This window comes from Glycine soja, chromosome 20, assembly GCF_004193775.1.
Source record: "Glycine soja cultivar W05 chromosome 20, ASM419377v2, whole genome shotgun sequence".
Classification (NCBI taxonomy): Eukaryota; Viridiplantae; Streptophyta; class Magnoliopsida; order Fabales; family Fabaceae; genus Glycine; species Glycine soja.
The window spans coordinates 28475545-28547633 of NC_041021.1; the positions used below are offsets into that span (position 1 = coordinate 28475545).

Consider the following 72089-nt stretch of genomic DNA (forward strand, 5'->3'; position numbering starts at 1 on the left):
GTAAAAGCGATAATGAAAAGTGCACAACGGAAATTAAAGAGTATAGGGAAGAAGAAAACAAACACAAGAATTTTATACTGGTTCGGCAACAACCCGTGCCTACATCCAGTCCCCAAGCAACCTGCGGTCCTTGAGATTTCTTTCAACCTTGTAAAAACCTTTACAAGCAAATATCCACAAGGGATGTACCATCCCTTGTTCTCTTTGAACAACCAAGTGGATGTACCCTCCACTTGAATTGATCCACAAGAGATGTACCCTCTCTTGTTCTCAGTTACAACAACCCAAGTAGATGTACCCTCTACTTGTACTACAAAGGATGTACCCTCCAATGTGTTAAGACAAAGTTCTCAGGCGGTTAGTCCTTTGAAACTTTGTAAATGGGAAACAAAAGATATCTCAGGCAGTTAGTCCTTTGAAATCTTTTGTTTAAGAGAAAGGGAAGAATCAAAAGAATTCTCAGACTGTGTCATTTTGAATTCTTTGAAAAGGGAGAAGGGAGCACAAAAGAATTCAGGCGGTTAGTCCTTTGTTCTTTTAGAAAAGGGAGAAGAGAGATACAAAAAGAATTCAGGCGATTAGTCATTGTCGAAATCTTTTTGGCAAAGGGAGAAGAGAATGAAAAGATATAGCAAACTTTTGTTTTCTGCAGAAGAACAAGGTTTGTAAAACAGAAAACTTAGAAAGCTTTTTGGCAAAGGAAGAAGAAGAAAGATGAGAAGCAAAGGTTTCAAGATTTCACAAAAGTTGTTCAAGAAGTTGTAAAAGTTATATCAAGTTGTTGAAATGCAAGTCAAAGTCTTGCTTTTATAGACTCTTCATGTCTGGTCAAGAAAACCATTGGAAGAGTTATAACCTTGAGAAAATCTTGAGAAAAACCATTGGAAAAGTTACATCTCTTGACTTTTTATTCAAAACTTGCCACTAGTAATCGATTACCATAATCATGTAATCGATTACTCAAAGCATTTTATGAAAAGATGTGACTCCTCACAATTGAATTTGAATTTCAACATTCAGATATACTAGTAATCGATTACCAATATATTGTAATCGATTACACCATTTAAAAATCATTTGAAACGTTGCAAATTCAATTAAAACTTTTTGAAATCAAATTCTATCACTGGTAATCGATTACAGGAAACTGGTAATTGATTACCAGAAAGTAAATACTCTGGTAACTAAGAAAAATTTGAGAAAACTTTTCTTGTAAAACAAAACTATGCTATGTTTGGTTTTTGAAAAATCTTTTTCAATACTTCCCTTGTGAAGTCTTGACTTATTGCTTCTTAGTTTCTTCTCTTGAATCTTGAATTCATCCTCTCTTGAATCTTGATTCTTCTTGATGTCTTTTCTTTAATCTTGATCTTGAACTTGTTGACTCAATCTTGACATCATTGAATCTTGAATTCATCTTCTCTTTAATCTTGATTCTTCTTGATGTCTTTTCTTTAATCTTGATCTTGAACTTGTTGACTCAATCTTGACATCATTCTTTTGGGCTTTTTGTCATCATCAAACCTACTTGAATCATACTTGATTCATCATCATGAAGCTTACTTCTACATTATTTTTGAATTGCTAACGTTTGAATTTAAGAAAAGGACAATATAGAAGAGTATAGAAGGTTTTCATGGAATATTCCCTTAAAGGTCACTTTCGCTACGGATAAAAAACACATGGCACTATTTGTACTATGGATCATTCCTCTCCATTCAGAGCATGACACATCGTCTTTTTCTTTAGTGTGAGACAATGGTCCTTCAAAGAAATCAATGTTGATCTCGCAATGGATACTACGCTAAAGTCTATAAAAGGTTGTCTCCATCAATGAAGCAAGTGACAAAAAATAGAAGAAGAGCGGAAGAAAATAAGTGAAACAAAACTCTGTTGAAATCACTAGATGACAAATACATAATTTTCAATAGTTTATCCTTTGTGAAGCAAAGTTATTTTGTATTTGTGCTTAACTATTTATTCATTCATTAAGTGTTAAAAATACTTGTATTCATTCAAACATTTGTTTGTGAAAGTCAGGAGTGACTTAGTGTTAAATAATACTTGGGTTCTTAGATTCAGGGGGGGTCTAAGAAGGTACCAGAAGTGGTGTTGAAAATACTTGTAAAGTCAGGAGTGTCATGTTAGAATAATTATTTTGTAATCAAGTTTTGATTAGTGGAAACCTTTACTAATGAGTAAAGGAGAACTAGACGTAGCTTAGGTTAAGTGAACTAGTATAAACAAAGTGTTTCTACTTTTCTCCATAATGGTTTATTAAGCATTCCTATGACATTTTCTATCACCCTTTAAACATCAAGTATTTATTTGAAAAACTAATCTTCATTAAATTTCTGCTTTATCCTCTATGGATGACCTTTGTTTAATACTTTACGAACTATGTTTGCTTTTATATTGGAAAAGTTTATATCTTTTTATATACACCCTATCCAACACCCTCCCCCCCCCCTCCTCCTTTAGTGTGTTTCTTGTTATTTCAGTTAGTATCAGAGCTTGCCTTTAAGGGTTGAGTATCTGACAATACTAAGGAAAAAGATATGGAAGAGGGATTTTCCACCAACAAACCACCTATGTTCAAAGGGATAAAATATGTTTATTAGACGGAGTGTATGATAGCCCATTTCAAATTGATTCACATAGATCTATAGGATGTGGTGGAAAATAGAGATTATGTTCCATATGAAGATCAACTAAATAAGATTCCTAGAAGCCAGTGTACAGAGCAACCAAAGCCTAGATTTTTGCTAAACTCCAAGGCTCAAAATGTGATGTTGTGTGCTCTTTCAGAAGAAGAATATAGCAAGGTACAAAGTTTCAAAAGTGCCAAACAGATGTGGGACACTCTAGTTGTAACATACGAAGGCACGCCACAAGTAAAGAGGAAATAACTCAATCTTCTCACTTGTAAGTATGAACTCTTCTCCATGGAAGAAAACAAAGACATAAAATGTATGTTTGGACATTTTCAAACCATTCTTAATGAACAAAGATCCTTAGGTAGAGCTTATCTAGGAAGTGGAGACCACAGGTAGCAGTGTTGAGAGCATTAAAAAATCCTGATTCTATCTCTCTTTAGGAACTTATTGGTACCCTCAAGGTTCATCAACAAGAACTCCAACAAGATGAAGGACTCCAAAGAGAAAAGTCTCTAGCTCTTAGAAGTCAGAAGAACAAGAAGGTTTCATCATCCAGAGAACTAGTCTTAAGAAGGACATCTAATGCACTTAAAGTCAATGATTCATTTGATGATGAATCTAAAGAAGACTCAAATGAAGATGAGCTCGCCTTCATCTCTCACAAAATCCGCAAGATATGGACAAACAAAGGTGGGTCCAAGTGGAGAAACTCCTTAAGAAGAATGCCCCGAGACAAGAAGGATAAAGACAAAAGCTTCATAGTTTTCTATGAGAGAAAAAAGCTTAGACATTTCAAGTAAGAATGTCCAAATCTAGAGAAAAGTCAAGATACAAAATTTTTTTGTAAGTCTAAAGAATGAAGGATCTTATGAACATGTGGGAAGACCTGGATGACACCTCATCCGATGAAGACAATGAAGAAGCCAACATATGTCTGATGGAAGATATCGCTTCTGAGGGTTCTGAATCAAATCAGGAAGATGAGGTAAATTTCGATGACCCTGAATCTCTTAGAAAAACTTAACATAAGCTTTTATCTAACTCATCTATTCTCTCAAAAGTTTACAAAAACCTACAAAGATATTTCAAAAATCTATCCAAAGATCATTTAAAACTTGAGAAAACCCTTAAGGATTAAGTAGATGTTTCACTGGACGAGCCCACTCAGACATGTGAAGCTTGCATAACTCTTAAAGAAAAAGAGTCCAAGTTATGTCTTGAGATTGAGACAAATGCTAGCGAAAAAGCTACCCTTCTTTAGAACTTTCAGGAGTTGGAAAACAAATTGAAAGATCTTCAAAAAGAGCTTAATGAACTTCATAATCACCAAAAAGAAGAAAGATATGGTCTTTGGAGAGAATGTGCACAAGTGCACAAAGATTATGAAGACTTCAAAATGAGTAAACATAATATTTGGGTGGAATGTGAAGAACACAAGAAATCTGTGAGTTTCTTGAATAATGAGCTTCTAAAGAATCAAGAATTTAAGGGTCAACCTCAAGATGTTGTCAAACTTCATGAGGAAATAAGAACCTTAAAGATTACATTATCCAAAATTTTCAATGAAACAAATACTCTTAACAAACTATTAGGATACTATAGAAGTTCTTTAGCAAATCTGGAAATAGCTATGATGGGAAGGTATATGTTCATGTTAAAGGCACCATTATATGCTATTTTTGTGGAAAAAATGGACACATGACATCCAGATGCAGGGATCGTCCTAAGAAGGGTTTACCCAATCCCTTCATGACTAACACAAAAGGACCCAAAAAGGTTTGGGTACCTATGAAATGGATTTTTCTTATCCCAGATGTCCTTGATTACAAGAAACAAACTCCTATCATGGTACCTGGACGGTGGTTACTCACGACACATGATCGGAGAAAAGTCTATGTCCTAATACCTGACTCCCTTTCATGGTGGAACAATCACTTTCAGAGGGAATCAAAAAGGCAGAATAGTTGGGGTAGGTAAGATAGGTGTTGACCCCTATCCCTCTATTTATAACATTTTGTTTGTTGATGGTCTTAAACACAATCTAATGAGCATAAGTCAATTATGTGAAAGTGGATATGGTGTCTTTTTCAACAAGGATGAATGTGTCATCTTATGTGATGATGGGTCCCCTTTATTCTCTACCAAAAGAAAAGGCACGCTCTACAAAATAAGACTAGGGGAACTCTCAAATCAAAAGGTGTCATGTTTACTGTCTATCAAGGAAAGTCGTTGTTTATGGCATAGAAAACTTGACAATGCAAGTTGGAGGTTAATCTTTAAACTACAAAAAAAAACCTTGTAAGAGGTCTATGAAGTATGTCATATAAGTATGATTTACTTTGTGAGGCATGTGACACCCTCTACCCTAACATATATATATATATATATATAATAAAAAAATATTGGTAAACAAATTCACATGGGTAAAATGCTCACGTTCACTTCACTATTACCAAATAAAACTTATTAAAAATATATTCGGCTCAAAACAAGGCCGTCAAAATTTACAAAAAAAATATTTTGTTAAATTAGTGAGGTAAAATAAAATAGACTAACATCATGCAATTAATATAGAACTTATGTCCCAATGTCACATCCTATCAGAGCATTGTGTCCTGATGTCCTTTAGCACAAGGTTCCTTAAAGCAATTCACCTAGTCATCGACTCCCCCGAACACAAAGTTCAAGATCATCACAGGGTCCAAACACAAACAACACACGGGGAGTGAGTTATCACATTCCTAACTAATAGAGAAACAAGACAACATGTAGGTATAAATATCATATAAACAAAATAAAACTTACCTAAACGTAACTCACGTCATTTCACCACTTTGTCGCCCAACATGACATCACAACACAACACGTCACATCCATTTTCACAACTTTTACATACTCAAGGATCAAAACACAATATCACCAAGTCAATCAATATTGATCAATACACAAGCGTTATGCAACATATACACTAAGACTCAATCATATATGCAATATGGTACCATGTCAGTGAAAAACCTCGTTGGGCGCCTAGGAGTACATGACAAGATAAACCATACACTAGTAAGTCAGATCACTCTCACTAGGTAAAATCATAGGGAGACCAGTCAGGGTCATGCTATTTTGTGAGAATGCTCCAACCATATGAGATCAACATAGGCTTAAAGGAGCACTCAAATCGGGTGTATTTACCCCCAAGGCCTACACTCCGAAGAGTCCGTTAGGGCCTCTCCCTCCTAATTCAGCTCCAACCCATAAAATATTTTAGCACACAGACTCTATCTATGAACTGTACAAAACACACGACACCTCAATTGTTCTCAAAATATTTTATCTCGTCGCGCTTGTGATTAAACTCATCGGGTCCCCCACAGTGGTTCCCATCACCATACTCTCCGCGCATTAACTCGTCGCCCTTAAAGGGTTTTAACATTAACTCGTCGTCCTTGAAGGGTCTTAGCATTAACTCTTCACCCTTAAAGGGTCTTATAGTCGTGTGATTGTACAATTCATAGCTCACAACTCAATACACACAACATCTCAATCACATACATACTCAATTTATCACATACACTCGATCTCAATCACAATAGTATAATCTCAATTTAACAAGTTATCACACCTCATGAATCATATACATTTACCTATGAATTATGCAATACACACAACTATTCAATTGTTTTCAAAATCATTTTAACTCGTCGGGTTCCCACAGTGGATCCCATCACAATACTCGTTGCCCTTAAAGGGTCTTACAATTATGTGATTGCACAGTTCATAGTTCACAACTCAATACACACATCTCAATATACATGTATTTCACCATTCATCACAGGTTCAATTTATTACATACTCACAATTTGAATCACCATTTCATAATCTCAATATAACAATTTATACAAAAGGTTTATCATAACATGGGGAGTAAAACCCCTTAAATAATTTCACACAATTATATCAAAATCAATTAATCAAAATCATAGGTATATAAAAAAAACAAAAACACTAAGAGCACTCTAATTTATCAACCAATTTGCATTAGGATATCAGTATTGTATTTATAATCATAAAGGAAAAATTTTAATTCAATAAACATCCCAAAATAAATTACAAATTAATCCCCTAAGCATCCCTACACGTGTTCATTCTAACCCCAATTGCAAAAAAACCCATCCCTTACCTCTAAGCAAGCCCATGTATGTTTCGGCAACGATAGCGGCATCTCTAGCAATTTCTTGAGATCTCTCATGTTTTTTCTCTAATTGCTCTGATAGGATTCTCAAACATTAGAGAGAAAGAGAAGGGATTGAACCAGGTGCTCAAATTTCACGATGATCCAACGGTGAATGAGTCCAAGATCGTCATTTTTCTGGGATAGGTTTGGTGGTATGCGGGAAAAGAGAGGATTTTGGGAGGAAGAAAAGGAAAAATGAAAATGAGAGGAAGATGAGGCATAGAAGCTATCGTCAGTCTAAAAACTTACCTAACATTTTTCTATTTATAGCTAGGCTGCTCACAACCTATTATTTACTCTATTTATTTATTTTTATTATTTTATAAAAACAAAATTTATTTTATTCCCTACCAAATGAATAAATAAAATACCCTTTTTATTTTCTCTCAAACCATTATTTTAATTAATAAATTTATTTCTTCTTATTTATTTAATTATAAAAACATCATCATTTTTCTAAAATTCTATTTATTTACAAATAACAATCCTTTTTAAATTAGTTTACGAAAAATGGAATGTTACAAGACATGTCAAAAGGGAAAACAAATTAAAAACTCTTTTACCAGTAAAAACATTGTTTCCACCTTTAGACCTCTCCAACGATTATATCTTGATTTGTTTGGTCCAACCAGAACTGCGTCCACTAGTGGAAAGATGTATGGACTTGTCATAGTAGACGACTACTCTAGATGGTCATGGGTTATGTTCTTAAACCACAAAGATGAGTTTTTTTATATCTTCTTCAAATTCTGTAAACATTCTCAAAACGAAAAAGGAGTATGCATTACTTCAATCAGAAGTGATCATGAGGGTGAATTTGAAAATGTCAAGTTTCAACTGTTCAATGAACAAAAATGAATTCTGTACAATTTTTCAATGCTAAGAACTCCTCAACAAAATGGAGTAGTTGAAAGAAAGAACAGATCTCTCCAAGTGATGGCTAGAACCATGCTCAATGATGAAACTCATGCCATAGCGCATAAAAGGGAAGATTTAAATTATCTTGTCTTGACATTCTTAATTCCTTTTGTCTTATGTTAATATTTTTTTTCTATTTGTACAATGCAAATCAATCCCGAGCTTTAGGGGACACTGACAAACTATACTTCTTTGTGGTCCTCACTTTCTCTTTTTTTGCACAGTAGCAGCCTCGTGTCAAGCGCCAAAGCTATTAGACAATGGCTAGTTGGGATCTCTCCATTGATCAAAGCTCTGACGTTTATATAAAGCTTAAAGATGTTCGTGTTAAGGTTGTCGAAAAACAATAGAATATTCTAAGACAAAACAAATAAGTGTTGTAACGTTGTCAGTCCACTAGACAATGGAAACTTGAGCAAATTGAGTAAATCTTAGTTCTACTAAGTTAGTGAGTTTTATTGTATTCGAGCCTAATGTGTAAAAACTTCTTGAGTAATTAGAATATACCTTCTATCAAACATATATTATTTGTGAAAGCCAAGAGTGACTTAGTGACAAAGAATACTTGGGTCTTAATCTCAGGGGAAGATTAAGTGTAGTACTAGGAGTGGTCTAAAGACTACTCATTGTAGCTAAAAGTGGCATAGAAAATACTAGGTTGTAATCAAAGATTTGATTAGTGAAACCTTTCAAGGTTTGAAGGAGAACTGGATGTAACCCAAGAGTTAGGGTGAACCAGTATAAAACCTTTGTGTTTTTATTACCGTTTCTGTATAACTTGTTCTTTTCTTTAAGTCACTTTTACACTATCTTATCCAAGTTTTGTGAACTAGTTTTCTAAGCACAAAGTAATTTCAAACCCCTTGGATGAAATCCTTCATCCATTGATATCTGTTTGAGAAAAACTTTTAATAATTTTCGAAAGACTAAATTTTTATCCTTCACACTTTTTAATCTCCCTTCTCGTGTGCTTCATGTACTTCAAATTTTGTGACTATTTTCATTAAAACTATTCATTTTTGTGTCTTATATTTTATATGGTATGTAAAGTCTAAATTTCTCTTTATACTTTTGCGAAAAATATTCATTTCCACTTATTATGTTTTTTCATACTTTCTATTATCATAAAATAAAATATTCAATAAATTATTTAAATCATGTTAAAGGCCATCATAAGAAACATTCAAATTAAAATTATTATTAAAAATTCATTTTACCATAATAATTTAGATATTAATTAAATTGGTCTTCCCTATGATTTAAGTGAAAATTTCTATTTGATTTTATAAGAAAAACATTATTCATCTCTGTGTTATATTTTATATATAATTTTTATTTTAATATATCAATGCATAAAAGAAAATTGTAATTTATCCAAGTATAAGAAAGTCATGAATAATTTACATAAGTGAGAAGATAGGAAATATAAAATGAAAGTTTATCTGTTTAATAATAAAATTTAGACACTAATTTTATGTGAAGAAAATAATAGTGATTATGTTAATTTTTAATTTTATATTTATATAATTAAATATATAATAATCATGTAAAATAAATTTTAACTTTGATTGAACAATGGTTTTTAATAAAATCCCTTGAACCACTACTAGAAATATTATTTTTTAAGTCGGTTAAATAGGGCTTTTATGACGGTTTTAAACCGTTGTAAAAAGTGATGTAATAATATGACAAAAAAATATAACGATGGTCCTAATAATCATCTTAATATACACGACATTTTAAGACGGTTATTTCAATAACCATCTTAGAAAATGAAAGATACTAAGACAATTATTGGATAACTGTCTTAATATGTCGTTTTTTTAGAAGGGAATCTAAGACAGTTATTCGCATAACCATCTTAGAAGGTTAAATATACTAAGACGGTTGTAGAATAACCGTCTTAGTAGGTCTTTGATGTAGTTGTCTTTCTACGACGGTTATGGAAATAACCGTCTTAGAAACTTAGACATACTAAGATGGTTGTCGAACAACCATTTTTGTATGTCTTGATTGTAGTTGCCTTTGTACGATGGTTATATCGATAACCGTCTTAGTATGTATCATATTTTAAGACGATTAGTCTCATAACCGTCGTAGATTCCTAAGTTTCTAAGATGATGGTTATGGGATAATCGTCTTAGATTTTTTTTTTTGTGCTCTCTGGTATCTTTAACTAAAACACTATACATTGATTTGAACCAAAACTATCATCATCATTTTCAACAATTGTAAAATCATTTAATTACATAATACAAGAATTTACATAATAAATGAGAGTCTACAATTTACAATAGATTTTGCAAGAATTTACAGGGCCACGTGATTTTACTAAAAAATTTGAACACGCAAATGACCATAACGATCTTTTAACAACACAGAATTTACCCAATTGTAAAGTATCCAAGCATCCTGCAAATAAAGTTTGTACTTTGCATCAATGAATTGTAAATATATATTTTTCCCGTGTTATTATGCATTACAGATATAAACGAGTGGCAGAGACCATGCATGATTCATTCACACAGATAAAAAATGTGTTGAAATCATAACTTTTATATGGAATAGGAGTTGAACCTAAGGATCACTCATCTACTACCAAGTTGTAAAGTAAACTTGCATAATGCTTATGTTTCATAAGAGGAAAAGAAAAGCAAAATACAAGAAAAAAAACTCAATCAATGAATGTTGCAGTTGATATCAATCATAATGGAATCCTATCAAGTCACGTATGCATCACATGATTCAAAGTCATTTGTGTGATTGATAGCATGATGCAAATTGTCAACTTGTCGAAGCATACCATATTTAAGCATGCAATCTGAGTCTTGAATGCATAGATTTTTGAAATTGCTTGACAGGCTCTGGGAGCTTCGTACTTTCAAAGTACATGTTGAATCAGTGAAGCTCAAGACATTCATACAATTAAACAACATTATACAGTTTAACGAGTTTGGACAACCTTCAAGAAGAACACACTTTGGTGGTTGTCCAATAACTAGAACAACAAATATAATGAAGGCCCAACTTAATCTGCCTTTACATTAGGATGAAGGTCCTTTTCTCAATCAAAATTTGAATGATTTACTCTTATTTTGAGAATGTTAATGATATCAAGGTGACGTTTATAAGGTTCTATAATTTTTTTGGCTGATGAAGAAAATATATTTTCTATCAGGATAAAAGGAAGATGGATTTTGATACCAGCCTTTAAACAGATTCCCCAATTATTCCTCACCAACCCGAGTGGATAACATAGTCCTCATGTATGCTTTTTTTTTCACTTTCATGGGCTAAGTACATGTTCCTCCACATGATAAATTCTAAGTTTAAATGACTATAACTTATATAAATGTTAATCATTCGAAGAGACAATACTAGAGCATTTGTCTGAATAAGAAACTACTTGGCAAGCCATGGCAATGTAAATTCCTTTTCGGTTTTGCCCTGCTCACAACCATAATGCATCCTAATATTATGTCTGAACTAAAGTACGCTCAATTTTCTTTTTCAATTTCGAACTATGAAAACAAAAGGATGAGAATTGAAAATGCCAACGAAAACACAACAAATTGAAAATGCCAATGTTCTACTGCAGCACAGCCAATTGAAAATGCCAACGAAAACAAAAACTTGGTCTAATGGCAACGTTGCTAAGAATAAAACTAAAAATTTCAATCCAAAGAACAATAAAGTTAACCAAGCTATCGAGGTTACCTCAAAGTAAGAATTTTGTACAGCCTTTTCGTCCTCGCTGAGTATTCAAGTGCAGGAGATTCAAAACTAGATGGAAGTCAGTAAAACCCATTCAAAACCCTTGTTTCATACCTTAAACCATTAATAGACTGAGGATTTCATCACATTACCTGTTTATCGAGCTAAGACATACGGAGGCGTGCTCACACATGCATTCGATGCCTGCTGAGCTTACAAACGGGTATGAGAACACTATTTGACGAAGACAACCCTAGCTTGTCAAGGATAATGCCGTAAGACAACCGAGGAGAGGGGGCGGCGTAACAAAGTAAAGTGGCCTAGCTAGGGTACGTAAATTTTTTAAAAGCCTCTACAAAGACAACCCTTTTTAAAAACCGCCGTTATCTTACTTAATCGTAATTACAATTCTGCCACCAAGGGACATTCTAATACGGTCATTCATAACCCTCTTAGAAAATGCGACGTTAAAGACAAAAATTTTCCCCTTTATTACAAAATTGCCACCGCACCGTATTCTAAGACGATTATGGACAACCGTCTTAGAATACGTGTCGTAAAAAGCAGCTTTTATAGTAGTGAACCATCCACAATCATGCACTGCCAGCGTAATTAGTCTCTAACTCAATTGGTTAGGTTAGGAGACGTATGTGGGTCTTTAACCCAGGATGAAAAAAACTTAAGTAAAAACATTTATCTTTGTGAATTTAGTGTAATTTTTTTAATTATTTAAAAATTCTATTCATTCATGTGTGTTATATTTTATATGGAAGTTAAATTTAAATTTTCTTTTATACTTGTATGAAAATTATTAATCCCCATTTCCTAAAAAAATACTAATCTTCATTTGTTATATTATATTTAAGGAATTCTTATGTCGGGACCAAATTTATTATGACTTAAAACTTAAAAATTAAAATTAATTTAAAAACCTAAAAAAAGAAAGTTGTTTTGACATTTTACTTTAAAATTTTTTTAGCAAAACATAATTGTTCTAAATTTAAAATTTGTTCCATGAGTTTAAGATGTAGAAGCAAAATTAGAGTTAATAAATATGAAAATAAAAATATAAGAAAGTTAGATGATTATTATTCAAAAAATACTAATTAAAGCAATAAAAAATACAAATAAATTTTGAGGTGATATACATATTGATTACCGAAGCCTATACAATAACCAAACAATATACATATTCTTATAATTCTTTTCATTGCTGAATATTTTTGTTTTTCAAACAAATTTTTAATAGTTATTTTTATTTCTCAAAATGAGTTGAATGTACACAATTAATTATTGTTTTCATATCCCTTAACTTTAATATGTCTGATTAATAAAAAAAAAATAACCTTCAATACGTCCTTTTGCTTTTAGGTCCTGATTTAATTTTAATTTTAAATTATGAAAATCTAACACTTAATGATATAAATATATTTTGGTTAGAAAACAATAAATATATTTTTAAAATGATTATTATAATTTTATTTTTAATACACTATATCTACTATGTAAAAGAATGTTTGATTCTATGAGATGATGACACATGACAATCTCATGTTCATTTCTTCCAAAATTAGCAAATAGCATCATTCAATTCAATCAATTTATTTCAATGATTCTTATTTCATTAATTGATCATGATACCATTAAGTGAGACATTTCTTTTATTTTGGAAATAATTATAATTTTAATGATGTATGAGATTAAAAAAATAATAATTAAAAAAAAAAATTTAGACTGAATTGATTCATTACATTTTAATTTGATTTTGAAAATTTTATATTATATGATATTCAATTTATTTAATGTATTATATGATACTTTTTTATTAATTATCATGATTTTCTATAATTTACACGCATAATTAATTTACGACTAAATCTTCGTTGGTCCTCTAAAAGAAAAGAGGTTTTGTGATCTAGTATATTACACCTGATGTAAGGGGGTTTTGTGAATTTATTTTATATCTATTTTTTAAATTAAAAAGTGCATTGGCCAGTATACCCAAATTGGATAATTCCCAATTTGGATCATTCATCTATTTGCATAGTCAGCAATGTGATTAAAAGGATAACTTCCAAATTATAGTGGATATTGGAGGTAGATATTTTGTGGTTGTAGGTTGGATCTAGCTATTGTGGCGATTGAGTTGGTGTTGCATATTGTGTTGAGCGACATCATGATTGGCGTTGTCTACAGCGAGATCTAGATTCACGTAGTTTGCAGGGAGATCAAGATCATATGATTGGATCGACAATGTGGTTTTGTCCTTCGAGTAAAAAACGCATTCAATGCACCTTGAGCGTGGACGTGGTTCCCCTATACATCCCGTGTACTTAAGTCATATTGTGTTGTTTGTTAAGCTACATGTATGTTTGTTTAGATTTGTTTAACTATTAAAAACTATAGTTGTAGTGTAATGATTTGTTGAATGTGATGAATTGTTTATTTCTGAATTTTTTTAGTATAGATTAGGTTTTAGGGAAAATCTATTGTTGGAATCAATGTTGAGTGTCAGTAAATATGCAATGTGGTTATGATTTTTTTAGTTATTTGAAAGATGATAAATCTACTAGGATGTAAGTTTTTAATGCAAGGCAATGAAGGTTAGTGTGTTTTGGCTTATTTAGAAATGGATTTCGTTGAATAAGAGTTAGATGATGGTCCTAGTGGTTAAGATGATGAGGGTTTTAGTGGCATGAAGGATGTTGGTTGTTTGGGTGGTGCATTTGAAGAAGTTGGTGAAAAGATAGTTATTAACACTTTGTTGGATATAGTAAACATTAACTTGACAAATATTGATAGTAAAGATGTCAAAAAGTTTGACTTTGTTGATATGTCAATGACATACTTGTTCTATTACTAGTATGGTAGAGCAAGCAGTTATGTTGTGCATAAAAGCAAGGTGCTTAGAAACTCAAATGGAAAAAAAAACCAGCAAAATTTTCTTTGTTCTAGGGAAGGAGTTAGAAACTATAGGGTTTGACTATTGAAATGCGAAAGCGCTATCGCAACCTACCTCACGACGGGACGACAAAAGCAAAAACAAATAAGGCAAAGCGTTCGTCTCCTAGGGAGAAAATGAGTGAATTCGCCACCAACGTTTATTCGAGGAAAATGTTAGAAAAACCAAAAAAAGGTCTGCGAATTTTGAAAATGAAGGTTCGGGAGTTGTTTGTGCATTTGGAAGGTATTAGCACCCCACGCGCCCGTCACAAGGGACGGTAGCCTTTAATTGAGTGTGCAAAAACATGACTTCATTATTGTTTATTTTCCCTTTTTATATATTTTTTTATTTCTTGTGGTCGACAAGGGAGTTGCCCTTGCTCCTACGTATCCTCAGGTGCGATGAGGAATTTAGACCTACGTAGTTCTTTAAGTCTGAATGTTTGTATGTTAAATTGATTTTATGTTTTTTGAAAGACTTATTTTAATTGCGAACAAAGGATCGTTAAGGCGTTGGACCTTGAAACGACGTTTTAAATTTTGAAAAGCGGTTGGAGTTGTTAAGGCGTTGAACCTTGAAAAGATCTCAAGAGATATTTGATAAAAAAAAGTTTGGTTGTGAATTGATTTCCTTTATTTTATTTTTTTTGTTTATTAGTTTCTAGTCCCACAAAAGGAGGAAACGACTTCACAACACTAAAGATCAGCTAGAACTAAATCTTACAAGTAAAAATGAAATTGCCAACCGTAAAGGGGAGAAGATGAGTACATACAAAATAACAGAGAGGACCCATAAGGGTATAAGGATTATATTCAACTCTTAAGAAAAGAAAATAAAAATGAAGAAGAACTGACCGGATGTTTCACAAGATACAAGGCTAGCAAGAGAAGCGATGTAGGAAATGGCCCACGGTCGCGATTTGGCAGCGCCTCGACTTCACTTTTCTTTTTTTCTTCCTCTTCCAATGTTTTTTTCTCTATCCCAAACTTGTTGAACCCCCCAAAACCCTTCCCCTGCATGGCTATTTATAGAAGAAAGCCATTTGGGGCAGGGGTAGCTCGCCCAAGCGAGCTGGTTTCTTAGGGCTGAAGGACCTAGCTCGCCCAGGCGAGTTAGTTGCTTAGGGCTGAAGGCTTTTGGTGGCCCAGGCGAGGTAGATGCTAGCCTGGGTGAGCTGGGATCAGGAAAAATCCATAAAATGACCCTTTTGCCCCCTTCCTTTGTAGCTTTTTGTTTCCTTGATCAAAACACTGAGTGATCCTTTGCTTTGTGCTGTAACTGGTGTCAAACACCGCAATTCGGCTAGCAAGAATCAAAATATTAGTGAATGATAATCCCCAAGCGAAATTAGGGTTTGACAAGCGCAAGGGAAAAAAATGACACAAGATGTGATTGTAAGACAAAGTTTTGTGTACATATTGATTATTTCACTAGGAGATGGTATGTGTCTAAATGGACCGATGATTACAATCATAAACTGTTGGATGAAAAATTAGGTGCTATGCTGCTTATACACAGGAAGTTGAATGATTCAGATATTATGCAAATTGATCATTTTAGACGTGTTACGATTAGACCTACACAAATTCTTGGATCATTTGCTTGTATTGTAGGTGGATATGACAAGATTCGATATAGGAAGAAGGCTATTCACAATCAAATTGGATAGTAAAGGCGAGAACAAATGTTTGAGACAAGTACAACTTTGAAGATTCTTAGTAAAATGGGTGCAAAAGACCAATTGATGTTTGAGATATATTGTTGATGATGAGGGTCGCCTGCGACATTTGTTTTGATGTGATGGACAAAGTCAATTGAACTTTGAAATTTTTGGTGATGTATTGGCCTTTGATGCAACCTATAGAAAAAATAAGTGCTCATGTGTAATTTTTTCTGGTGTTAGTCATCACAATCAAACAATTATATTTGCTACATGTCTTATCTCTGATGAGATGGAAGAAACATATGTTTGGGTGTTGGAACAATTTTTGGATGTTATGAAAGGGAAGGCACCTGCTTCAGTAATAATAGACGATGACTTAACCATACAAAATGCTATAAAGAGGGTTTTTTCTATTGCTCATCGTAGAGTATATGCTTGGCATTTGATGCGTAATGCAACATCACATGTTCATGTTAATGCTTTCATGCCAAAGTTGAAGAGATGCATGTTGGGTGATTTTGATGATTTGTGGGTGTCAATGATTAAAGAATTTCATTTAGTACAAAATAATTGGTTGAAGGAGCTTTATGAAAAGAGGATGATGTGGGCAACATTAGACATTAGAGGATGTTTTTTCACAGGTAGGATAACTTCCCGGTGTAAAGCATTTCATAGTCACCTTGGGAATTTTGTAAACCCTCAAATATGCTTGTTTGAATTTGTTGAACAATATCAAAGATGTTTGTGTTATTTTTTGTCCAAGAAAAGAGAAGTTGATTATGATTCTAAATATGGAAATGTTGTGCCGTAAACGAGCTATCATTTGTTGGAGCATGTGGCATCAAGTGTGTTCACGAAAGAGATGTTTTTGCTATTTCATCCCATTTTGGTAAGGGCTTCGCTAATGAGGGTAACCAAATGTCATGAAATGCCTCCTAAAAGATATATTTTTTTATGAAGTATAAAGTTGGGGTGAAAATTGACATGTATGTTTTTCACCATTGCCTTTTGAATTCTATTGTTCATGCCTCAGAATGGAGTCGTTTGGCTTACCTTGTGACCACATAGTTGCTTTAATGGTTTTTATGGACTTTGATAAAGTGCCTAAATGTCTAGTGTTGGATGGGTGAACGAAGGATGCTAAAAAAACAATTGAGGTAGATATGTAAAAGGTTCATCATGTTGGGATTCCCAATTAATTGCACCACATGCCCATTTATTTTTGTATTTAGAGAAATTGTTGACCTGACTCTAATGATATGGTGAACCTTCTTACTAGAGAACTATCCAGACTAAGATTGAAGCATGGAAATGGAGCTGTTGAGAAACCGACTGAGGCAAAAGTTGCAAATGACAACGTACTTGATCCTCTAGTTATTAGAACTAAGGGTGCAAGTCGCACAATGAGTTCTGGGAGTGCTACAAGTATATGGGAGCATAAGTGTAAAAAATATGGTCGCACAGGTCATAATAAACGAAAGTGTACTGCTTCCATATTCAACAATGGAGTGGTCTCACAAGTAGGAGAAGCGGGCTCAATAGTGAACATAGTGAGATTTTTTATTGTAATTTTAAATTTATGTTATGTTTTTTGTTCTATGGTTGGATTAATTTGTTTATGCTTTGTTTAAAAGGAAACATGGAGAGCCTCATAATATTGGAGCAACATCTTTGTCACAATCACTTTGAATGTTCTATTATTTATCTAATGAACTTGTAAGACATTGGTCTACCTTGTGAGACATTTGTGTTTATGTTGTTTTGGATCTTTGTATGTTATTGTTGTAATGGTTTAACGCATTTGGTTACAAATGCTTTAATCTTTCTATCAGCTTTACTAGCACTGTGTTTATGATGTGTTTTAGCAGAATCATGTATTGATTTGAGGGAATATTTTTCTTAGGATATGTTATATCAAGGCTCATTGGTATTATTAATTAAAATGGTTTTAGCATTGACAAAATATTCATCAACGATTGTCTTTAGCATTAGCCTCAAATCTGTACTTCATTCCAGCATATGACATTTTAGGATCCTATCTAAGAGTGCTTTGAAGTTGTTGAGCAATACAAACAAAAGTAGCTTCCTTATTTTTTTTGTTTGTCTTATGTAGTTGTGTACAAAATTGCAAGTTTTGATTTTATATGTTAGTGCATTTGGGCATAGAGAAGCATGAATTTACTCATGTCAAGAAATTTTTATTTAACTAGGGAATATACTCATGTTTAGAAATTTTAGGGTATTAGGCAAAATATAAGCATGACTTTCCCACTAGTACGTCAAACAAATGGATTGCCCATATACCCTTGTCTATCATAATCTAAATGACCAAATGTTCATGTACCTTACTATTATTATGATCTCCTGCTAGATTTTTAACTTTCATTTTCTAGTACTCGATTTACATTAGATTCCCGTATTTCAATTTCATTCTCCACGCCTATATGAAACAAGTTACAATGGAACTAAGTTTTACAAATGATCTTTTAACTCAAATTGGGCCTAAGTGAGATGTAATATAATCATTTATGAAACAAATTCACTAGAAGGACTACTTGATGTTATAATCATCAGTTACAGTAGATATATGCAAGAAGTAATTGCAAAGTGAACCATAGTAAACCATCACAATTCCATTAGAAATGTAATTCTGAAAACAACTTACACATTGAGGATTTGCAAAATGAAACTTCCCAGTTCAAAATGTTTTAGCATAGTAACCAAAATACATTGTAATGCTTAAATGCACATAATTTGAGCAACAAAAAATTAAGTCCCTTAACCAAAAGCACAACAAACTACTTAATTAATCATGATGTTATCATTGCGTCCCAATGATGTTGAGATTTGATGACCAATGACAACTTGTTCTCATTATGTCCTCCCAATAGCAATTTCATTGCTAAGTCTCTCTTGTTAGGTGATCATTCATCTATGTATCAAAATAAAACAAACAAACAATCATTCTTGTGTATTGCTATATCTGGTAGATTCACAAAGAAATGTTCCATATTCATCCAAGTAAGAACCCACAAGCTAAAGTCATCACTAAATTCATAGTAATTTATGTCAACAATGTTCTAAGTTATGTTCTATTGAGTATTGCTATGCATCACAAAGTTGCATAAAAGTTTATTACCTGTTGCTGCAATTTGGGATTCCATGAGGTTCCACAACATCCTAGAATGTAAAAGCTTTTGTAAATTTCTTTGTTACCTCTGGCTTCAAAATGTGAATCATCATAATATCAAAAAATTGGCACTAAAACACGGAAGGTAATGTAGTTATGAACTAAATAATTGAGAATTAATTTCATCAAGTTAGACAAACAGTCTTATTTTATCAAAGTAAAGTGTTACCACTTGATGGATGTTTGTTTTTCGTTTAGGAAGAACTTCCTCTATAAGAAATGAATCCATGTCATACACCTTTTGGGTTTTGAAACAAATAACCATCAAGTAATAGAGGTTGTCCTCATCATGAATATGAGAATAAATATGTACCATTAAGCAATTTAATTATGTTGACTTGAACATTCAACCATTATAAATTTTCAATTTAGGGATCTATGTTTGAATTACTCTTTTATGACAAAATGAGAAAGCTGAAATGGATATACCTCTGATAGTTGGTCAAAGGAAGGAATCCACTCACTAGTATATTTGTTGAAGACATCTTCGAAATTATATACATGCATCAAGTCCCACTAAATGAAAACAATTAAACAAATTATCATCAATTCATTCTCGCATGGGTATAAATTATTATTGTGATGTTTGTTTGGTAAACAAGAGCTAACCACAAAATTAAGTGTGAAGCTCCACACTATTTTCAAACTTGTATTGCTTTGTGACCCTTAATTTTTAAAGCCAACATATGGATTGTCTATGCACAACAACGAATAACTACAATTTAGGATAAAGTTGGAAGCGTGAGTCATATGAAGGTGCACAAAATATAACCTTTGTGTCAAAGATGCTATTTGGATGAAGATCCTTAAAGTCACCCCTTGTTGCAAGATGCTTGCCCATTACAAATTCAACCTCCTCTGGTGGCTTGATGATGTTGTGAACATAAGCACAAACTTGAACCTCTTCCATTGAAAGTCTCATGTCATATGAAGGGTAGAATATACACATTGTACATTGTCATTCAAAAATATTTTGGTTAATGGTTAAATCATTTCTAATGACTTTGAGGATCTATTAATTAATTCAATAGTGTAAACAAACAATATTTACACGAGGAATGTCTTGAGGTTCTTGTTGTGACATTTTTGCTGCTATTCTTTTCTTTGTTTTGCCTTGACCTATGTCAAAACTTGGTGACTTTCTTTTTTACGGGGTGTTATGATTATCGATTGTGTCAGCAGGGGTGTTGTAAGATTTATCATTCTTGACTGCATCAAGTGCTTGTGGAGCAACAAGAGTGTTTGTTGATGCACTCATTTTCTATTTACCATTATCAGGTGTTTGAGACAATGATTTTCCTATTAGAATTCAGTTATTACAAGTGGTGTTTCTTGAGGCCGAAAATGACAGTCTCCTTCTAAGCCTAGATGATCCCTAATGTTGCGTAGTTGTAAGGTCATCACCCTACAACGTGCATAAGAAAAAAATATTTAGTCATAAAGAACATATTAACCGTGCTAGTCAAAATAATGATGCACGTGTAATATAAAAGATACCTTGGTTGCAAGTTGCTCTTATTGGGATATTCGTTTGTCACACGAGAGTAACCATATTAAGACAAATTCATTAGGATGATTAATTAATTTTTAGGTTTAATTACTCTTATCTCTATAATTTCACGATTTGTACCTTTTAGTCTATATAGTTTCAAAGTGAATTTTTTAGTTCCTATAATTTACATTTTAATTCTATTTTAGTCTCAATAGTTTAAAAGTAGTCTTTTTAGTCCTTATAGTTCGTATTTTAATTCTCTTTTAGTCTCTATAGTTTGGAAGTGATATTTTTAGTCCCTCTAATTTGTATTCTATTTACCTTTTAGTCATTGCTACAAAAAATATATAAAATAATTAGCTACAAATTAGTTATAAATTATCAACTATTTTTTATTACAAATTATCTTGTGATAAATTAGTTACGAATTACTCGCTAATATTTTTGTAGTTAATTGTAATTGATAATATTACTCATATTTTAATAGTAAGGACTAAAAGACAATTAAAATATAAAATATAGAGACTAAAAAAGATCACTTTCAAACTATAAGAACTAAAAGAGAGTTAAAATGTAAATTATAAGGATTAAAAATATCACTTACAAACTACATGAACTAAAAGAGAATTAAAATATAAAGTATAAGGATTAAAAAAATCACTTTCAAATTATAAGGACTAAAAGGTATAAATTATGAAACTATAGAAAACAAATAAGTAATTAAACTTAATTTTCATAATCATAAGTTTTTTATGTTAAGAGACTCATATATATATATATACACACACTTTTTTATATGAATTATTTTTAAATTTCTTTTTATGTCTCTTATTCATTAATTGAAAAAATTATTCCTGAAATTATGAGTAATGTCATTATATTTAACTACTACTTAAACTAATTAATTCTACGGATATTTTTGAAATAAAATTTAAAATTATGACAATATTAATTAAAATGACCTAATTTAACTATTTTATCATATCTTGATGAATTAAATATTGTTTTTTTATATATAGAAACTAGGGTAATATTATTAATGTTAGTATTCTTAATACAAATAATATTTAATTTAATCATTTTATTAATATTATTATTATTATCCATCACATTGTTGACAAAAAGTTTATGTCTACTTTTATGATTAGACAAATCATATATAGAATACCAAAAAAACACTTCAAATCAATATACTCACTCCCTTTGTTTATGGCGTGTAGTTATATGAGAGGCTTTTTTATTTTTTATTTATTTGTCACGCTCTTTGACATATTATTTATACCTATTTTTACACTTAAATAAATCATATGGGAGAATAAAAACAATAACACTCAAGATGAAATTGTGTGGTTAGTTGGATTAAAAAAAATCAAATTCGAGTAAAATTTGTCACTCTTCCACAATTAATTATGTCTATTTTCACATTTGGACAAATCACATTTAGTGAATGTACTAGTTAAATAGGATGCTTGATATATTAATCATGTTGTGATTTTACTTATGTCAAATGTATTCTTAGTAAACATTATTCAATAGTAAATTTTCATTAATTAAAGATAATCACATTTAAAATAAATTAGTAGTGCTAATTGGATAAAAAAAATTCAAATAAAACTATCACAATCTTTAACTATTGTTTTGTCTATTTTTAAACTTGTAATCACATTAAGGGATGACATAGGTTAAATAAATAGTTTGATTTTTAACATGAATATTTATGACAATTTAAATATTACACCTGTCATATTAATTATATTGTAGTTTTGTATATTTCAAATATTTTTTTAATAAATATTGGTTAATTATTCAGTTACATTAAATAAACATTTACATTTAAAATAAAGTTATAGTATCAAATAGATAAAAAAAAGTCAAATAAAAATTATCATATTTCTGTAACAGATATCTATATTCATTTTTACAATTAAATGAAAAAAAATAAAATTCAAATAAATAAAGACACTAAGACTTTATCCAAAAAAGTATACTAAATATTTTAATTACTCCCTTACCAGTGGACAGAGTATGAGGTTCTGATACTGCTGCTACTACGACAAACACCAAAAACGATAACAATGGAACCTCTCTCGTTCTCCACCTCACACTTGTCCGTTCCCTCCAACACCACCATTTTCTCCCCCAAACACCACCCTCCCTCCTCCTCCGCCGCCACCACCACAACCACCGTATCCTTCTCCCTCAAACCACCGTCAGACTCCAACAACTCCGCCACCCCTCGCCGCCCCTCCAAATCCCTCAAAGCCACACCAACAACCCCTCCCTCAAACCCTAAACCCGCTCCAATCTCAAACCCCCTCGCCAACAAGCTATGGCTCACAAGCAAACTCTCCCCTCCCCCTCCTCCGCCACCACCGCCGCCCCCGGAAATCGACTCCGAAATCGAAACCGAGACCGATAAAGCGAGCGGCGACGGCGCGAATTCTGATTCCCGGAATTCCGATTTCCGGCAGCCGGGGAAGATCTTCGTGGGGAACCTGCCGGCGTGGGTGAAGAAGCCGCAGGTGGCGGAGTTCTTCCGGCAGTTCGGTCCCATACGCAGCGTGATTCTGATCAAGGGCCACCACGACACGGAGCGGAGCGCAGGGTTCGCCTTCGTCATCTACGATGGCGTCGAGAGCGACGACGAGGCGGACAAGGCGGCGATGCGGGCGGTGGAGTTTGACGGCGTGGAGTTCCACGGGAGGGTGCTGACGGTGAAGCTCGACGACGGGAAGAGGATGCGGGAGAGGAGTGAAGAGAAGGCGCGGTGGTTGCAAGGGAATGGTGGTGACAAGGGAGAGTACCCGTCCACGTGGCACGAGGAGAGGGACGGGTCCAGGAAGAGCTTCCAGAAGATTCTGGAAACCCAGCCCGAGAATTGGCAGGCCGTTGTGACTGCCTTTGAGAGAATTAAGAAGGTTCATCATCTTGTTATATATGCTCTTCTTATATTAGTTGTTGATTTTATTAACTCTTTACTCTGGTTAGAAGGTTGCTTGTGTAGTTTTTTGGTAGAGTAGGGTAGAGTAGTAGTTAGTAGTTAGAGTCTTGTTTGGATAAACTTCTCTCTAATTACTTATCTTGGAAGAAATAATAAGAAGAAAAATGAAATTGACCTGTTTGATACAAGTCATAAGTGCTTTTGAAAACTTCTCTACTACAAATATGGAGCTTTTTTTCAGTAGAGAAGCTTTGGAAAGCTCTTAAAAGCACTCCTACCTTTGTATCTAGACAGGTTAGTCACTAGCTAAAATTAGCTTATGCACAAGTTAAAAATCAGGTTTTGGAGAAGCTAATAATATGAAGAGAGTTTCTACAGATTAGCTTATGCATAAGTTAAAAATCAGGATTTGGAGAAGCTAATGGGCCAGTTTGTATAAACTTTTAAAAAAAAAGTAATTTAAAAAAAATGCTTTTTTAATAAGCAGATAAAATTTGCTTCTTAAAAAAGCAAAAAACTAATTATTTTAAGTAAACACAGTTTAGACAAACATCAGAAAACCACAAACTGCATATTTTATTTTAAAAAGCACGGATTTTAAAAAATAAGTTTAAACAAACTAGCCCAATATCAGAGTTTTTACCTGTTTTTTTAAACTTATTTGTTGGAATAAGTTCTTATTTTAATAAAATAAGCAACTTTCTGTTTTTTAGTGTTTGTCTAAACTTTTTCTGTTTAAAAAAACGATTTTCTGCTTATCTTAAGAAGTAAATTCTATCTGCTTCTTAAAAAGTGCTTATATAAAAAGCGTTTATTTTGAAGTTGTTTTTTTTAAAGTTAAAACAAACTCACCCATTATCTTATGCATAAGCTAATTTTAACTTATGGAAAAACTTATTTATTTTTCCTTCTTATTTTCTTCCCCTATAAGTTGTTATGGAGAAGTTTATCTAAATAGATCCTTATTTGTAGTGGAAGCTATGATTGAAGGTTTTCTTCCCCTATAAGTTGTTATGGAGAAGTTTATCTAAATAGATCTTTATTTGTAGTGGAAGCTATGATTGAAGGGTGATAGATGAGGAAAGGGGCATGTAAGGAAATATTCTTGGAAGAGCTAAGAGCCTTAGTAAATGTTAGTTAGTTAGAACAGCTAGGATAACTAACTGTTAGTTAGTTAAGAAACTATAAATAGTCTAGGGGATTAGGAAGTGGAGGGTGGCGAGACCTCAAAACTCATCTGTATTTTGTCTTGGGTGTTGGAGACACCACAATAATAATACACACATTCTTTGTTTCTGGTCCAGTTCTATCAAAGGGCCTTTGATTTGAATTTTTTTTTCTTTCTATTTTCTGAATTCTGGTTTTATTTTATTTCTTGTTTTCTGAAGTTTATTCAGAAAAGTAGTTTCCAATACATAAAATAAGGAAAAGTAGTTTTCACTGTTTCCAATACATACTTCTGAAAACAAGAAATGAAGTTAATTTTTGGTCCTGTGTTTACTTTAATAACAACACCAGCGAGACATTGCTATAAGTCATATTAAAACGAGGGGGCAAAAATATGATGCTTGGAGATTAAAGGGAAAATTTGAATGCAGCAAAATTGAGTTAGATGATACTCAAAGATAGACTACCGACAAAAGTAAACCTGTGAAGGCGACAAATTGAGTTAGATGATACCACCTGTCCTTTCTGCAGAAGCATGGAGGAGAGCTCAGGTTACTTGTTTTTTCACTGCAACAAAATTCTTCCAGTATGGTGGGAATCGCTGTCTTGGGTGAATATGGTGGGTGCTTTCCCGCATAACCCAAAACAACATTTCCTCCAACACATATATGGAGTGACCGAGGGCATAAGGGCTAACGGGTGGAAGTGGTGGTGGCTAGTATTGACATGGACCATTTGGAAGCAAAGAAATAACATTATCTTTTCCAATGATACCTTTAATGACAACAAACTGCTGGATGATGCAGTTTTCTTACTATGGACATGGCTCAGAAATTTGGAGAAGGATTTTGGCGCTCACTACAATCACTGGTCTAGCAATCTTAGTACAGGGTTTATTAAGTAGCTGAAGATAGGAAATTAGACTAACAATCCGTATTAGTCTCACCAATGTATCCAGATATTGGCTCATGTCAAGAATACATTAAGTCTGACTTGGAACCAATTGTTTGATCTTTAAATTGTATCTTTTAGTACCTCTGGTACTCAATTAATATATATATTATCCTTTGCTGATCAAAAAAAAAAAAAAGGGAAAATTTGAAGCCATGGAAGTTGTTTTGTGGAAAACTTGAACTGTTTGGCCTCTGTTTCACTATTACTGAAGAGCAATTGATAAGAGGTGGGGCTTTTTGTATTTTCCTAGTTGAGGGTGGGGGTGTTTCAAGAGGTAGGACTCTAGAGGGTAACTAGACAGGATAGATGAAGGTTTCTTGATTTTCTTCGGTTACACTAGTATGGTTTTTCTGATTTGTTGCACGTATGTGTTTACGGTCCCAAAGCTAATGTGAAACATAAATCACTGAGATAAGAGAGTAACACATTATGATGTATGTCTTTTCTTTCATTTGTTAAAAATTCTTGATTACATTGTATTGTTGGTCATGGGTTCGAATCCGGAAACAGCCTCTTTGCATATGCAAGGGTAAGGCTGCGTACAACATCCCTCCCCTATACCTTCGCATAGCGAAGAGCCTCTGGGCAATGGGGTACGAAGTTTTTATTGTATTGTTATCAAAGAGGGCATCAGAAACTATGCCAAATTAGAAATAATGATTATTAAGTTTGAATATTTTTGTGTGAAATAAAAGAAAATAAGATCTTTGTTTTAGGTCAGAGACAGTAGTAGATTCATAATAATACTTCCTTAAATTTTGAAAAAAAAGGAAGTGGCATCTTTTTTGCATACACATAGATGATGGCTGCACGAAAAATTTTAATGTGCACCTGTGTTTATCTTTTGTAATTTTAATTATAAGTATTAAGTAATTGTTCTTGGATTCATTTTGTTGTTATTAATTTTTCAGCCTGCTAGAAAAGAATATGGCTTGATGGTTAAATATTATGGACGACGAGGGGACATGCATCATGCACGCCAAACATTTGAGAGTATGCGAGCAAGAGGAATAGAGCCATCTTCACACGTGTACAGTAGGTATGATCTTTAAACTGATCTTTTGTACTAGAGGTGTGTTATAATTTTTAACATCTGCTAAAAGTGTTTTTAGCTTTTAAGCTTAGGCAACATTCTGATTGGTGTGTGTTGTCATTTCAGAGATGAGCATGTGAATGAATTGACTTTTCTTTGCAAAGTTGAATATTATTGATCGGGGGAAAATATTTTACTGTTGAGTTTCTGTTATTTCAAATATTTACCCTTCAAAAGAAGTCCTCTTTAAATTTGTACTTTCATTTTTCTTTCTCCTCCTTGGTGTTTAACTCAAGGATTCTGATAGATAGGAACAGCATCAGATCACATTTCACCATAACCACTTATATCTCTTCTCTGTAGCTTACAACAGAATTTCCCCACTGGCCGTGCTGGCAGTTAGTTACCCCAAGTCAAGCCAATTTTCTTGCCCACTTGGGGCTATGATCCACTACAATTCTTCCTCACATACACTGTCACAATACATGGGTTTTTAGCATTCTTTAGGGATTCTGTTTGGTATTCTGTATTTTTTGTTTCTCCATTTTTATTTTGTTCTTTGGTTTAAGGAGAATATTATCTCCGTCATTCTTATAGTCTTTTTTTCCTTCAAAATTAAATTTCTTTCTTGAAAAAGAAAAAGCACTATGACTTTTGTTTCTTCTGACTAATAATTAATGCATGTTAAATGTTTGCAGTCTTATTCATGCTTATGCAGTTGGTAGAGACATGGAAGAAGCTTTACATTGTGTTAGAAAGATGAAGGAGGAGGGAATTGAAATGACTATAGTCACATACAGTATAATTGTAGGGGGATTCGCTAAAATGGGCAATGCTGAGTAAGTAAACCAGATAAATTTTCCTCATTACTGTATCTTTGTATTGGATGTTTGTACTTGTTAGTTTTTCTTTTGTTCATATACCGACTCTCCTGAAAGATTAAGCTATTAAGTGAAGCTATATAAATGGATTTTGTCTCTAACTCGTCCCATTAACTTGGGCTCGATGCACAGCTAATATACATGCCCACTTTAATTGTGCTGTTTTTTTTTTTTAAAAAAAATTATAATAATTTTATAAAGAATGTAGCCAGCAAGGGTTCAATTTGGACTACTTGGTTATAGAACTTTGATACCATGGCAAAGGGAAAAATTGAAAGGTGCCCCGGTTGATTTTTATGTGGCTAGCGTATACTTTCATTTTGGTTCCAGTTCAATGCACTGGGGTAAATCTTTAAAGGATAGTTTCTATACCAGTCTTTTTCTGGAAAAGCATACTGTCGTGGCAGAAAATTGGAAATGAAGATGTTTGGGTTATATAGATAAAAAGAAAACAGTTATTGTGTGATAGAGAAGCTGAATCCAAACAATAAACAAAACTTTCAAACCTGATCATGCCAGAATGGAATCCTAGCAACTGATTGCCGCTGAACTTTGGAAGTAGAATGCCAATTTTTCCAGCTTATAAGGAAGCCAAAAACCTGTATACTTTATTGTAAAGGTTAATTATCTAGGTTAGATTTCATTATTAACTATCTCATTTATTTAGCTCTTCTATTCTCCTTTTTAATAAAAATATGGTTAATAAACTATAAAGTTGTTTCAGTCACTGTGGAGATCAATTGATCTTCTGACTCCCAACCACCAAAGTGTGAAATCTACTGCTATAGCTGGGTTTCGTTTTTTTCTTGTATTAAGTGATTGAACATTTGGTTTTTGCTGGTTTGTTCTTCATTTCTGGTTTTTCATACTTAAATAACCCCACTCTCACGTTTTCTTTATTCTCTTCCCTGTGCTGGTGTGAAAGTTTTGATCTTTGATATTGGGAAATAATTTGACGGCCAGTTCATAAATGAGTGAAGAGTAAAGCATCAGTTTGTATCATGGAGATAACTATTTGATGTTTCTTTGGAAGTGCTGCAGATCACTGGTTTGAGGAGGCCAAAGAGAAGCTCCCATCTTTAAATGCTGTCATTTATGGGGGCATAATTTATGCGCACTGGTGAGCATTCATATTTCTTTTAAGGGTTCATTTTTATTTCTATGATATGATTCAAGACCTTTAATTTTCATATGTTGCAAGTATTGGTTAGATCATTATTACTAAATGGAGATTTGTCTTCCAAATTTACTTGTGTCATTTCCTTCTTTTTCCTTTGGGTAATATTTAGCTGGGAAATAAAAACTAATATAAGTATCAGTATTTGCCAAGACAAAAAAAAAAAAAATTCCACTCAAGTTGTTAATTAAATCAATATTAGGTTAAAATTTAAACACATTAACCACTCAATTATTCACTAATGTAGTTAATGTTTTTATCTATTATTGTAACCTAGATTTCTGTTTCTGTAAGTTTCCAATTTGTGTTAATGTGCAAGTTATTGTCATTTCTTTTCAATTTTCTTCTCATTGTTTTTGATATCCTGATGCATTTTACAGTCAAATATGCAATATGGATCGAGCTGAAGCCTTGGTGAGGGAGATGGAAGAACAAGGGATAGATGCTCCCATTGATATCTATCATACCATGATGGATGGTTATACAATGATTGGTAATGAAGAGAAATGCTTGATTGTATTTGACAGACTTAAGGTATAGCTCGTTCATTGTTTTATCATCATCACTATTACTATAGTCTTTCTAGTTTCTAGTTTTGGTATGTTTTGTCCTCATTGTGCTGTCATCAATTATATCTTTTAAAAGAAAATGTCTCATGTGACACCTTCTATCCCATACATATATGTACTAATAATAAAAGGAACAAGAATTTAAAATTAATTTTTTTTAAAACACATTTAAATACAAGGCTTTTAAAAGAGTAAAAGACTCAAATTCACTTTTCTAACATCATAATAAAATATGGCCAAATAAATAATAAATCATTTTGACTCAAAACAAGGTCGTCCAAGACCTCATGCAATTAATATGAAAACCTATACCCCAATGTCACATCCTATTAGAGCATTGTGTTCCCGTGTCCTCTAGCATGAAGTTCTTCATAGTCATCCACCTAATCATCTACTTCCACGAACACAAGATTCGAGATCATCACAGGATCCAAACATAAATAGCACACGGGGAGTGAGTTATCACATTCCTAGCTAATAGAGAAAAAAGATAACTAGATATACATATCATATAAATGAGATACAATTTGCTTAAACATAACTCATGTAATTCAACCACTTTGTCATTTAAAATTCGTTTTTCAATCATCAATCACATTACACATGAATCACACAATCCGATCAAGACATAATAACACATCAATTTCATAATAAACAATTAGCAAGCGTTATGCAACAGTTATGCTAAGACTCAAGCCTATATGCAATATGGTACCATGTCAGTGAAAAATCACCCTAGGGCGTTTAGGAGTACATAACAAGACACACCACTTAATGAGTATGTCAGGTCATTCTCACTAAGTAAAATCATAGGAAGACTAGTCAGGGTCACGCTGTTTTGCGAGAATGCTCCAACCATGTGGGACCAGCACAGACTTAAAGGAGCACTCAAACCGGGTGTATTTATCCAAGGCTTACACTCCGAAAAGTCCGTCAAGACCTCTCTTTCTTGATTCAGGTCCAACCCCTAAAACAATTTTTGCATGCAGACACTACTCATGAATTATGCAATACCCATGACCTCACACTCGTGTTTTAAACATATTCAACACATTGCGTTACAATTTAACACTAATTCGTAAATAGAGAACATACACTTTCTTTTTAATATTGCGCATCAACACTTTTCTCAAGATAAACACTGGTCAGGTTATTGTATAATTCATAACTCACAACACAAGTAATGTCACATCAGGTGTTAACCACACATTTATTCACAACTTGATGAGAATCATGAAACTGGCCTAATACAGGCTAAAGGCCCAAGTGGAGAAGGACGAAGGCCCAAGTGGAGAAGGACAAAGCCCCCGAGTGGAGAAGGATGAAGGCCCAGAGGCAGAGACACTATTAAGACTATTAATTGTTGCTGAAGGCCCAAACTAATTTGAAGGCTCAAGTTAAATAAGTTTTTAGTTATAATTTATTTTTATTCTAATTTTGGCCCAAACTGTTTAGAAGGCCCATGTCTATTTTTATCTTTTTGTTCAGCTACACTATAAGTATTGGTTTTTGTTTTGAATAAAAAAAACTTTTGGTATTTTCATAAAATTGGGTGAGAGTTTCTCTCTAGGTTCCTGGTTGAACCAATTATCAGACTTATCAAGGTAATCCTTGTGGCGTCTACCCAGACTTATCTTCCTTCACTGGAAGTGGCGTCTACCCAGACTTATCTTCCTTAACCGGAAGTGGCGTCTACCCAGACTTATCTTCCTTCACTGGAAGTGGCGTCTACCATGACTTATCTTCCTTCACTGGAAGTGGCGTCATCCAAACCTTCGTAGCCTGTATCAAACGATCCGCCCCGTAAGGTTCACATCATTGATGATGTGAACCTTACGGGGCGGATCACTTGATACAGGCTGTAGAGTTTTTGGATGACGCCACTTCCGGTGAAGGAAGATAAGTCAGGGTAGACGCCACTTCCGGTGAAGGAAGATAAGTCTGGGTAGACGCCACTTCCGGTGAAGGAAGATAAGTCTGGGTAGACGCCACTTCCAGTGAAGGAAGATAAGTCAGGGTAGACGCCACAAGGATTACCTTGATAAGTCTGATAATTGGTTCAACAAGGAACCCAGAGAGAAACTCTCACCCAATTTTATGAAAATGCCAAAAGTTTTTTTTTTATTGAAAATAAAAACCAATACTTATAGTGTATCTGAACAAAAAGATAAAAATAGACATGGGCCTTCTAAACAGTTTGGGTCAAAATTACAATAAATAAAAATTATAACTAAATAGAACATATTTATTATGGGCCTTCAAATTAATCTGGGCCTTCAGCATCAATTAATAGTCTTGATAGTGTATCTGCCTCTGGGCCTTCATCCTTCTCCACTCGGGGGCTTTATCCTTCTCCACTTGGGCCTTCGCCCTTCTCCACTTAGGCCTTTAGCCTGTATATGGCCAATTTCAGGATTCTCATCATTCCCTCCTTCTTGGAAAACATTTGTCCTCAAATGTCCAAGATCATCACCGGGTTCAAGTACCACTTCCTTCCTTTTCTTGTGGGCTTGCTTGGCATAGCTTTCATTCTTCTTTGCAATTTGCACCTTCACTTGGTCATACAATTTTTTTACATACGCAACTTTGGTCTGTGCATCCTTATGCTGAGTCTCTTGGGGCTTGCTGTTGGAAGTTGGCCTGTTAGGCAATGAAGCTTCTGGAAGGAGATCAACTTGATGTTCTATGCCTCTTGAAGGTGGTAGTCCATGAGGAATCTCCATAGGAAAGACATTTTTAAATTCATGCAATAAGGGTTGAACACTAGGAGAAATAGAAATAGTAAACTCATTAGAATTATGAGTAGAAATTTTACTGTCTTTGCAATACTGTAGATTGAGTGGTTCATGAGCAGGCAACACTTTCTTCACTTCACTCGCCTCTGCAAAATAATTAAATTTTCTCTCATGTGTATCACTCTTTTCCTCGGGTGTATCACTCTTCTTTTTCATATTCCTTTGTGGTGCCTCACTATTTTCTTTCTCTCTTTTCTCTCATTCTGATTTGGTCATCACACACTTCTCTAGGGGATAGAGGTTTAAGAGTAAATGAGGAAGATTTGGCTATTCGTCTGTAGGGCTTTTCTTTGTTACGGTTCAACAAACGTTGCATTTGTGTAGTCCACGCGTCCAGAAATAAGCGTTGAGATTCATCCAGTTGATGATATACACCACCATTGTCACCAGCTCTTGCCATGATTAAGGAACAAAGAATTTTGCAGTAAATTAAAAAAAATTCAGGACCTCACCACACTCTACTCACGTGTTTCTCTCTTTAATGGTAGTTCACTCGTGTTTGATGCTCTCAATATAGGCTTTTGTGTTATGTTTTCACTCTTGCCTTTTACCACTCACTCCCTCTTAAGTTCCTGGATGGATCGAATTAGACACACAAGGTAATATAAAATAAAAGGAAAGACAATATAATTATCAGAGTAACAGATTTGATTTGGGATAACAACTTGGACTTGATTTGGATAGCAGATTGGATTTGATTTGGATAACAGATTAGATTTGGATAACAAATCTGATTTGGATAAAAAAATTGATTTGATTTGATTTGGATAATAGATCAGATTTGGATAACAAATTAGATTTAATTTGGATAACAGATATGATAACAAATAAGATAACAGATAGGATAACAGATAAGATAACAGATATGACAAGTAAACTTCAAATGCTCATAACTTTTGCTACGGTTGTCCGTTTGAGGCCCACTATATATCAAAACGCTCAGAATTCAGAGGAGAATCTAGATAAGGGGATTTGTTCCACGATTTTCTTTAAAAAAAAACACCTCTAAATGCCTCAATTTCGTGTTCAAAGATCAAACACCCACTTTTTTTTTTTTCAAAATTTTTGCAACTTTTTTTTTGACACAAAGTGTGAAAGACACAAGAAACAAGAACAAGAACGTGACAAGAACAAGAACAAGAACGAAACAAGATGTAAACAAGAACGCAAATAACAGAACACAAGACGCAAACAAGAACGAAACAAGATGTAAACAAAACGCAAATAACAGAACACAAGACGCAAACAAGAACCAAACAAGACGTAAACAAAAAAAACAAATAACAGAACAAGGACAAAACACGAACCAGGACAAATTACAAAGAAAAATAATAGGATAAGATAGAACCTTTATCAAGAGCCGAAGCTCTGATACCAGATGATGTGAACCTGACTAGGAACGGATCACTTGATACAGGCTACGAAGGTTTGGATGACGCCACTTCCAGTGAAGGAAGATAAGTCCGGGTAGACGCCACTTCCAGTGAAGGAAGATAAGTCAGGGTAGACGCCACTTCCAGTGAAGGAAGATAAGTCAGGGTAGACGCCACTTTCGGTGAAGGAAGATAAGTCGGGGTAGACGCCACAAGGATTACCTTGATAAGTCTGATAATTGGTTCAACAAGGAACCCAGAGAGAAACTCTCACCCAATTTTATGAAAATGCCAAAAGTTTTTTTTTTATTGAAAATAAAAACCAATACTTATAGTGTATCTGAACAAAAAGATAAAAATAGACATGGGCCTTCTAAACAGTTTGGGTCAAAATTACAATAAATAAAAATTATAACTAAATAGAACATATTTATTATGGGCCTTCAAATTAATCTGGGCCTTCAGCATCAATTAATAGTCTTGATAGTGTATCTGCCTCTGGGCCTTCATCCTTCTCCACTCGGGGGCTTTATCCTTCTCCACTTGGGCCTTCGCCCTTCTCCACTTAGGCCTTTAGCCTGTATATGGCCAATTTCAGGATTCTCATCACAACTAAAACTCATGTTCAAAATTTCACATCTTATAATATCACAATCCACCATCACATGTTTACATGTATCTCACAAATTAACACATATTCAACTTTACACTTATACTTAATCTCAATAATAATATTATAATCCCAAAACATGTTATTCTACAATTCATCACATATTCTATTCATAGACACTGCTCATGAATTATACAATACCCACGACCTCACACTCGTGTTTCAAACACGTTTAACACATTGCGCTATAATTTAACATTGGTTTCTAGATAGGAAACCTACACTTTTCCTTTAACACTACGCATCAACACTTTTCTCAAGATAAACACTGGTCGGGTTATTGTATAATTTACAGCTCACATCACAAGTAATGCCACATCAGGTGTTTATCATACACTTACTCCCAACTAAAACTCATGTTTTCAATTTCACATCTCATTATGTTACAATCAACCATATCATGTTTACATGTATCTCTCAAATTGACACATTCTACTTTGCACTACTCAATTTTCATAACAATATTATAATCTCATTATAATAATTTATTACGCCTCATAACTTATATACACATCACACAGTAATAATAATATTTGCATGACACAAAACAGTTAATCAAACTACATTATTTTTAATCAAAAGAATTTCTATAACAATTAATTTAAGATTATATCAAAAGAAATTATTATTAGGCATTAACCTTACAACTTTCTTTAATTTATTATTTTAGTATTATAATATATATATATATATATATATATATATATATATATATATATATATATATATATACATAATGTGTTGATCATCATCATGGGAAAATTAGAACAAGGTAATAATTTGTATAAAATAAGTCATTAAATAATATTATTTAGAGTATAATTCATGTGAGAAACTATTTTTTTAAGGGTTCACACTCAACACAAGAATACATCAATTTCACAGTAATTTCTCATTGGGACATCAATTGGTTCGTCAAACATATATAATTCACAGTTGTAATTGTAAGGATAGAATCAAAATTTGTAGAAACACCCCAAAATCCATCCAATTGATACTCTAAAGATCCTTAAGATGTTCTCACTACTCTCCAATTGTAAATAACTCATCCCTTACCTTAAAGCGGGCTCACGTGTGTATTGTGATAGCAATAGTGACATCTCTAACGGTTTCCTGAAATTCCTCAAGTTTTTCATCCGACTACTCTGATAGGGTTCTCAAACGTTAGAAAGAAAGAGAAGAGATTGAAGCCTTCATTCCACTGTCTACGTGCGATGAATATTTCTCCCTCCACAGATGTTATTTTGCAAATCCCAACGGTGAAGATGTGCGTAAATGAATCTCGAACCACATATCAAATTTTCACGACAATCCAACAGTTAATGAGTCTGAGATTGTATTTTTAAGGAGACAGTTTTGGGTTTCTGCGGAAAAAGAAAAAGCTTCGATGCAAAGAATATTTCTCCCAGCTCCGGCATGATTTCGTAATTCCCAACGGTGAGAATGTTCGTAAATGAGTTCCGAACCTCGTGCTCAAATTTCATGACGATCCAACGATGAATGAGTTCGAGATCGTTGTTTTTTTGAGACAGGTTTGGTGGTATGCAGGAAAAAGAGAGGATTTTGGGAGGAGGAGAAGGGAAAATGAAATTGAGAGGAAGAGGAGGCACAAAAGCTATTGTCGATCTGAAAACTGACTTAACATGTTTCTATTTATATCTAGAGTACTCACAACCTATTATTTACTCTATTTACTTATTTTTATTATTTTATAAAAAGGAACTCTATTTTATTTCCTATCAAATGAATAAATCAAATATTTTCTTTTTCTTCAAACAATTATTTCCCATTATTTATTTAATTATAAAAATTTCATCATTTTTTTAAAACTCTATTTATTTATAAATAACAATCCTTTTTAAATTAGTTTACGAAAAATGAAATGTTACATCCCACTCCATAAGAACATCAAATAGCATAGGGGGACTTAAACATAATTTTCTAACATAAAAATTCCAGATTGTATATAGGATTCTCTTTGAAAGAGCAAAAGTGTGTCCTGTGCTTTTTGCCTGTACTAGCTTTGCTCCTACGGTCCTCCTACCCACTGCTTACAAGTTACATGTACCTTCCAAGGTAACATTAGTGCTTCAGTGGTTTTGTTCATATCCTCAACATGATTTTCTTTGCATTGTAGCTATCATCTCTGTTTCTCAACATTTGCAGTATCCAATCAATGATCTTTTAGGACCTGAAGTCTCACTAGAAATCTCCCTGTCCACACTCTCTGGCTGGTTTTTATGTCAGTGTGTCATGGCTCATCTTCAGCCACCTTTGCTGGCAACCATCATAGATAATCTCACCTTATTGGGAAAAATCCAAGTCTAACATTGGTTAGAGATAAGGCAAAGAGAGAATATATAAGTGTGGGATAATCCTTACCCCATGAGTTAGCTTTTGGGGTTAAGTTAGGCCCAAACCCACATTCTAAGATCTCTTATACACCTCCCCATCATCTGCACGTCCGTCAACCTTTCACTTGGTTATTTCAGCCACACTTCCACCTTGGTTTACTCTTTTTGGCAGTGTGTGTTTGTCTTTTCATGCCCCTTATTTGGTTTCTTTCAGTGTTGTTAAATGGAGGTGCTATGTCCACCATGGCATAATGGTGTGGTGTTTTTTTTTTGCCAACTGCCATAGGCAATTTGTGAAGGGAGGCCTGCTATGGCGGTGCTGTAGGCTGCAATGGTGTGTTATATGACCGAATTTTGACCTTCCGCCATGTTCTGCCGTCTGTCATTGATAACACTTTCTTTCCCGTCTGTATGGCCCTATTCCATTGCTTCTGTTTGGCTTCATCTTATTTATTTTTCCACGAATTAGTTTATTCCTGAGTTGGTTACTACACTTCTGCCACTTTTTTGAATTTCCTTTTCCTCTGCCTTGTACTGTTTGTATTAGAATTGTCTATTTGGCTATGGTTTGCTATAGTCTTGGCGACATTTGGCTGTTTAGCTCAGTTCTTGTGATGCTTGTTGTGTTCTCTTCCAGCTGCTAGCTTTTGACTGAGGCAATTCAAGCTGTTTTTGAACCAATTCTTGAGAGATTAATTTTGGCACTTTACCAACTTTTTTTTTAAAGAAATCTGTCTTTCTCACTCTGCAGATATTAATATTATTTTTATAATATTTATAGTTTTTTAAAAGAAAAGGTGGTAAACAATTGTCAATTGTTTATTATAATCTAGAGTTCATGCATCTAGTATATAGCATCTCTCTTTATTAACCATCCTAGTGTAACTTGAGTTAGTTGTTAGTTACCTAACTAATTAAGTCTGTTATAATTAGTTAGAGGTGGTTATTTTTCTGTTATGGTAGTTATAGAGAGTATATAAGTAATGTAAAATACTTTGTATTCATCAATCAATAATAAACACAATTCTGATTCATTTTCTATGATCAGATATTCTCTCTATTCCAATAGCTTCCTTCACAAGATATCTCTTCTTCATTTGAGTTCATCTATGGCCTTCCTTCATAACTTAGTTACTCTTTACGTTTTGGTTCTTAGCATGAGAATCTCTATTTTTGTTTGAAATCTGTTCCCTTTTTGTTAATCTAGCATGTGTTATATTACTCTCATAGTCACGTTGATTTATTTGGATACGGTATCTAAAACTGCTGTGCATTATTGCACTCAACATTGAATGACACTAACTTTTCTTTGTTTTGATGAAGGAATGTGGTTTCTCTCCCTCGGTTATCAGCTATGGTTGTCTTATTAATCTTTACACCAAGGTAAGATATATTTCACACGTGACATTAATTTGGTCATTTATGCTATCCTGTTCGTTTATCTCATTCAGTAGTTACTATTGAAGTTCCTATCATGTATATCAGACCAATAAAATTCACATTATTTAAGTGTCCTTCATATTAAGATTAATATCGATTTCAAATCTATAAAAACATGAATTATTTGTTTTGTTTTTTTTAAATATGTGAAAGATCAAGATGATGGACTGTTACAATTGAATGGCTGGGTGGTATAAGTTTGTCAATTCTTGAACCTGTGCCATTTGATCCTCCTGCCTCAACAGAAGTACATGAAATTAATATTTGACAGACAATTTATTTGCAGCTAATAAATTGTCCTTTATGTCCAAGATTATACGGGGCAGATAAAGTTACTGGTTTTTCTTTCCTTTAACCCAAAGGCCTCTCTTGTTTCTTGTTATATGATGTGCTCCTTCATTTATTTCTTTTATTGTAACTGCTTGCATAATGCTTGCTTTTGGCTACCTTAATTTTAGGAGGCTTTTGGTCGGGGAGAAATTTTTTCATGCCCAACAATCATTATTCTTGGGAATCATGAATCTTGGGAATGAATAAAATTTGTTTGGTAGGTCATTGGGAACCTTTAGATAAGTTTCCTAAGAATAAAAAAGTTACGCATATTTTTACCAATTATTTTAGTTATTCAGCACATTATATAATTAATAAAGAATAACATGATGTTTTTACTGTAGTAAAAGAAAAATTAAACTTGTAAAAGTAAGATTTCTACCTCCCCCATGGGAAAATCTTCGTGGGAAATTGATTAAAAAACATTCACGGGAAACCTCTTTTCCTATGAATGTTATTTTTTTAAAATGCATACCGAACATGGGAAACGAAGTTTCCCAACCTATGATTCCTGGGAAACTAAAACCTTCTCTCCTACCAAACGTTCCCTTAAGATGTGGGGAAATTAATTTCGGTCAAACAAACAAATGTATGTGCCACCAACAATTATGGCCTGTTGACACCACTCTGTTTTATCTTTTTTCAGGTTGGAAAAGTTTCCAAAGCATTGGAGATTAGCAAAATGATGAAAATGTCTGGCATAAAACATAACATGAAGACGTACTCTATGTTGATCAATGGATTCTTGAAGTTGAAAGATTGGGCTAATGCATTCTCCGTTTTTGAAGACTTTACTAAAGATGGTTTGAAGCCTGATGTAGTACTCTACAATAACATTATAACAGCTTTTTGTGGGATGGGTAACATGGATCGTGCCATTTGTATGGTGAGGCAAATGCAAAAGGAGAGGCATAGACCTACCACACGCACATTTTTACCCATTATACATGGTTTTGCAAGAGCTGGAGAGATGAGGAGAGCCTTGGAGATCTTTGATATGATGAGGAGGAGTGGTTGCATTCCCACTGTACACACATATAATGCTCTTATTCTTGGCCTTGTTGAGAAGCGTCAGGTAACCTGTGGTTGACGAACAATTGTTAATTAAAATATGCAAATGACATGTCTTGGTTCTTACTTTTCCTTATCTTTTATTTGCTTATTATTAGAGTATTCTTACTGTGTATTCTTTTTCCTAACTACACTGAACCATAGTTCTAGGCTCTCTGGTTGGTGCCAGCTGTAACTCCTAACTATTAGTTAGTTAGGATATTGTTAGTATAGTTAGAACTCCTAAGGTACTATAAATACCAGCTCTGTAATCACTGTTAGTTGGGTTGAATAATGTTTATCTCCAATCTCAAACTCTATCTCAATCTCTTTTATGGTATACAGAGCTAGGTTTGATCCCTAGAATCCTTTTTCATGGCTTCCGCGAATTCTCCTCCTTCCTCCCCTCCACCACTGGTGGGTTCTTCGTCTTCTTCAGCTGCTTTGACATTCTCTCATTCGATTTCTCAGAAGTTGAATCAGTCATCAAGTGTCATCGTCTCTACATTACCTTGTCAATTCAACGATTCTGCAGAGGTTCTTATCCGTTGAAGATCGCGATACTGGTGTCGTCTCTGCAGTGTATCAAGCTTGGGAGGAACAAGATCAATTTCTTCTAGCGTGGCTTCAATCCACCATTGCCGGCGAAATGCTTCCACGGGTGATTGGATGCAAATCGTCATGGCAACTGTGGAACAAAATCCACTCCCACTTTCACTCTCTCACTCGCACCAAGGCTCGACAAATTCGCATCGAGCTTTGAAGTCTGTGTCTTCTACAGAGCACCTCGATATGGTTCTCGATGGTCTTCCTGATGAGTATGAGTCGACGATTTCCTGGTTAGTAGCCGATTTGAGCATCTCTCCATTGACGAAGTTGAAACTCTCCTTCTAGAGTATGAAGAGCAAATTGAAAAGTCCAAGAAGTCACTCGTTTCCATCAATCTTACTGAAGGCACCTCTGAAAAATCATCCAGTGGTAAATCTGATCCTCCTTCTCAACCTGCAAACCCTAATTCGCAAGCTCAGGTCAATCTGACCTCACAACCTCCTTCCAGTGACAACACCTACAATGACTTTATATGATTTTCAAAAGTGAAATTGAATAGCTAAAGAGTTAGTTTCAGTAAATTAAATAAGGGTTAAATAAGTTTTTTATGCTTGTAGAATTTCAAATTTTGGGTTTTAATCCCTATAATTTCCCCCCCATTTTTAGTCCCTCTTTTTATTTTTCTTGCTCATAATTAGTCCCTATGGGGTTAAATTTTTGCCTTATTGTTGCTTGGGCAAAAAAAAAAAAGAAATTCTACAAGCATATATAGTAGTCCCTTTTTGTTGCCCAGGGACTAAAACCCAAAATCTGAAATTCTATGGGGACCAAAAACTTTTTTAACTCATTAAATAAACATATATAGTAGTTATATTGTGATAGAACTGGTGGCCACGAGATTAAGAAAGAGCTGAACTGATTTATTATTGATGATAAAGAAATAAGAGAAACAAGATAACCCAGGTAATTCGAGGAACCTGGAGCCTCCTAACAATTACCGAATACCCCCCCCCCCCCCCCCCCCCAAAAAAAAAAAACAATTGGTTCCTAATAGTCTTATGATATTGATTGATTAGTTTTACCACAAACAAATTGCTCTCTGAGACGTGGCTCAATCCAACCCTAGTTGTGATGCCTACAGGACCCGAAGTGTGATGCTTTTGTTTCATGTCATCTTCTCTGCACTCAGCAGCTATTCTGTCTTCTTTGATATTTTACTCTACCCAGATTTGTATACATTGCAGATAAAACAAAAACCCATCCTATCAAAGCCCTAATTATCTTTTTGATTTAATTCTGGCTTAGTATGATTGGATTACAAACTGTTAGATGTACAGAGGGATGTTTCTGTTAGTTTTATTGTTTTAGTGCATGCATCGATAACTTCTACATTCTGTAAATAATGTTATGTTTCTTGTAGATGACCAAGGCTGTAGCAATATTGGATGAAATGAATGTGGCAGGTGTTGGACCAAATGAACACACATATACAACTCTTATGCAAGGTTATGCTTCACTGGGTGACACTGAAAAGGCCTTTCAGTACTTTACAGTGTTGAGGAATGAGGGCCTGGAGATTGATGTTTATACTTACGAAGCGTTATTGAAGTCATGTTGCAAATCAGGCAGAATGCAGAGTGCCCTTGCAGTCACAAAAGAAATGAGTGCAAAAAATATTCCAAGAAACACTTTTGTCTATAACATACTAATTGATGGGTAAGATTTAATACATCTGAATATATTCTTGAATGAGGGCATTGTCTATTTTTTTACTTTTTTTCAATGTGTACATGCTTGGATGCTTTAACATTTTTGCTCATTAATGACTTCACAACTTGCTTTATATGTTAGTAACCTAGTTTTATTTGTTAGTTGGGCTCGGAGAGGTGATGTTTGGGAGGCTGCAGACTTGATGCAACAAATGAGAAAAGAAGGACTTCTACCAGACATCCATACCTACACATCTTTTATAAATGCTTGTTGTAAAGCTGGGGATATGCAGGTATGATGGCTGTTGAGAAATATAATTTTATTAAGTTGGTGGTTACTTACAGTGGACTAAAAATAAGGGTATAAATGTCTCATTTGGGTCATCTTCATCGTCATTTAGTATAGCAATGAATTGAGTGCAAAATCCTTGCATATTATGAAGTCTCATTTCAATTCTTTCTGTTTGCTCTCACAAACAGATCTTGTTGGTTTATGTTATACATTTTTCATAATACTCCCCGTGCTGCATGTTAAACCGCCTCAAAGCATGGTTTTTGAATGGTAGATTTTCAGAATTTTTTATCAAATCATGGTAATTTATTTACATCTTGTTAATCAGTTTTTCTTCTTCCTGGCAGAAGGCAACTGAGATTATCCAAGAAATGGAAGCATCTGGTATAAAACCAAACCTCAAAACCTACACAACTCTAATAAATGGTTGGGCACGTGCTTCTATGCCAGAGAAGGCTTTGAGTTGCTTTGAAGAGATGAAGCTAGCTGGATTTAAACCAGACAAAGCAGTGTACCATTGTCTCATGACATCTTTGCTATCAAGAGCCACCTTTGCTCAATCTTACGTTTACAGTGGCCTCTTGTCTGTATGTAGAGAGATGATAGAGTCTGAGATGATTGTCGACATGGGAACTGCGGTTCACTGGTCAAGATGTTTACGCAAGATTGAGAGGACTGGAGGGGAACTAACAGAAGCCCTACAGAAGACCTTTCCTCCTGATTGGACCTCACATAATGTTCTTGATGTCAATAGTGAGACAGAAACTGCAGATCTTCAAATTGATGATGAGGACGAGGATGAGGACGATGTGCATTATAATGTTAATGGAATCAATAATGATGATGATGACACTGATGATGATACTGTTATCTCATAGTCATACAGGTGATAGTTTTGAACTATGTTATAGTAAATGGAGGTGGCATACTGCCATGATGAATGCTAATTTTTTAGTCATTAAATTCTCTTTATTTTTCTTTGATAAAAATGAGCTAAATAGTTAATTCCTTTAACCCCCTGCATCTAGAAATCGCTTTGGACTTTTTAACTAATTTGAGCAAGTCAGGTGAATCCACCTTAAGGAGCAAAGGTTTTGTCTATTTTTTTATTTATTTATATTATATGAATTCAGATTCTTCTTTAAAGGGGGTTAAACTTCTTGTTACTTGGATGAAAGTGTTAGATGTGTTTTGTAAAACTGAAAACACAATTTTTACTTTCATGGAAATTTTTTAAAGAAAAATTTCTTGAAAGAAACTATTAGCTTTTGATAATATGATAGAGGTTATACTGCAACAAGAAAAGGTCATGTAGTAAAAACTTAATATCTCTGTTACAATGTTTAGATGGTGAACAAACTGTTGGTTACATTAATTTATAATTTTAGTCCCTTAATCTGATCAAGATCAGGGATTCATTTTTAAAAATGTAAATAAAATAAATAGAAAATCTGTGTTCTTATTTAGAGAAATAGGCTGAATAGAATTTGTTAGTTTTGAGAATTGCCTTAGATTATCGATTGATTGAATAAGATGATTTTACAAGATTACATACATTTATAGGAAAACACGCGTGATAAAGAACTACACCTACATAATCACCATTCCAACTCATACTGCGTCATCCAGCTAACCAATTAGTTGACTGTTGGTGCAACATCTCTCTTACCCCCCTTTCTCCCGCAAGCTGGAGGGTGGTGGAATCAACCACAACCAGCTTGGAGAGAATACTGGCTCTGCTAAGTAGGGAGGTGCCGTTCTCTATGTTAAACAATTGAAAATAGATTTTGATTTGGCATCAAGAACTCTGAGCATATTTTGGCTAAACGTTGGTGAGGTCAAATGTAAGTTTGCCAACGGATTAGGACCGCTATTTTTACATTTATTTTGTGTTGATCTGTTAGACTTGTCTCCAAATTCGTGCAGCAGTAATTTGGATTGAAAACAAAGCGTGCACTCTATCATGGATTGAAAACAAAACAATGAAGGTGCCTTTTTGGGGTGATTTATACGTGTGGATGAGTCAAATGTCAATGTTGAATTGTGCTAACAAATTTTGTTACTGCTTAGTTTTATGTGTTTTCTTCGAATTCACATGCATAAGCACTCAGTATTTAGAGTGTGATTGTATTTATTTTATGTTTAGCGGGCACATGTTCCGATGCACATTTTGTGAGAAGCTACCATTTGAAGCTTTTACTAGAATGCTTCGTGGGTTCTCAGCGGAAAAATAGACACACTATTATTTCTATACGCTTGAATTATATTTTATTCTCTTAATGAGTTTCTAGGTCCTGCATCTTACAAGAATAATGAGTTTCTTGATGTTGAAAAGGTTTCATGGTGGTATCGACGCCCTCAAGTGTAATATATATTGTATAGAGCTTTATTAAAACCTTAATTAAAGTGATTTTCAATTTTTCCATTTTCTAAAAGGATATATAATTATAGTTTGATTACTTGATAAAGAATTATCTTTTTCTCTATTAACAAAGTGATCTAAAATGTTGATGTGTGGAAGAAAAAATGTCTAGAGCTCAAGAAAATGAGTTTTGATGTGACATTCATACTGGACAATTGCTAAACATGAGGAGTTTCATCTATAAAAATAACCATATATAAGGTTGTTTAAACTCAACTTAGTAATATTCCGATTAACCTTAGGGTTTTTATTTCCGCACCCAACTTAATTTCAACATAATTTCGGCTACAATTTAATAAAAACATTAAATGATATATCATCAAAATCAAACTACAATTTTATATTAAATGTTTTATAAATTACTATTTAATAATTCATGAATAAGCAATTAATTATTTTATAAATCAATTTAGAAAATTATTTTTTAGATTTATATACTTCAAATCACTATTTCGTGTAAACTAAAATATATGATCAAAATTAAAGTATAATTTTATTTTTAATTTTTAATAAACGACCATTTCATTATTTTATAAATAATTATTTTAATACTTTTAAATATTTATAAATGAATGAAAAAATTCATTTATATATTTTTTTATACTTCAAATTACTATTTATATAAATATTTAATAGTATTAATGTAATAATATTTATACAAATATATTAATAAAGAAAATATTTTTAGGTTCCAATGGACTTGCATATTAACTTGTCTTTGCACTATTTGTATTTCTTTTTCCTATTTTCACAACCCAGTGTAACATGTTTTTTTACTTACTTTTAACTTATGAATGACAATCACAAATCCATGTACCTTTTCCACACGTCGAGTCCAATTTAACAAACCATTGTGCTCATGAAAAATCTAAAAGAATAAAAATAAATTATTTAGTAACAAAACACATACAAATAAAAATTCTAATGAATATACCTTATCAGTCATGAAATAAATAGAAAAGTCAGGATAACTAGGTTGTGTCTGCATATCAGTGTCTTCACCACCCACATTTTTATCATTATTATCCTCCATAGCATTATTAAGCTCGGCTCCACATAAAAGGTCAAGTTGGTAAAAGAATTGGCTTCCATTATCATATTTCTCCATCCAACTGGTATTGTGACCTCGTCATATATAAACGTATTCCAATCCATTGGGATGCATAATCAATAAAAAAAAGTTATCTAAAAAAATGCATAGTGAAATCATAATTTTGTTATTTTTGATATTATTGTTGCACCATGAAATCACAATTCCATTGTGCAACATGTTTTATTGTACCATGGAGTCACGATTTCATTGTGCAACAAAACCTGTCAGTGTAGAGAGTGAAGATTAACAAAATTGTGATTTTGTTGTCCATAATTCACAACAGAATCATGATTCTGTTTGACAATGAAAAAGATAAAATAATACTTGGCAGCATGAGTGTAGAGTGTGAAGAACGATAATAGAGGAAAAGAGAAAAGAGGAAGAATGAAAGAGAGAGAAAGGAGAATGAAGATATGGGAGGTGGGGAAGGATAGTTTGGTAATTGTTCTTGGATGGTAAGGGCCAAGAGAAATTTTATTGGGGCTAATAATAACACCCTTCTTCTTATGCGTAAATTAGAAGCATAAGTTAATAAAGCACCAATGCATGCTCGATTACATATTTTGATGTAAGCTCCATTGGAGCTTGTAGGCCTAGGATCTTCTTCATCAATGGATTCTGTAGAAGCAAAGCTCCATGGTGAATCAAAGGTAATTCAAAGGTGTTTTGATGATAACAATGATGATGACAAAAGATGATGACAAAGGTGATGACAAAAAGCTCAAAGATCAATCAAAGAAAAACTCAAGAGAATCCAAGATCAATCAAGAACAATTCAAGAGTTCAAGATAAGAATCAAGAAGAATTCAAGACTCAAGAAGAAAGTCTAGAGACAAGAATCAAGATTCAAGGATCAAGATCAAGATTCAAGAATGAAGAGAAGACTCAATCAAGATAAGTATTAAAAAGTTTTTCAAAACTTTGAATAGCACATGAGTTTTTGACAAAACCTTTTACCAAAGAGTTTTTACTCTCTGGTAATCGATTACCAGATTGTTGTAATCGATTACCAGTAGCAAAATTGTTTTGAAAAAGTTTTCAAATTGAATTTACAACGTTCCAATTATTTTCAAAAGGCTGTAATCGATTACAATGTTTTGGTAATCGATTACCAATGCCTTTGAACGTTGAAATTCAAATTCAAATGTGAAGAGTCACATCCTTTCACACAAAAGCTTTGTGTAATCGATTACACCAATTTGGTAATCGATTACCAGTGTTGTTTTTGAATAAATCAAATGATGTAACTCTTCAAAAGGTTTTTGACTTTTTCAAATTGGTTTTAAGTTTTTCTAAAAGTTATAACTCTTCTAAATGGTCTTTTTGGCCAGACATGAAGAGTTTATAAAAGCAAGGCTTTGATTTGCTTTTTAAGACACTTTTTACACTTATTCATACAATCCTTTACAAGCCTTGAATCTCTTTGAACTTCTTCTTCTTCTTTGTAGCAAAAGATTTCTGAAGTTTTCTGGTTTTCCAAACCTTGAAAACTTGTGCTATTCATCTTTTCATTCTCTTCTCCCTTTGCCAAAAATAATTCGCCAAGGACTAACCGCCTGAATTATTTTTGAGTCTCTCTTCTCCCTTTTCCAAAAGAACGAATGACTAACCGCCTGAATTCTTTTGTGTCTCCCTTCTCCCTTGTCAAAGAATTCAAAACGACACAGTCTGAGAATTCTTTTGATTCTTCCCATTCCCTTATACAAAAGTGTTCAAAGGACTAACTGCCTGAGAATTCTTTTGTATCCCCATTCACAAAGTATCAAAGGTTTAACAGCCTGAGATCTTTGTCTTAACACATTGGAGGGTACATCCTTTGTGGTACAAGTAGAGGGTACATCTACTTGGGTTTGATTGAGAACAAGAGAGGGTACATCTCTTATGGATCAGTTCTAGTGGAGGGTACATCCACTAGGTTCAAAGAGAACAAGGGAGGGTACATCCCTTGCGGATCTTTGCTTGTAAATGGATTTTTACAAGGTTGAAAGAAATCTCAAGGACCGCAGGTCGCTTGGGGATTGGATTTAGGCACGGGTTGTTGCCGAACCAGTATAAAAACTCTTGTGTGTTTGTTTCCTTCTTCCCAACTCTTTTACTTTCCGCTGTGCATTTAATTTCCGCTTTTACTTTCTATTAAGTTTCTCTTCTACTCCTCATTCTCTTAACAATTTAGTAAAAGCATTAAAAGAGTAATTTTTAATTAGTAAAGGTTTAGGAATAATTAATTCAACCCCCCTTCTTAATTATTCTGAGGCCACTCGATCCAACAGATTCCTTTGCTTCTTGGAAGATGAATGGCAGTGAAATGAAGAAAGGAAGAGAGAGAGGAGACGCCACTTCAAGGAGAAGATGAGTCTAGAAGAAGCTCACCACCATAGGAACTCATGGATAAGAGCTTGGAGGAAGAAGGAGATGAATGAAGGGAGAGGAAGAGAAGAACACGAAATTTTGTGCTCTAAATGAGCTTTTAAATCTGAAGTTTAATATTCAAATGATCAAAGTTCAAAAAAATGCACACACATGACCTCTATTTATAGCCTAAGTGTCACACAAAATTGGAGGGAAATTTGAATTTCAATTCAAATTTTACTTGAATTTGAAATTGAATTTGTGGAGCCAAAATTTCACTAATTATGATTAGTGAATTTTAGTTATGGTTCAACCCACTAATCCAAGATCAATTCCAAGATTCTCCACTAAGTGTGCTTAGGTGTCATGAGACAAGTAAAGCATGAAGGACATGCACAAAGTGTGACTATATGATGTGGCAATAGGGTGCAGTAAGCAAATGCTCACCTCCCCCTCTAAAATTTAATTGGATTGGGCTTCTACCAATTCAATTAAATTTATTTCCAACCACACACATCAAATATTCACTTAGTGCATGTGAAATTACAAAACTACCCCTAATACAAAAACTAGTCTAGGTGCCCTAAAATACAAGGGCTGAAAAATCCTATATTTCTAGGGTACCCTACCTACATTATGGAGTCCTAAATACAAGGACCAAAATTAATGAAACCTTAATCTAATATGTACAAAGATAAGTGGGCTCACACTTAGCCCATGGGCCCAAAATCTACCCTAAGGCTCATGAGAACCCTAGGGCCTTCTCTTGGATCTCTGGCCCAATCTTCTTGGAGTCTTCTATCCAATGCCCTTGGGGGGTAGGATTGCATCATATTCAATTGCAAGTTTGCCGAGGCAGGTGTTTAATGCTTGGATAGGTCTTTAGAAAGAATAGTTATAAAGTACAAGGTTAATGGTGCATATCACTTGGTTGAGTTTAAACTACAAAAATATATGGCCGACTATGTTTGGTAAGCAATTTGAAGAGCTTATAAGCTCTTTCAAATATTTACAAGTTACTTTAACCAAAATCAGTTTGTTTGGTGCAAAAACTTATTTTATTAGCTTATTTTTCATAAGATACCGAGGATAGCTTATGAAAAATAAGTTAGTTTAAAAGCTATTAGCTTTTTTTTGTTCTCAATTTTATCGTTAGTATTTTATTTAAAATTATGTTTTACCCTTATATTTAATTTAAAATCTCTCTTACCTTTTTTTATTGTTTGACAAAGTTTTCTTATCTAATTTTTCATCTTTCATGCACACAATAATCAACTCGTTAATTGGCATATCATCACACTATTCCTTAAGGTTAAAAATTATTTTAATCATATAAACTTTACAATTATGTGTTGAATAATTTTGTTTTTTAAATTTTATGACCTAATTTTAAAAATAATTATAATATATACTTAGTTTTAAATAAAAGATCTAATTTATATAATGTTTCATAGTCTTACAAGTGAGAGACATATAAATCTAAGTTATTCTTGTATAAATACAAAAACAAATGCTTAACAAAATTATACAGAAAAAAAAATACTTTTTTTTGTTTTTTGTTTTTTGTTTTAAAATAATACTATTGCTAATAAAGTATGTAAATATAAAAAATGATTCTAAATAATATAATTCTAATAAATTTATTTTAGTTAATTTTACTTTTTCAAAAAAACATGAAAAAATTGAGTTTAAACAATATGAGTAAAATCACCATATCTTTACCATCTTCTTAAAATAAAATCTAAAAACTATTATCCTACTTTTTAAGAATATAAATTATTGGAAATAAATTCAAATGTAAAAAATGTTAAATATATTGTTTTACGTCATTTGATATTTATCTATTATTCTTACTAAACATTTTCAATTAAATTAGTTAGATTATGAACTTCTAGTTAACTATTGGTTAATTTTACCAAACATTATGATTTTCAAGTTATGTGATTCTTAACCATGTAAACCAACTAAATTTTCTAAATCATAATCAATTTGTTTTTCTCTTCTACTTTTTAATAGGAAAATGACTCATTAAAACAAGAAATATAAAAAATGACACAAAAGGTACATAAAACTGAATTCAGCTTCTCAAGACTCTAGATAAAATCGTGAATGCAAACCAATTACATGAAAACAACAAAAAATGGTCCAATTAAAACCTCACCACTCATTGTACGTAATTGTACATTCTTTACTTAAAAATAATTGTACTCGAGAAAAATTAAAAAAATGAAAAGATAATACAAAATAATTATAAAAAGAACCAATGCTAAAACCAAATAATCATATTTAGCAAGAAAACATAAGCAAACATCATGAGCTTACACAACATTCATTATTCATCAGACACATTCAACAATTATTCATCATCCATCCATGGATTCAATCAAGACTGCTCAAAATGATGCATGCACCTGACCTCAACTTTCAGATGCAATGCGGTACGTACCGTATCCAATACCAAGGAAACATCCCTAAGCGTGTCTACACGACACCTCACTTAGGAAACCATGCAATATTTGTCGAGGTCACCCAGTCGTGCACCGTAACTCCCCCCTCCTAGGTGATCAACCTGGGGCCACAAGGAGTTCCCTACCAGGTGACACACCCCTAGTACAAAGTACATACTGTCACAGTTTATACTATTTCCCATGTCATATGAGGTATGAAACATGGGCACCATCAAGTACAATGACCATGGATGAATTAAAGCTCCTAAGCATCCCCTCATAAATGCTTAGATTCTTTAACCACTTTAGTTTCCCACACAAGAGACGTCTGACAAGGTCAATGCACCCCCCCATGGACATACACACCATACGAGGTATGAATGTGGGTACCATCAAGTACAATGACCATGGATGAATTAAAGCTCCTAAGCATTCCCTCAGAAATGCTTAGATTCTTTAACCACTCTATTTTCCCACAAAAGGGACATTCGACAAGGCCAATGCACCCCCCCCCACGAACATACACAACATGCACCTGTCAATGCATTTCCAATATCATCAACATTCCATTTCAATGTCTTTCTCAACATAAATATCATTCCATTTCAATGACATCACCAATAACCACAACAACCTCATTCCATATTGACATAACCATCAATAATAACATCAATTCATGTTGACATGATCACCATTAACAAAGTCATCTCAAATCAATATCATCGTAAATATCAACATCACCACATATCAATTAAAGTCACCAATAGCAACATCAACAATAATTCGCATTCCGCATATAAATATATTTTTCATGCATGAGGTTCACACTCCCCAGATCTTCAAACAACACAAGTTTAATAAACAATAATGTTATTCATCAATAATAGATATATCGCATCCCATTCGTTAAGAACATAGTTTTTCTTGAAAACCAACATTCACATCAATACCAAATGTATCGCATCCCATTAGTTAAAAACGTAGTTTTCTTGAAAGAAAATCAGCATGCAACAGGGACAGTCAGATATTCTCATAGCTAGGTTCCCAGACCCTAACTATGGTGTCAAAATGGTAAATTTTATAATAACTCCCCTCACCTATCGTGAGCTCTCCATCAGTTCCTCTTTGCGTTACTCAGAGGTCTCTCTCGTTCACGCTCGTTCTTCCAAATGCAAGTCTCTATATGCCAAAACGAAGGAATTTTAGCATAGGCTTCAAAAACAAGGTCAAACGCAACATTTGGGGTCAAATACCACTGCCAAAACATAAAAGGCTGAGGGGTATTTCAGATTCTACAAATGGAAACATCATTTTGAAATTTCGATCATGCCAATGTGACCGAGATTCAGTGAATGCTGCAAAAATAACCTCAATGTTATAAAAAGATAGCTTTTACAATGTCTCATTCTCTAGGGTTTTTCAAAGGAAGTGTAAAAATACCCTATTACAGTACCCAACACATAAGAGACACTAAGAGAAACTCAAACTAACTAGGAGAAGGTTTAGAAGTCAAGATTACCTCAAAGAAACTATGAAATGAAGGATTGAAGGATTTTCTCCATCGAATCTTCGAGGAGGATTCTGAGGATTTTGCTTCGGCTAAAATGTTCCTCTTGGTGTGGGGGTCCAACGGCAAGCAACGGTGGTTTACGGCGACCACCGGTGGTCTTGGGTGGTGAAAAATGAGGTTTTAGGGTTTGGGTGGCATTTTTGGAGAAGAGGAGAGTAAAAATCGTGTTTTTCACGCTGAGGACGTATTTATAACCTGCAAATTTCGCTTAGCAAGCCTGTCGCGCTAAGACGAAGTCCACTTCTTGCGCTTAGCGGAAGAATTTAGGCTTAGCGCAGCCCCCTCTGCACTAGGGCTCGCTTAGCGCACCTGCAATTCCCCTCGGTTGGAATTGGGCTTAGCGCAGCTTTGGGCCTCTCAGCGCAATTCCCCTCGGTTAGAATTGCGCTTAGTGCGCCATTCTCACTTTTCGGGAAACCAAAAGTTATTATTTTCAAAATCCCAACGGTCATAATGTAGGAACATATCTTACAAAGATGCAGACAAAATTTGAAGACGATCCAACGGTTAACGAATCCATTATCACGATTTCACTCAACTAGGTTTTGGTAAAATCTAAAATCTCATAATTTCAACTTCGCTCAACAAAACTCCACATAATTCAACATCCACATCAAGAAATTCACACATGACTAATTCAAGTCATATTTCAAATCATTCAAGTCAAACATATATTCTAACAACAAGCTAAACACAATCTAACATCGATTTATAATTAATAACATTTCAAGGTGTTACAACATGCTTTGTAACAGTGACTGATTAAAGTCACTATAGTATGTTGTTGTGTATGTGTGTTATAAGCCATGAATTTAACTTTACAATTTTGACTCTATAAATAGACGAGACATCCTTCGTTATGGGCATCAAGCCTTCAAATAAAATCAATGTTCATAACTTATCATGAGTTCATTCTAAAATCATTCTCTTTTCTCTGAAAGCTTAGTATAATGCTTCTATCATAATCTCGTCTCCAAAGATGCAAGTATGCTCTACACTTGCCTTTCATTGGAATATTTCACCCTTGAAATTTTGTATCATGTGGTTGATACATGTGATGATCGCGAACCTTGTTCGTGGGAGCAGAATGACAACAGTAGGGTGCAGGAAGTGAGATTCTGTTGAGGAGTCACCAAGCCGACGTGATGACGTTGAGATTATTTTGGGAGAGTTGTGTTTTGTTAATCAAATCCTCCATATTGGTTTATGATTTCTTTTGTTGGATTAAGGATGTAAATCACAGATTTAATTATATCTACAAACTGATTTAATCTTCATTATGTGTATGATGTATACTAAACTACTACATGTTTAGGAACATATATATATATATATATATATATATATATATATATATATATATATATATATATATATATTTGCGAAATTCAAATTTACTATCATTTTCATAAGCAAAATAATGGAGTTTTCATAAAAGAAAGAAAAAGAATTTAATTTTCCAGTTATTAGAGTGGTGATATCGTAGCGACGAGGCAGGTCGTTACACATGTTGCTACTCACTATTACAAAAAGTAGCTTCCTTTTATACAACAAAATCCTAGAGCAGACTCCTAACAATCTACCTATTCTAGATAAGTTTTAACCCTTGTGAATAGGAGAGCAACTAGGAGAAAGACTAAGAATCATCCAACCTTTTGAGTCTATACTTCCATGGGTTGGATGCCAATAGCGACGTCCATACTCAAACTTTTCTAGCTTTTCTCCAATAGATCATCCATTATTTTTGAATTTGGATCTTGAGAATCTTCAACGTATGAAGCAGGTTCTTCATTTATTGTTGGCATGTCAATGTCTTGTTGAGTCATGCTGTCAAATATGTCTTCCATCATGTAAGATCCTTCAAGTTTGTGTGATGAGTTGAATTAGGTGTTGTGGGGTGATAACCATTAATGTTGAGCATATGCCGAGAAACTGAGTCTTGAATTTTTGTTCTAAAGGATAATCATCAAATGTGTGCCACATATATGCTTCATCTCTGGACCATAGCACTTTGTTGGTATTTTGGAAGTAGGGTTTGTGAACAATGGCTATTGTGGTCTTTTTCTTTATCTAATATAAAGAATATCCTCTTTGGTAAGAAAAATCAATGGCCTTTTTTAATTCTCTTCTCCACCAAGATAGCGGAGAAAACCATTCAAGCAAAGTCCACAAGTAATAATCTTGTTTGTATAGACTTGTGAAGATGTCATAGGTGTATTGCACTTCGAGTGTGAGAAGAATTGAATATTGAACAGTTGTACACCATATATCCCACATGAAAAAGATAATGGAACTCATCAAAACAAGAGGGGGGTGAATTGGTTTTAAAATCAAATACGAAAGAAAAAACAAAGTTTTAAAAAACTTTTGATTCATAAGGAGAATATCAAAACTTTCTGTTAAAATCTGAATCAATCAGGAAAACATAATATCCTTTTGTTAAAATGCATCAATTTGAAATATCTTTGAAACTAAGAAAATTGATAAAGAATGCAATAGAGAGATGAGAGTCAAAAAGAACATAGAGACCAAGATTTATACTGATTCACTCTCTATTTCTAGGGGAGCTACTCCAGTTATCTAATTCAATTTGAATTTGATTTTCACTATGCAATGTGAGTTTTACAAGCAATCAGAAGCAATTTCAAATTCTACCTTGAAAATGAAACTTGGGCACCCAACCATAGGGTCCTTTGTGAATCTAAGCCTAAGATAAACCTACTCTTAGCTTCAAACTAAAACACCTATTCTAGCATGATGTAAAGACTCTTGCACATGTAGTAACAATATGTAAAAACCATATGAAGCATATTCAAGGAGAGATACAACCTTTACATTCAAATGCAAGAACAAAAGACTTGATTGAATGGACCTCTCTTGATCTCAATTGTGTTTAGAACTCACTTTTCCTTTGGAAGCTTCAAGAAATGAAAACTAAAGTTTTGAGATGTAAAAGATTGTTCAAAGCTCATTGTTGAAAGTGAGAACACAAGGTGGGTATATATATAAAAAACAGTTATAACCACCTGTAATTGATTAAATTGACAATGTAAATCGATTATCTCGAGAAAGTAATCAATTAGATTCTCTTTTTAATCAATTAAAGTGTTTTTCCCTAAACCTGGAAAGCATTCAAGAAAAATGTAATCGATTACAATCTTCATTTAATTAGTTAAAGTGTTCTTGATCACTTCATGGAACACTTTCAAGAACGATGTAATCGATTACTATATCCTTACAATCGATTAAACTAAAAACCCATGAAAACAGACATGGTATCAACATAATTGTGTAATCGGTTATGAATATATGATAATTGATTAAACTAGAACTATGATCTCTTCGTAAGTTTTTCAAAGACTTGTGTAATCGATTACAAATAGTGATAATTGGTTAAAGCAAAGAGTTATACAACATTGAAGATGTTTCTTACCTTAGAAACTATCATCCTACTTCTATATGATGATGCATGATGTACACACAGATAGACTAAGACTAAAAAGCAACAACCAATTCAAATGCCACTTAATAAGGAGTTGGACATGTAAAAGTCAAAACTCTTCTAAGCTTGATCTTTATGTTGCTCCCCTTATCTCTAATACCACAAAGCGTCTTCATGGATATCAAACCCTAGCAAACAAAAATAATTCAAATATCCCTAGAAATGATTCTTGGGGATTGAATGAGTTGTGAGACACAAACTTTCTGGATAATGTTTTGTGTAAGTAATAAAAATATTTTGACTTTGCATATGCTTGAATTTCTATAGGAGTTGATGTATGGCTTAATCTAGCAGAAAAATCTCTAACTGTTTTGGCTTTCTTAGGTAAAGGTTTCACCATAAAAATGAGTGGAAAACTGCTTAGCTTGGTTATCATTTGGACGATTTTGGAGGCCTTGAAAGAAAATTTGGGATAATATTATTGTTTCCTTTGATATGTTTGACATTGAAATCATAATGAGAAGACCAAACATCTTTCAATCTTAAGATCTAAGGATCCAAATGCATTTTATTGTTGAATTCAAGAATCTTTGGGAATGACGAATTATCCATTTAGACTTCAAAATAATGTCCTCTTAAGTGGAAATCAAATTTCTTGATTCCATTTTTGACAACTAATGCCTCTTTGAAAGTGGTATGATAATGCTTCTTGGCATCCTTGAATTTCCCATTTTTTACAACTAATGCCTCTATCTGACTTCTTCTATCAAGATGGCTCCCTAGAAATTATCATTGGCATTTGTTTGTAAAATTCTTTTGCTCGTACTATGAATCTTTAGGGCAGGAGAATTTTGAACTATCATTTTAAGTTCCTTAACAACTGTTGTTTGATCTGGTCCCCAAGGGAGGGTTGTTTTTTAAAAGCTTAGACAGTTGGCTTGTATGCTTGGCCACATTTGGGATGAAATCTCAAATATAATTGAGGATTCCAAGAAATTGTTGAATTTTTTTAATAGTTAAACCTTCATTAGGAAAAGTGAGAAACTCCTCTGAAATATGGGGTCGAAGTTGGTAGGCTCCATTTGAGAAATGCATTCCTAGAAAATGTATTTCAACTGGAGCTAGATGAATTTTCTTTTCTACTAGCATAATCTCGTGCTCTTGGGTTATCACAAAAAACTTATTCAAAAGTTCTTTTTGAGACTTTTTATATTTTGAGAATAATAGTATATCATCAATCTAGATGAGAATACTATCCAAGATGGGCTAAGAAATTCTAGTCATAGCCTTTTGAAAAGAGAAGGTGCTACCTTCAAACCCAAAGGCATAACTTTCCATTGATGTTAAGCATTTGGAATGCAAAAGGTTGTTTTGTATTTGTTAGTAAGATCGATGCCTAATTTCCAAAATCCTAATTTAAGATCAAATTTGCAAAAAGATATGGGGATCTTTTGTCATAACAGGAAGAGAGAATGGATTTGGGATTGGGAACTTGTCATCTTTCAGAAAATGAGTTAGAGACTTATAATCTATCACTAGCCTCATTTTCCCCCTTAGTTTTTCCTATATCTTTTCTACATAAAATGCATGGCAAGCCCAACCGGATGTGATTGGTTCTATTAATCCTTGTTGAAGGAGCTCGTTGCACTCTTTTCTAGTGAAAAGCAAATCGGATGGAGTCATGCCAAGATGAGTAGCCTTTGTAGGATTGGCGTCTTCGTTCATCATGGTCCTCTGTGCTTAGGTGTCCATGCAAGCAATGACTTTAATAGTTTGAGCATATTTAGAAGGTAGTATATGGACTTCCACGCAAGGTTGAGGAGGTGTTGGTTGATATTTTGTATTTCTAGCATTGAAAATATGGGAAAAGAATCTGAGTTTGATCTTGTTTCAATGATTTTGCTTGATGAACTTGGAGAGCAAAAATAGTCTCTTCATCATCATTGATTTGTTCTAAGTAAAGAGATTCAATATCATCTTTTTCATCAAGGCCTAAAGAATTGATCATTTTGATGGCTTTATTAGATTTGTTAGGGAAATTCTTTGCATAATGCCCTAGTTTTTTTTTTTTTGCAAATGAAACACATTTGGCCTTGTCTTTTTCCCCAAATCTTCTTTTTCTTGAAAATCTAAAATTTTTATTTTTGCCTTTTTTGGTGAAGTTTCTTTCTCTTAATTGATTCTTAGAGGAAAATGATCAATTTTAATCTTTGTACTTGATCTCCACATAGGGCTTTTTACATGCTCTAGAATTCTTCGCCTTCTAGTTGATAATATCATACATGTATATGTGCTGCCTACAAAGCTTATCAATTGCTTCAAGGGTCATCTGGTGTACTTGTCCCAAGCTAAGAGTTGTAAAATCCTTTTAAGAAGCAATTTGCCATTTTATTGAGCTCTGGTTGAATTTCTTGAGGCAGAGAAGCCACATAGGTGTTTTTGAGACTAGGATCATTATACCCATTTAAGAGATAAAATCTCTGAGTCAATCTTGGAAAATGTTTCTTCAGATACCTCATTTCAAAATATTCATGCCATTATTTTATCAATGATATCACTGTCACCAATGAATTCCTAGTGAAGTTTCCCTAAGACTTCTGCTATAGAGCCTGGCCTGTGAAATTGATCTTGATGAATTGTTCCTAAGTTATGATACCATTCTTTAAGTGTGCTAGTCATTTGACAACAAAATTCCTCAATGATTTTATAAGGATCAACATCGGATTGTACCATTTTGGTGTTCAACCAAGCTCTAAAGTCTAGCAATCTCTTTCTCCATTAGTTAGGAGGAACATCGTCTAAAGTGAACCAAGGTCCACCATTTTTTTTTCCTTGATTCCTATTTGAAGTTACTTCTTCTTCATCATTTGGAGAATCATAAATGATATCATTGTAAACTCTAGATCTTGCATATTTTCCATCATTATGCATGTTAATTATCTTCTTATTCAGTTATTTCTTAATCTACCTCAAAATGATTTTGTTCAGATCCTGAACTAGGATTTGAAATTTCTGATTCAGAATAACTAGAGTTTTCTAATTCAGATTGATCTAGACTCTCATCTTAAGCTTCAAATTGTTCATAATTCTCATATGAGCCTGATGTAGTTTTAAAAGGATCATGTTTAATCTTAGTCATGAATAATTGATCAAATAATTGTTGAGTGTCAAGAAAAAATGGTTTCTTTGAGGGTGGTTTAGTTCATCAAAAGAATTTGGTGATTCTAATAGAAAAACATTCATCTTTGTTGTTGGAGATTTTTGTCTTGAGGTAGATGGATCTTCTGGATTAGGTTTTGGTCTATAAGTAGTATATAAAGTTCTAGAAGGTAAAGAAGGATTAGAAAAATAAGTTGGAGGCTTCTTAAAAGGAGAGAAATAGGTGGGAAAAGGCGGTGGGACAGAAAATGGATGTTCGTCTATTTATGGTTTTTTTCTAAGCTTGGATTTGAGGTTCGATATATTTATCCATGTTCTATATTTGTGCCTTTAGCCTTTTGATTTCTCTATCTTTTGCATTGGATTCTGACCCAAATCTCATTTTTCTGAATTTTTCTTCTAGTTGGCATATTTTTTTTATTAAAGTCTTTATAATATTTCCTCATTTTGGAAGAGAGAAGTTGTAACTTTCCATCAGAACCTTTCAACCTTGTTGTGATCTTATCCACTTTTGCATCAAGGTTTTTCAAAATTGAGTTCTAAGCCCGGGCGTTCTTAGTCTGTCAATTGAGGACTTCTTCAGCCTACTGAGTGGTTTGAGTTTCCCATCAAGGAAGACTTCAATCTACTGTATAGTTGGTTTGGTATTGAGATTAGTGGTAGATTCTGTTTGTCTTTCTATACCAGGAAATTCATGCTCGTATGAAGAGAACATCATGCAAGGTATAGGTTGAGGAAGTGAAAGGGTATCAAGATGTTTGCATTGTGTAGTGGTATCAGTGGGAGACCAAGAAACCAGAGATAAATCAGTTGGTGATTGAGTCGAGGGAAGAATTCCCTCTTCTCTGAGGATCTCTAGAGCTTTTTTATAGATCTAGAGGGGCTAATGTTTTTCTTTTCTTATTTCGACCCATGGTCAATCATCTAGATTTATCCTTTGAGCTAGAAGAGATGGAGGTCTGTATCTCTTGTTTCTTTTGTTGGATTCTTCTGCTTCTTCTTCTTCTTATTCTTCTTCTAAATCACATTCAAGGTCACACATACTTGGATCATTATCCCATATAAAATGGTCATTCACCTAGTCAATATAGATAGGGGAACCATTTTGTTGGATGCTATAAGCTTGTATCCAGTCTTCTTTGTATATTGGAACAATAGACAAGGACTAAAAGATCGGTAGTGTGATGCTGCCTAATAGGCCAACTTACAACAGCAAGCCCCAAGAGACTCAGCATAAGGATGCACAGGCCAAATTTGAGTATGTGAAAAGATTGTATGACCAAGTGAAGGTGCAAATTGCAAAGAAGAATGAAAGCTATGCCAAGCAAGCCAACAAGAAAAGGAAGGAAGTGGTACTTGAACTTGGTGATGATCCTGGACATTTGAGGGCAAATGTTTTCCAAGAAGGAGGGAATGATGAGAATCCTGAAATTGGTCAAATACAGGCCAAAGGCCCAAGTGGAGAAGGACGAAGACCCCGAGTGAAGAAGGATGAAGGCCCAGATTAATGTGAAGGCCCATAATAAATATGTTCTATTTTTTATTTATAATTTTTTTGGCCCAAACTGTTTTGAAGGCCCATGTCTATTTTTATTTTTTTGTTCAGATACACTATAAGTATTGGTTTTTGTTTTGAATAAAGAAACTTTTAACATTCTTTTCAACACGTGAGAAAGTTTCTCTCAGGGTTCCTGTTGAACCAAATTCTGACTTATCAAGATTGATTCGTTGTGGCGTCACCGTGACTTATCTTCCATCTCTGGAAGTGGCATCCCTCTTCGTCAACAATCCTATGTCAAACGTTCCGTCCCGTAAGATTCACGTCAGAAGGGGAGAGATAGTAATAGATATTTGTGCATCTTCTGGGACATAAGAGAATTCTATCAGATTCTCGATTTTTGAAGAAATAGTTCTTAATCAACCTTTAGGTAAAGAAAGGGAAGAGGTTAGAACGACATGGTAAGTGTTTGGTTGATCAGTGGTAGGTTTCATTGTTGTCGTGAGTCCTTTCTTACTCACCTCATATAATATCACTATCATATTCACCTTTTCTTAGAATGTTGAGAGGCTCTAATACCATGATGATACGAGAGCCCCTATATATAATAACATTATACACTATCAATCCTTTTATTGCTATTAAAAATAACAATAGATTATAAAGGGTCTCCACGGTGGAGACCACCTTTGAAATAGAATTGATGATTACAACTATTTATTAGAACTAAATCTTATGTTCATAAGAAGAGATATCGTATCATATATTTTATCTACTTTAATAACTTTTAGGTCTAATTATAAAATATATTATTTAAAATAAAATTGTTTAATATTGTTTCTTTTCAATTTTATATAATGAAAATTGTTTAACTATGATACGTAATCAAAACAACATAGTCTTAATTTTTAACTAGGCTAACATTTGCAACTATAAAAATTGAAATTATTAATTTTTTAGTGTGTTGATAAATGTTAGATGATGTTATAGACCGTATTTAACATTGACTTGAATCAGTTTACAAATTAATTAAACATTGACTTGAATAAGTTTATAATTTATTAGTTATATTATTTGTTAAACTACATCGTACCTATAATATACCCAAATAATTCTATTAATTTTTATTATTATTACTAATAAATTGATCTTACTACTTATAATATTTTTGTATATATGATCACTTTATGGTTGATAGGGTTACTACTAAAAAATTAATAATCTACAAAGTCACTAGATACTTTGTACCGATGATAGAGTTACTAAAAAAAATCGACTAAATAATCGTTTTAAAAATGAAAGTAAAAAAAAAACATGCAATACATAATCAAAGTGAAGAGGATCCTTCCTAGAACAATATATCACAACAATTTCCTTGAGCATGCATGTACATAAAAATATATTTAAATATTTATTGACATATCTACTAACATATATTTATTAAAATTTAAACTAAATAATTAATAATATATGAAAATTAAAAATGATATAAAATATTAGCTATATAAATTATAAAATATGAATTTAATACATTTACAAGACATGAGATACTAAACTAGTTATAACATATATTTTTATATTAATATTATGATTTATTTTATGTTTGTAAAACAATATTTTTGAATATTTCATATATCATGAAAATTTAAATTGAAATTAAAATTATTACATATTATTTATTTCATTCAATCCTTTTTATTGCAATTAAAAATAACCTTTCAAATTGAATTGTTGATTATAACTAGAACTAAATATTATGTTCATAAGAATACCGTATAATATATTTTATCCACTTTAATAATTTTTGGGTCTAATTATGCAGTATATTATTTAAAAATAATTTTTTAATATTTTTTATTTGAATTTTATATAATGAAAATTGTTTAATTATGATATATAATCAAAATAGCATAACTTTTAACTAGGCTAACGTTTGAAATTATACAAAAAAATTAAAATTATTAATTATTTAGTGTGTGCGTGTTGATATATTTTAAATGATGTTAAAGAATATATTTAATATGTAAATTTATTTCTAATACATCGTCTGAAGAAGTAAGACAATAATTTTCTAAATTTGTATTATAAAAGAATGATAAAGATGTGGTGATTTTACTTATATCCATTAAAATCATTTTTTAATAAACTAATATTTTTTAAAAGCAGAATTAAATTGAGTTATATTGTTTAAAGCCAATTTTTAATTTTTAAACTTTTTATTAATATATTATTTTTAAACAAAAAATATTTTTTTCTTTATAATTTTGATTTTTTATCAATTTTTTTAGAGACAAAATATTTTAAATAAAAAATGTAATACTCCAATAAAATAAATAGTTTGACATTAAACATAGTGATAAAAAAAGTATAATAGCAAGTTTCATAATAATAAAGAAAACAAATAAGTCATCTTGTGTCTAGTTTCTTGTGATAAATTAGCAATGTTAAAATAGGTCAATGAGTTTTAAAATTGAATAAAAAGATAAAAATAAATTTCAAATAAATTTGGAAGGATAGAATTGAGAAGAAAGATAAAGCTTGTAGCTTATGAAAATAAACTATAAATTATTAAAATAGATTGGCCAATCAGATTGGTTAAAATAACTTATAAGCTAAAAGCAACATATAAGCAGATGGAAAAATATTATGAGATACACCCATGAACAAGAGATGTTTGATCATGCATTTATTTTTGTTTCACATGAGCCATATGAATGTAAAATCACGCATGACATCATTATGATTATATACCATAGAACAAGATTCATGCCTTTCATAGAGTTATGTTCATTATTTTTTTTCTGTAAATGTTAATAAATACAATATAGTCAATATATAAATAAATATTTAATAATTAATTTATTTGAAATATAATATTTGATATATTTTATTTGTAATTATAAATTCATAAAATTACCAATAACGTAGTTAATTTTAGTAAAAAAAATCATATATAACACCTTAAAACACTATTTATAATGAATTGTTTAATTATATATATATATATATATATATATATATATATATATATATATATTACATGTCAAACATCTCTCATCAGCGTCTTTTCACATTCTTTCTTCTATCAATATCTTGTCTACTTAAATGATAAATAAATTAAAGCAAATAAAAAATAAAATATATTATGTTTCCTAATTACTATCCTTATATTATTTTTTTAAAATCTTATTATTAGGAGAAATTTAACTAGTATTCTTAAAGTATTGTTTAAAGATAAAAATTAAAAAATTAAAAGAAATATTTATTATATTAAAATAAAAATAAGTTAATATTTTTTTAATGATTAAAATATTTAATATGTTTTCTTATAGGATTTATTAGAAAAAAATTATTATTGAAAATAGCTCTGGATGTACTCTTTCAAGATATTTTATTATCTAGTGAATATTTTGTAAACTTATTAAACTACATAAATCCTATCTTAAGGATAATTAAGTCGCATCTTATCTTAACACTTGTTAAAAAATGAAAAAAATGGATCCCAGAGATAATTATTAAAAAAATTAATAAACATTTTTTATTATAAAAATAATGAAGTTCATTAAAATATATTTAAAATGTCATTCTATAATTGTTTAAATTTTATTCTTAATCAATAAAAATAATATTGTAAGTTACTTAGATTAATTACATTTGCGTATTAATTACATTTGCGTATGTTTTTATATCACTCGTTAAATTAGAGCAAACAAATCTAGGGTTAAAATAATTTAGTACAGTACTATTCTTGGATTTATTAATACAATTTTTTTAGTGTGTGCAACAATGCACACCATGAGAATAGTTAATTACCTAATGTTACTTAATTTAGATTAATATTTTATTCTTTCAAATTTATAAATTTATTATACTCAAACTTTTCAAAATATTTCACCTACTTTATCATCCACCCAAACTCCAAAGTCAACAGCTAGAAGTAATCTGTATAAATTTATCTGAACTTTAGTAATAAATTATAAGATAAGGAATAAAAATGACAAAAGGATATTAAATTGAAACTAAAAAAATTATTTATTTTATATTAAAAATTAAAAGACTTTTGGTGATGCAAATTATTATAAATTATGATTGATAAAGTAAATGATTATCCAACATATTAATCATGTAAAATAAATTGAGATACATTTAATGGTAAGGTGTAAAATAATTTCATAAAAACTTAAAAAGCAGATTATCAACTTATATATATATATATATATATATATATATATATATATATATATATATATAATATTATTATAATTGATATACTATTTTAAATTCCAAAACTTGGTTATTATCATTATAAAATAAAAGGTAATCCAACATTAGGAAATGAAAAACTATGTAAATATCTTACGAGTGTGTCATATCAATAATAAAGTATAGTGTAAATTAATTTAATAAGAAAAAATCATTAAATATTATATATGTTCTTTATTTCTATAATTATAATTATTTATTTAGTTCAATTTAAAATTAAAAATGATTATAAAAAAAATTAAGTGATGCTATTAACTTATTTTATCAAATAAGTTGATTGTAAATTTGTATTTTTCAACTAAATAAGAATAGGAGAGATCAAATTATATATTTAAAATTTCATATTAATATAAAATCATTTGTCGCCTCGTTCATGTATATTAAAATTGATATAACATAACTATTTTTAAATATACTAAAATATAAATAATTTGATTACTTTTTTCTTGTTGTTTAATTTTAACATTTATACAGATATAGTAATATGTAGGTATAATTTAACGGTTAGATCAATAAATATCACATCCTATGTCAAGCTATAAAATGATATTATAATTGTCAAAATTACACCAGTATGATTATTTCTCTTGTTAAAATAAATTGTAACTTAATTTATGTATATATGATATATTTTTACATAGGAGTGATCAAATTAAGTAATTTTGACAACTATTTAATCTAATATTTTTTTAAAAATTATCATTGGATTGAAAATTATAAATCATATATGCAAAATTTCATATGAATCTAAAATAATTTGTTGTGTCATTTATATAGATTAATATCAACATAATATATTTTAAAATATACTAGAATATAAATAATTTGATTACCCTAATATATTTAAATAATAATATTATGAAAAAAGTTAAAGTGTCTTAAATGCATATTAAAAAATCGTAAATCATAAATAATTTAATAGATTGATTATTAATTTTTTTACGGATTATTTTTATATGCCCTTTAAAATAATGATTATAAAATTGACAATTCATAATTAAATTAAAATATACTGTTTTTTAGACTATGCGTATTATGTATTCTCTTTGATAAAAAAGATATTATTATTTAGACGAGGTTCCGTTGAAGTTTTCTCCCCTAATTCTGTTCTTTTGCCATCCACACGCAACATACAAATGTGGCGGAAAAAAAAAATACTGACTGAGACGAACCACCTCTCTGATATAAAATTAGAAAGAACCTATGTGTCTGTCTGTGCGTTCAGAATGGGAGAAGGCTTAAGGAGATGGGTAGTGGACATATCAAAGTGGGACCCACATCACTCTCACTTCTTCGCTCTCTCCCTCCTTCCTTCCCACTAGCACTCCTCGATTACCAGGTTCTCTCTCCAATTCAATACATTCTAATAATTTTTTTTTGTACCACTCTGTTAGATTATACAGGCATAAGCACTTTTTATATTAATGCAATGTTTTTCTATCAACGGTAGTGGTCAAGTCTTGAGCTTTAAAGACTATGCTTAGGAATTGAAATTTAGTTAGAGGTGAAATTTAGTTAGAGGTGAAAATGAAGGAGGGGATAGTCATAAATAAAAAAATAAAATGATAAATTAATGTAAATTTAATTTTGCAGTCTTTTGTTTAATTTTATAAATATTATATGCTGATTTGTTACGTTAACTTATTTTATTTTTTATAGATACAAAGTTTCGAATTTTAGACAATGTTGTCGTTTAAGAAAATTGAAGGGGATGTGAATCATCGCATTCCAGCAGGATGGATGAAATGGAGAAAAACATCGGGGGTGTTATGTGATGCAAAGGTACCGATCAAGCTAAAGGGAAAGTTTTATCGGACTGCGGTAAGACCGACGATTTTGTACGAAACAGAATGTTGGGCGGTCAAGAGCCAACATGAGAATAAAGTAGGTGTAGCGGAGATGAGGATGTTGCGGTGGATGTGTGGTAAGACTCGACAGGATAAAATTAGAAACGAAGCTATTAGAGAGAGGGTTGGAGTAGCGCCTATTGTAGAGAAGATGGTGGAAAATAGACTTAGGTGGTTTGGGCATGTAGAGAGAAGACCGGTAGACTCTGTAGTGAGGAGAGTAGACCAGATGGAGAGAAGACAAACAATTCGAGGCAGAGGAAGAGCCAAAAAGACTATAAGAGAGGTTATCAAAAAGGATCTCGAAATTAATGGTTTGGATAGAAGTATAGTACTTGATAGAACATTATGGCGGAAGTTGATCCATGTAGCCGACCCCACCTAGTGGGATAAGGCGTTGTTGTTGTTGTTGTTGTTGTTGTCGTCGTTTAAGAAAATCAATTATTTGCTAACTTACATCTTTAGGAGTATATTAGCAAGTTACACATTGAATGAATTTTTGAAAATTTGAAGTTATAATTTGTTAAGCAAATCTCTATTATGTAATTCTCTTAATTTAAAAATATTTTTCTTTGCCCTTCCTACTTTTCTTTTTTTCCTTTAAACCTCATTTCCAAATGTACCCAGAAGAGTCTGTTTCCTAACTTGTAGGAAAAAAAATGTTGTTTTTCACCTGTTTACTGCATACAATGATGACGTTTTGGCACTCACTTGACGTTTTGGCAAACCCTATTTGGTATGATCATTTCCTGTAACATATAGATGAGCAATAATACCAACTAAGCCTGGTGTAGCTGACAGATATTTAGGTCCCTAGAGCATGCTCATGTGAAGGTTTTAAAAAAGGTCCGGAATCACAGTTGTGGTTGTAAATTAAGGTTTTGGAGCTCTCTGTGAACACAATTATTGCTGCATTAACGGTACTTTTGCACAATTTCTGGCAAATATCAAGGATTGCAACAAAACGACAACTATAATTTAAAACTTTGCTTATTTGTATAACAAAGGCTTTGTTAGAAGTAAAATTCACTTCAGTGATCTATACAATTTATACCTCGAAAGGAATTAGTTTTCAATTGTCCACTGGAGATATCTTTAGTGCAAATATACAGTAAAAAAACGAATAAAAATAATAAAATATGTAATATTTATGTGTTGAATAACAAACTCAACTTTGTTTCCTTAACCATGTATTTATGTTATTTTGTTATTCATGGGTTAGCCTTACTTATATGTTTATCCCTTATTGTCTTTCAGGATTATGATAAATTTGGTCTTAGATTCCCAAATTTTAATTTCAATGTATCTCATCATGGTGACTGTGGCCATAGCATCTGAACCTGTATGTCTTGTGGGGTAGACATTGTCTCCTATGATGTTCCACTGGGAGAAACAATTACAGAATTCATTCAATTCTTCTCATCTTACTTTTCAAGTTTGGAATGGGATAACATAGTCAATTCAGGCACTTCGAATGATGTATTGACTGAATTTTACAGGTATGATGTGTTTATACTTTACCTGTTAATTTTATGTCAACTGTCAAGGAATAGTTAAATTGAAAATATTTCATGTAATATAGATTTAATTCCTCTCAATGCTGCTGTTCCAGCATGCAGAAGTGAGTAGCTATGCTTCATTGTTGAGATTTTCTTATTTTGAGTTGTTTTTTGTATTATCAGTTACGGAATGAATCTAATCATCTACGGTGATATCTTCCTTCCTTTCCTTCTAATAAAACTTCTTTTTCTATCAGAAATAAATTAATTCCTGAGTTCTGCATATATTTTCAAATTCAACTTCCTCGAAAGTTAGCACATGCTTGTGTAAACCCAAAAAAAAGCCTAATATTGTCATTTGTTTGGAAAGAAACCAAAGTTGGGACGTGAGGGGAGCTGAAGCATTGGGAAATCTCCATCAATGGGCCAAGAAAAAACAATACAGGTCAGGTGGACTACTAGACTAACACCACAAGAAACCCAAAATCTAAAGGCATTTTAGGTGTATACCTTGTCAGTAGCCACTTATATATTGTTCAACTTGCTTTTTCTTATCCAATGTAAGATTTTTCACTTACACTTAACACTCCAACAACCAATTATCAATATCTGAATAATAAATTGCTTGCTAGCATTTTTTAAGAATATCACTGCACTCTTTAAGTGAAGGCATCTCAACAAATGACATCAGCTAAAGTATTTACTATGCTTCCTAGCTTCATTCCATATAGCTGTTATGAAAATGCCCAATAATTTTAACCTATGATTTTATGCTCCTGTCCGATTTTATTATCCGTATATCTCAAAATTTGGCAAAGAAAGAACCTGAATATTGTATTACTATATAATGCAGAGCATAAGATGGTCTCTGAAATTGTTTTATTTATATATTAATATGTCATAGTGTCAGATCTGATAATGTATTTTTATCTGTCAAAAAAGTAGAATTTTTACAATGTATAAGGGTTCTTTGAACTGAAGACAGGCCATGCTGAAAGTCAAAGGTGCATTTAGTTTCCAGGCATTGGAGCCTTAAAGAAGCATATGTTAAACCTATAGGGAGTGGACTTACTGAAGGGCTGAATAAAGTGGAATTTTCTCACACAAGATGGACAAATATATCAGCTAAAGTGGATGGGAAGGCTATGACAGAGTGGAGATTTTGGTTGTTCGAACTTGGGGATAGACATTGTGTAGGTTACTAAGTTCCTCATCAACTTCTTTAGACCTTGACCATTATGAATATAAATCCCCTACGGTACCTTTATGTCAGTTATTTCAGTTTTTTCAATCACATGAAATTCCATATTGTTTTTAAGTTTTTTTCCTGCAAAACCAGGTCATTCCTTTTGCATCCATGAAGTTAAAATCTGGTATTCTCTTACAATTTGAGACATAAATTTTCCTTTTGCATCTACTGAATGAATGGATCATACAGTTAACAGTCGTATTTTAGATTTCTATTGCAAAGACATCCCATGTTGCTGGAATTTAAACTGGTATAAGTGCTTAATAACAAAGCTAGTTCAAAACGGAAGGATTTCCAAAGTCAACATAAGGAGTATTTTGGGCATGTATCTAACCGATATGAGATCTGTTAGGATATAAGGAGAAAGAAGAGTTAGTTAATATATATTTTCTTTCTCATTTCGGTTCCTAACATATTGGTCCGAGAAACATAAAATAGGAGAGAAAACTCTCCTCCAAGGGTTTCCCCTTCACAAAGGATTTCTCTCTCACAAAGAGCTAATGCTCAATCTACAAATGATAAGATCCCCCTCTCTCCTATCTTTCTTCCTCTATTTATATCTAACTAACTCATTAGTAGTCTAACTATATTAACTAACTCTTTCTTCTCCTTATATCCTAACAATATTGAAATGAGTAAGAAAATAAAAGATTTCATTGACTAGTAAGGAAAGAATAGAAAATAGGAGAGAAAACTCTCCCCCAAGGATTTTTCCTTCACAAAGGATTTTTCCTTTCACAAAAAGCTAATGCTCAATCTACAAATGATAAGATTCCCCTCTCTCCTATCCTTCTTCCTCTATTTATATCTAATAAACACCTCTAACTAACTAACTAACTCATTAGTAGTCTAATTATATTAACTAACTCTTCCTTCTCCTTATATCCTAACAATATTGAAATGAGAAAGAAAATAAAAGATTTCATTGACTAGTAAGGAAAGAACAGAAAATAGGAGAGAAAACTCTCCTCCAAGGGTTTCCTCTTCACAAAGGATTTCTCCTTTCACAAAGAGCTAATGCTCAATCTACAAATGATAAGATCCCCCTCTCTCCTATTCTTCTTCCTCTATTTATATCTAATAAACACCTCTAACTAACTAACTAACTCATTAGTAGTTTAATTATATTAATTAACTCTTCTTTCTCCTTATATCCTAGCAATACATCACTCGTAAAACTCAACCTTTTCCTCAAGGTTGGAATCTGAAAACTGAAATTGCACACTGAAACTTTCTATAATTTTGTCTGATTGCTGGAAGACAACAGCACTCTTGTAGCTTAACTAGGAACGACCCACTACCCCTGCAAAACTGAGGTCTGGTGGTGGGAGGGACAAAGGTGGACTCCATATAACTTTAATCAGCTTGACTGGCTCAGTACATTCCTTCTGTCTTAGCTCCATGGCTAAGCTGTCAGCCATAGATGCAACAAAATTTAATGCTAAAGGCTCACCCAACAAGTTGACATTCCTAGATTTCAACACCATTGTTGTTCCAACCACCTTCATGAATGATTTTTGTTTCACCATAACAATCTTTTTATGGAAATCTGAATCTTGAAAACAATGTGGCTTGGTTGAATCACCAATTTCGACTTCCTTCTTGATCAAATTTGTAATTGGTATCAAGAAAATCGTCTTCGCAGTCCACATTCTTCACTCCGTTTTCCTTGTGCGTCTCCCTCTTTATCGATGGATCAGCTTCTTCCTCTATAACCTTTTCAATCTTTTTTTCTCTTGCAACTTTGCTTCATCATTTTTGGTTTCTTCTCCACCACAAAGGGTGTGGTTCTTGATTACTGAACCTTCTTTACTTCTGTTTTCTGAATTCAAGTATTGCAATGGGTCACTGTCACACTCAAAACTGCTACCCTTCAAATCAGTTCCCCTTTCTATGTTTCTATCAAAGCTAGGTAGTTCCACCTTTCTTGCCCAAGAACTAGCCTTTGCTTTACTGAATTCTAACCCACTTCCCTCCATGCTATTTTTGTCTTGTTGAGAGGCATGTGAATCAACTTCTTCATTCAATATCTTGTGCAACATGTGTTTCCGCTCTGAAATGCCGGTCTTCCATTTCAAGAACTTTGTGGAAGTCTCCCATTTTTTTATGTGGGTTTTTGTCTTTGTTGACTTTTCTTGCTTCAAGATATTCAATCTTTCAAAGATGTGGTTACCATGGTGATCTTCGAATCTTTTGATCAAAGCTGTGGAAAATGACTCCCAATCTGAATCTAGATTGTTTTGGCTCCAAATGTAGAACCAATGTGTCGCAGCACCCTCCATCCTCATGAATGCATATTGCAGCTTATGGAACGAAGGAATTTCTTATACCTCAGAATTTTTCAGTCCTAGCAATCCAACCAATTGGATTTGTCCCCATGAACGCTAGCAGCTCCACCTTCTTAGTCCAAATTTGTGCTTCCTCCATCTCTAACACTAGCTTCCCCTTGAAGATCCGACAGGTCAGATCAATTTGTTAGGAACCAAGAATTAAAATGAGGAAGAAAATAAAAGATTTCATTGACTAGTAAGAAAAGAACAGAAAATAGGAGAGAAAACTGTCCTCCAAGGGTTTCCCATTCACAAAGGATTTCTCCTTTCACAAAGAGCTAATGCTCAATCTACAAATGATAAGATCTCCCTCTTTCCTATCCTTCTTTCTCTATTTATATCTAATAAATCCCTCTAACTAATTAACTAACTCATTAGTAGTTTAACTATATTAACTAACTCTTCTAATAAATCCCTCTAACTTTCATGTCTGTCTCTCACTGTTATGAATTAATGCATCAGCTTTTTAAAATATTTGTAACTTATGCTTATTTTCTCTTGTTTTACAGGTTTCAAGCGAGAGTTTACCCAATATCAACTGCTACGAGTTACAAAACAACATTGAAGAAAGTGGACTTTACTGAAGAGGAATATACTCTAGGTCTTCATCTTCCAAACATAGTTGTTAAACTAGATGTAGACCAACATATTTCAATTTTACAAAAAGCATTTGATTTTTAGCCTAGAGGTTAGATGTTAGTGTAAATCTATGAAAAAAATTGTAATGTGAAAGACAATAAGTATATCGAAAGAAAACACACACCTCCACTTTCTCAGTCAAAATAAGATTCTGTCTTGTTGGTCAATTTCTTAGAGTCAACAAGGTTT

At 32.8% G+C, this 72089-nt stretch overlaps 1 protein-coding gene and 1 long non-coding RNA gene across 5 annotated transcripts in view; both read left to right on the forward strand.

Annotated features, from left to right (window-relative positions):
* The first annotated feature begins 22812 nt into the window (after nt 1-22812).
* On the forward strand, nt 22813-43118 carry LOC114403140 (pentatricopeptide repeat-containing protein At5g04810, chloroplastic-like). 2 transcript variants are annotated; one of them, XM_028365920.1, is made up of 10 exons: nt 22813-23727; nt 26783-26910; nt 27603-27743; nt 28819-28905; nt 29343-29496; nt 38047-38106; nt 39140-39568; nt 41513-41808; nt 41965-42094; nt 42441-43118. In XM_028365920.1, exons 1-10 carry the CDS (start codon nt 22885-22887, stop codon nt 42969-42971), a joined length of 2799 nt encoding a protein of 932 aa, XP_028221721.1. In that variant the 5' UTR covers nt 22813-22884; the 3' UTR covers nt 42972-43118. The 2 variants fall into 2 exon arrangements, with proteins under 2 accessions (XP_028221721.1, XP_028221722.1); XM_028365921.1 differs by having other exon boundaries at nt 42444-43118.
* A 22328-nt stretch (nt 43119-65446) lies between these two features.
* The window catches only part of LOC114402564, a 6720-nt gene continuing 77 nt past the window's right edge, over nt 65447-72089 (forward strand). Inside the window, exons 1-4 of one of the 3 annotated variants that reach the window (XR_003664467.1) lie at nt 65447-65675; nt 67441-67682; nt 68053-68875; nt 71771-72089. The exon at nt 71771-72089 is cut by the window's right edge and continues 77 nt beyond it. This is a non-coding gene — a long non-coding RNA (uncharacterized LOC114402564). Of the gene's footprint in view, nt 65676-67440; nt 67683-68052; nt 69133-71770 lie in introns of those variants that run through there. The other 2 variants (XR_003664468.1, XR_003664466.1) reach the window with 2 other exon arrangements.

Bases quoted from the DNA above. Each gene is read 5' to 3' on its own strand.
- LOC114403140 (XM_028365920.1), top strand. From the start codon at position 22,885: ATGGAACCTCTCTCGTTCTCCACCTCACACTTGTCCGTTCCCTCCAAC. The intron at 23,728-26,782 runs GTTCATCATCTT...TTAATTTTTCAG, and splicing joins CCTTTGAGAGAATTAAGAAG to CCTGCTAGAAAAGAATATGG. The intron at 42,095-42,440 runs GTATGATGGCTG...TCTTCCTGGCAG, and splicing joins GTAAAGCTGGGGATATGCAG to AAGGCAACTGAGATTATCCA.